Source organism: Dermacentor variabilis, chromosome 2, assembly GCF_050947875.1.
Source record: "Dermacentor variabilis isolate Ectoservices chromosome 2, ASM5094787v1, whole genome shotgun sequence".
Lineage (NCBI taxonomy): Eukaryota > Metazoa > Arthropoda > Arachnida > Ixodida > Ixodidae > Dermacentor > Dermacentor variabilis.
In genome coordinates this window covers 176,289,832-176,361,920 of record NC_134569.1, presented here as the reverse complement: position 1 = coordinate 176,361,920, position 72,089 = coordinate 176,289,832, and the positions used below count along the sequence as shown (strand labels likewise).

The 72,089-nt window shown below is 47.0% G+C and overlaps 1 protein-coding gene and 1 pseudogene across 1 annotated transcript; both read left to right on the top strand.

Moving 5' to 3' along the window:
- Positions 1-15,819: 15,819 nt before the first annotated feature.
- LOC142571083 (male-specific histamine-binding salivary protein-like) lies at positions 15,820-58,408 on the top strand. The gene is made up of 6 exons (XM_075679376.1): positions 15,820-15,945; positions 35,806-35,967; positions 48,314-48,480; positions 54,859-54,941; positions 56,989-57,072; positions 57,209-58,408. The coding sequence occupies exons 2-6, from the start codon at positions 35,836-35,838 to the stop codon at positions 57,379-57,381; spliced, it is 639 nt and encodes a 212-aa protein (XP_075535491.1). The 5' UTR covers positions 15,820-15,945; positions 35,806-35,835; the 3' UTR covers positions 57,382-58,408.
- Positions 58,409-70,592: 12,184 nt separating this feature from the next.
- On the top strand, positions 70,593-70,774 carry LOC142573502 (U2 spliceosomal RNA; annotated as a pseudogene).
- The last annotated feature ends 1,315 nt before the right edge of the window (positions 70,775-72,089 follow it).

Sequence of the window (72,089 nt, the reverse complement as noted above, 5' to 3'; positions counted from 1 at the left end):
CTCTCATCGATTGTTCCGCCAGTACTCTCCGCCTTGACCTGCCTGTTCTCGATCCTGCTGAACCACACCCCAGTCGCCTCAGTTCCGCCGACTTCGTTCGCTTGCCACCTTCGGCACTGACCTACGTTGACCTAGCGATGTAGTGACCCGACGGTCACTACATCGCGGCTCCTATGCAAGACGTCCTCCTTACACACGGGATCACAGTACCTCATACAGTTTTATCTATTACGGCGAATTGCGTCTGCCTGCAAGTGGTCAACTTTGGCTTGACGACACAAGTGCTGCCACGTGGGATGTCTCTGGCCCACCTTTGCTCATTCGAGGATCACTCAGTAGCTTCTATTGCAGTTGACGACACTTCATCCGATACTCCTCTACCATCGCAGTCGGCAAATAGTACCATCGCTGACTTCCAGAAAATGATTGCCCCCGACTTGCCGTCCGAGCACGCTCGTGAACTCTACCGCGTTCTGTTTTCCTACCACGATATTTTTTACTTTAGCGATCGTCCTTTGGCCCAAACTACAGCTGTCAAACATCGCATTAATACCGGCGATGCCCCTCCTATTCATCGCCGCCCGTATCGAGTGTCACCAGCTGAGCGTCAAGTTATTCTCGCAGAAGTTCGCAAAATGCTTGCCAAGAACATTATTGAACCATCATATAGTCCATGGGCGTCACCTGTAGTACTGGTCAAAAAGAAGGATGGCTCATGGCGCTTTTGCGTGGATTATCGGCACCTTAATAGGGTTACCAAAAAGGATGTGTATCCCCTACCTCGGATTGATGACGCCCTTGACTGCCTCCACGGTGCTCGCTATTTCTCCTCTATTGACCTTCGCTCCGGCTACTGGCAGATTGCCGTCGACGATCTCGACCGCGAGAAGACTGCTTTTGTCACACCCGACGCTCTTTATCAATTCAAAGTGATGCCGTTCGGTCTATGTAACGCCCCTGCCACTTTTGAACGCATGATGGACTCCCTTCTTCGTGGATTCAACTGGTCCACGTGCCTGTGCTACCTGGACGACGTTATCGTATTCTCCCCAACGTTCGCTACGCACCTCGAGCGCCTCTCCGCAGTCCTGGACGTTTTTCGTCGAGCCGGTCTGCAACTCAACGCATCCAAGTGCCAATTCGTCCATCGCCAGATTACCGTCCTTGGACATCTCGTTGACGCGAACGGAGTGCAACCGGACCCAGGCAAGATCCATGCTGTTGCGCACTTTCCTGTTCCGAAGTGTGTCAAGGATGTGCGCAGCTTCATCGGCCTTTGTTCGTACTTCCGCCGTTTCGTGAGAAATTTCGCCGCCATAGCACGACCACTAACCGAGCTTTTGAAAAAAGACGCCCCTTTCCAGTGGGGCGATAACGAGGCCTCTGCATTCTCACATCTAATCGACATTCTCACAACGCCTCCCGTTCTGGCCCATTTAGATCCTTCTGCGCCTACCGAAGTCCGTACCGTGATGCCAGCGGTCACGGAATTCGCGCGGTACTGGCACAACGCCAGCGTGGCCACGACCGGGTTATCGCTTACGCCAGCAGGCTCCTCTCACCCACGGAGCGCAGCTATTCCATCACTGAGCGTGTCTGGCCCTAGTTTGGGCGGTTGCGAAATTCCGCCCATACTTATATGGCCGATCCTTTTCCGTTGTCACAGACCATCAGGCGCTTCGCTGGTTATGCTCACTGAAAGATCCTACAGGAAGACTTGGTCGCTGGGCCTTACTCCTCCAAGAATATTCGTACACTGTCACCTATAAATCTGGCCGACTACACAAGGACGCTGACTGCCTGTCTCGCTACCCGGTCGACGAGCCTGACGACGCCGACAGTAGTAGCGCCAACGGCATTTTCTCTGTGTCTGCCTTCGCTAACATCGCCGATGAGCAGTACCGAGACCTATCGCCGATCGCCGTTCGCCGTTCGCCGAGACCGTTCGCCGATATGTCCTCGAGGGCGGCATTCTGTATCGAAGGAACTTCCTCCCTGACGGCTCTGACCTTCTTCTTGTCGTGCCAAAACAGCTACGACAAACTGTGTTCTTTGAGATGCATGACGCACCCACTGCAGGACATCTTGGGGTAACCCGCACGTACGACCGCGTGCGCCGCCGTTTCTATTGGCCTGGTCTCGCTCGCTCCGTTCGACGCTATGTTGCTGCCTGTGATCCCTGCCAGCGTCGGAAAATACCTCAGGTGCTACCTGCCGGTCATCTCCAGCCGATCACCGTTGTTTGGATCGCACCGCTGGTACGATCTGTTGGGAACTCGGCGCTGACGCCCGTGGTTGTACCTGGGTCGCAAGCCCCAAGGGTAGCGTTGGCCTGGCGGCCTGGGGTACAACTGGAAGCATCCGAAGGTCCCGGCAAAGCATGAGTCGACTGGTAACAACAAAACAACTTGTTTATTTTAACATCGCAAAGAGTTGGCGGTCAGGTTTGACCGAAGTAGAGAGACGGGAGAGCACTTCACTCAACAGAAGAAATCGGAGCCCTCCTTTTGGCGTCCGGGGGCAGCTGTTTTTATACTCTCGCAGTTGAGGGCAAGAAGGAACCCCTCAAAAGACGAGCACGTGAATGTACAATGGGCTAATGGTGACGCACACTGTCGTAGCGATGCCGTAGCACCATGTCGAGCACGATCTCGTAGCACCCTGTCGTAGCGCTGCCGTAGCACCATGTCGAGCACGATCTCGTAGCACCCTGTCGTAGCGCTGCCGGTCGGGCACAATGACTGTAATGAGAGGATGATCCCTGCTTTCGCTTCGCCTGGTTCAGGCACAATGACTGGAAGGCGAGGGTGATCCTTTGCTGTCGCATCGCCGCAGTCGCGCCTGGAAACACCTGGCGATGAGCGTTGCGGCGACGACGATCGGGCCAAAAATGTCTGCCGCCCCGCCGCAGTCGCGCCGGCAAAACCACGTGTCGCAGGCGAATCGCAACAGACCGCCCCGCCGGGGGAAGGAGATCCCGATGGACAGGGGACTGCATCCGCTGTCCGGAGGGATGTCGCTCGATGATGCACATAACCGAAGTCGGGCGTCCCTCGACGTTTCTTGAGCGCAGCGCACAGAGAAGGCCTCGTTCTCTCGTTCAGGTTCGCACGGGACACTGCAAAGTGACTTCGGGAGAGTTCACATTTTTGTTCTCGTTCCCGGCAAGCGTTAGAACTACGCTGAAACTCAACCGCTCAGTCAGCAAGCACGGCACAACCCTCACTAAGCCCTGCCAGGCTCTTTCCCCTTTTTATACCACTGCCTAGTTCCTTACAGTAGTCTAGCATCACTCAGAACGCGTCCACAAATTGGAAAATTGCACTAGAAAGCATATCATCACTTTGAAACACTAAACAAAAGCAATATGTTAAAAAAAAATCCTGCCTCAGGAAGAAAAACATCAGTAACCAACAATTTTGAGGCTGATTCCTACGTTAGGGGCTTCGACTTAAGCCATCGGCGTTACCGTTGAGACTCCCCTTTTTGTAACGCACCTCAAAGGAATATTGTTGTAAAGCGAGGCTCCAGCGCAGGAGACGGCCATTTTTGGGAGAGATGGTCTGCAGCCATTGGAGAGGGCAGTGATCCGTCTCAATGATAAACCTCGAGCCGGCTAGATAGCATGACAATTTCTGAACGGCCCACACGAGACACGCACACTCTTTCTCGGTGGCGCTATACGCCTGCTCACGACTGGTCAGCTTACGACTAGCATACAGGACGGGGTATTCGACTTCTCCATTTTCCCGTTGGCACAGTACAACGCCCATGCCTCGCTCACTAGCATCGCACTGAACAACGAACCCTTTTGTATAGTCTGGCGATCGTAGCACAGGCTGGTTTGTTAGGGCACTCTTTAGGGCGCTAAAAGCTCTTTCCTTTGTCTCGTCCCAGACGACTGTTTGAGGCTCTGTTTTTCTTAGAGCATCCGTCAGGGGAGCCGCGACATCAGAGTACCTAGGGATGTACCTCTGATAGTAGCCGGCGACACCTAAGAACGACCGAATATCGGTCTTTGTGCGCGGTTGCGGAAAGTCTCGCACAGCGGCCACTTTTATTTCAGAGGGGCGGCGACGACCCTGACCAATCACGTGACCGAGGTAGACAACCTCGGCCTGTGCTAACTGGCACTTAGGAGCCTTGACTGTCAAGCCCGCTTCGCGCAGGCGGGTTAGCACTGCCCGCAAGTGTGCCATATGCTCAGACCAGGATGCGGAGAATATCGCTACGTCGTCTAGATACGGTAAAGCGAATTCTTGCTGTCCCCGCAACACTTTATCCATGAGACTTGAAAAACAGTATGGCGCGTTCTTCAAACCAAAACTCAACACTTTAGGACGGAATGTTCCCATTGGTGAAATGAACGCCGCATACCTACTAGCCTCTTCTGTAAGTGGAACCTGCCAATAACCCCTGACAAGATCTAGGGTGGAAATAAACTGAGCGCTACTAACTTTCTCAAGGCGCTCCTCGATGTTAGGGATCGGATAAATTTGATCCTTAGTGATGGAATTAAGCCTGCGGTAGTCGACGCAAGGACGAGGTTCCTTGCCCGGTACCTCAACTAAAATCAAAGGGGAGGTATAATCACTCTCACCTGCCTCAATAACACCGAGCTGTAGCATTTTCTTTACCTCAGCCTCCATAATATCGCTCTGGCGGGGTGACACCCGATACGCCTTGGATCGTACTGGCTCTGGGGAGGTAAGTTCTATATCATGAGTAAGTACAGAAGTCCTACCAGGCCTCTCAGAGAACAGACCTTGAAACTCTTGTAATAGCTGGTGTAGTTCGGTTTTCTGCTCGGGCGACAGCGGTGCTTTACTGATAAGGTCACTAATGACTTGACCGGTGTCTTCCCTGTTCGTCACTGAGCCTAGTCCCGGAAGCTCGACCGGAAGCTTTTCAGGAACGTTTACCATCATGCACACCACTGCTTCCCTTTGTCTATAAGGTTTGAGCAGATTACAGTGGTAAACTTGCTGTGCTTTCCGCTTTCCTGGCAGACTTACCACGTAGTTAACGTCCGACAGTTTCTGAACAATTCGTGCTGGGCCCTCCCACTGCACGTCTAGTTTGTTGTTTAGCGATGTGCGCAATATCATGACCTCATCGCCAACCTCAAAACGACGGGCCCTGGCTGTCCGATCATAATAAACCTTGGCCCTCTGCTGGGCCTTTGTCATTGCTTCACCTGACAACTCCTGTGCCCTTCTTAAGCGTTCGAGGAGCTTAAGCACGTACTCCACCACGACTGGGTCGTCGCCCCTACCTTCCCACGATTCTCGAAGCATGCGAAGCGGAGATCGAAGCGAGCGACCGTACACCAGTTCAGCTGGCGAAAACCCCGTAGCCGCATGCGGCGCGGTCCTTAAAGCAAACATCACCCCAGGCAGACACAGCTCCCAGTCAGTTCGATGTTCAAAACACAACGCTCTCAACACGCGCTTCATGACGGAGTGGAGCTTCTCAACGGAATTCGACTGTGGGTGGTACACTGAGCTGTGTAGCAGCTTTACCCCACACCTTTCGAGAAAAGTTGTCGTCAAAGCGCTAGTAAACACTGTGCCCTGATCTGATTGGATTTCCGCAGGAAAACCAACTCGCGCAAATATGGACAGTAGTGCATTAACTATCTCAACTGAGCTGAGTTCTTTAAGCGGCACTGCTTCAGGGAACTTTGTCGCTGGGCAGATCACAGTCAAAATGTGTCTGTACCCCGTGGCTGTTACCGGCAGAGGTCCCACAGTATCAATAACGAGCCGTCTAAAAGGCTCCGTAATGATAGGTACCAATTTCAACGGCGCCCTCGATTTGTCCCCTGGTTTGCCCACCCGCTGACAAGTGTCACATGTCCTCACGAAATGGTCTGCGTCCCGAAAACACCCTGGCCAATAGTACTCTTGCAAGAGACGGTCCTTAGTTTTCTTAACTCCAAGGTGTCCGGACCACGAACCCCCGTGTGACAAGCGCAACAGATCCTGACGATAGCATTGAGGCACGATCAGCTGATCGAACTCCACTCCTCGGCGGTCTAGATACTTCCGGTACAGGACTCCACCTCTTTCCACAAAACGCGCATTTTTCCTGGCTATACCTTCTTTGACATTGCAGCGTATGTTTTCTAGGCTACCATCCTTCTTTTGCTCGGCTATCAAAGCCGACCGGCTGACTTTTAGCAACCTATCAAGTCCGTCTGACGTAGGCGCGATGAGCAAATCAGTAGATAGCTCTTCTAACTTTCCCGCGTCGGGCGTTTCCTCTCCAGTATCTGGCGCCTTTAACGTTACAGACTCAAGTTTATTCAGTTCGGGCGTGCTCGGAATATCAGCTTGCTGCGCCTCTGACCCTTTTTCGTTGTTTGATAACGTCGGCCCCGCAACTACCGCCTTTGCAGCGAGCTCCCGAACCTTCGATCTGGTTAAGGCCTGAACACTAGCTTCACCAAACAAAAGCCCCTTCTCGCGCAGGAGGTGATCGGACCTGTTTGAAAATAGGTACGGGTACTGGGGTGGCAGCATAGATGACACTGCCGCCTCCGTCTCAAGCGCTCCGAAAGGTCCTTCAATAAGCACTTTTGCTACCGGCAGACACACGCTATGAGCTTCCACGGCTTGCTTGATCCACGCGCACTCGCCCGTGAACATATGGGGTTCTACGTAAGACGGGTGAACTACATCCATCGTAGCTGCGGAATCGCGAAGCACTCGGCACTCTTTCCCGTTCACGAGGAGGTCTCGCATGTAAGGCTCGAGAAGCTTCATGTTCTCGTCAGTGCTGCCTATTGAAAAAACACAACTTTTGGTGTTGTTTCCGGACACTGCGCCGAAAAGTGACCCGGCTTCTGGCACGTATAACAAACGCCCGCTCGCCTCATCTCGAACCGCTTTCTGCGTTTGGCTGCCGCCGTCTCTTTACGTCTGGTCGGACTGCTTTCACTCGCATCCGCACTACGCGTGTCCCCCTTTAATCTCATGGGTGTGAACTTCGGCCTCTCAAACTTCGAGCCAAATTCACCCTTTTGACCGTCCTTAGCTCCGCGAGCCCGACGCGTCACAAACTCCTCGGCTAGCTCAGCGGCTTTAGCCACCGTACAAACGTCTGGCCTATCCAAGACCCAGTATCGCACGTTCTCCGGTAACCGACTATAAAACTGTTCTAGCCCGAAACACTGCAGAACTTTATCGTGGTCACCAAACGCTTTCTCTTCTTTGAGCCACTCCTGCATGTTCGACATAAGCCTATACGCAAACTCTGTATATGACTCACTTCTGCCTTTCTCATTTTCCCGAAACTTCCGACGGAACGCCTCCGCAGACAGCCGGTACTTTTTTAGAAGACTCGATTTCACTGTGTCGAAATCCTCTGCTTCCTCTCTATCCAAGCGAGCGACTACGTCGGCCGCCTCGCCGGGTAACAAAGTGAGCAAGCGCTGTGGCCACGTTTCCCGAGAGAACCCCTGCTTCTCGCACGTTCGCTCAAAGTTAACCAGGAACAAACCAATGTCCTCTCCAAGCTTAAACGGCCGCATCAGGTCAGTCATTTTGAACAATACTCGTTCTCCTGCACCGTGTGCCTGACTTCCATTACGAGCGCGTTCCATCTCTACCTCGAGACGCTTCATTTCCAAAGCGTGTTCGCGCTCTTCTTTTTTCTCTTGTTGCTCTCGCTCCTTCTGTTCTTTACGTTCACGCTCTTCTTTTTCTTTCTGTTCTTTAAGTTCCCGCTCCTGTCTTTTTGACCTCTCCTCAATAGTCTCAAGGCATTCCGACAGCTCGTCATCCTCAGCCTCTAACTCAAGAATAGCCTTTAGCAGTTCAGGTTTTCTTAGTTTGTCTGAGACATCCAGACCCAACTCTCTTGCAAGCTCCAACAATTTCGGTTTGCGCAACGACTTCAAATCCATGGCTGCTCTGAATGCTGCTTTCTCTACTGCTTACTATTGTCTTGCCGCAAACTAACCCGGCAGCAACGACAACCACAATTACCAGCTCTGTTTCTGACACTAACAAAAGCCTGGCAAAGCTCAGAAGAAGAAAGTCCCGCACTCACCAAACCTCGCAGCCAAGAGTCCAGCGCAGTCGTTCCGCTGCAGGCAACCAGTCATCACACAGGGCTCGTTGCACTGCTCCCGGATCGTCGATGAGCTGCTCAGCATACAGTCAACTGCATCTCTTTGCTGCTGGCCTTCGTTGTCGCGATCCCACCGCTGCCACCAGATGTTTGGATCGCACCGCTGGTACGATCTGTTGGGAACTCGGCGCTGACGCCCGTGGTTGTACCTGGGTCGCAAGCCCCAAGGGTAGCGTTGGCCTGGCGGCCTGGGGTACAACTGGAAGCATCCGAAGGTCCCGGCAAAGCATGAGTCGACTGGTAACAACAAAACAACTTGTTTATTTTAACATCGCAAAGAGTTGGCGGTCAGGTTTGACCGAAGTAGAGAGACGGGAGAGCACTTCACTCAACAGAAGAAATCGGAGCCCTCCTTTTGGCGTCCGGGGGCAGCTGTTTTTATACTCTCGCAGTTGAGGGCAAGAAGGAACCCCTCAAAAGACGAGCACGTGAATGTACAATGGGCTAATGGTGACGCACACTGTCGTAGCGATGCCGTAGCACCATGTCGAGCACGATCTCGTAGCACCCTGTCGTAGCGCTGCCGTAGCACCATGTCGAGCACGATCTCGTAGCACCCTGTCGTAGCGCTGCCGGTCGGGCACAATGACTGTAATGAGAGGATGATCCCTGCTTTCGCTTCGCCTGGTTCAGGCACAATGACTGGAAGGCGAGGGTGATCCTTTGCGGTCGCATCGCCGCAGTCGCGCCTGGAAACACCTGGCGATGAGCGTTGCGGCGACGACGATCGGGCCAAAAATGTCTGCCGCCCCGCCGCAGTCGCGCCGGCAAAACCACGTGTCGCAGGCGAATCGCAACACCGTCCCTGTGGAACCGTTCTTTCGTGTTGGATTAGACCTGCTCGGTCCCTTTCCCACGTCATCCTCTGGGAACAAATGGGTAGCCGTCGCGACTGATTACGCCACCCAATACGCTATCACTCGGGCTCTCCCTACCAGTTGCGCCACTGACGTCGCGGACTTTCTCTTGCGTGACATTATCTTGCTTCATGGCGCCCCGCGACAGCTCCTTACTGACCGTGGTCGAAACTTTCTCTCGAAAGTTATCGCTGACATTGTGCGTTCCTGCTCCATTCAACACAAACTGACTACCTCATACCATCCTCAAACCAATGGCCTGACAGAGCGGTTAAACCGTACTCTTACCGATATGCTGGCCAAGTACGTTTCCAAGGACCACCACGACTGGGACATTGCCCTTCCTTACGTAACATTTGCGTACAATTCTTCCCGGCACGACACCGCTGTATTTTCTCCCTTTTATCTACTGTACGGTCGTGAACCTACCTTGCCCTTAGACACGGCACTTCCTCCTGCTGCGGTCTCAACAAGCGAGTATGCGCGCGACGCCATCGCCCTCGCCGACCATGCACGCCAGCTTGCCCGTGCTCGACTGACGGCCTCAAAAACCACTCAGCAGTGCCAGTACAACGCCCGCCAACGTGACGTACAGTTTTCGTCTGGCGCGCTCGTGCTCCTGTGGTCGCCCACTCGTCACGTCGAACTTTCAGAGAAGCTCCTTTCGCGATACACAGGGCCCTACCGCGTGCTGCGCCAGGTGACGCCTGTGACTTACGAAATTGCTCCTGTGGGTTCAACCTCGTCCTCTCCTCTGGCATCTATTGATGTCGTACACGTCAGTAGGCTCAAGGCCTACTAGACTGCTTCCGAGTCCGATCTTTAGTCGCTCCGGGACCTCGCTTTTGCCGCCGGGGGTAGTGCTACGGCACAATATGTGCGATCGCGAAAGGCGAGCAATGTGAAGACGAAGACGACGATTAGAAGCTAGCGCGGGCTGTTGCCTCTTGGCGAAGCGCAGCGTATTGCCTTGTAGCCTTGTAAATATACTTGTAAATAGCTTTTCGTCGGTGTCTTCCTACGTAACAATATGCAGCAAGTGCCCTGACCGAGATACAAATGCGTAGAAATTTTCAGCTATTCCCAACACACACAGTTGAACGATTTCTCTCTTAATCGCCGTTACGCGAACAAAAAGCTAACGAAGCTCAAGCAAGGCTATTCCGGCAAGTGCGTGCCGAGATTAGTTATTATCATTAATATTATTCGCCAATGTTCAGGAAAGCCAAAACTATAATGCTCGCAAACCCATCCTTTCGGCTACGTGGGAGTTAACTGTTCTAAAGTTTTGAATTCAGACATTTTTCTTGGCGGACCTCAGCACTATGCCGAAACAATATAGGACACAGATAGCTCGAAAATTTGCAAGAAAGAAGTACGATGCGACCAAACGCAGCACAACGAATGGTAAATCATCGATTGATGCTATCGTCGCCGCAAACCATACGGATGTAAAATGCCCGTCATTCGATTACCCGCAGACAAGACGACACATTAGTCGAAATCAAGATTGCAGGGCTGCTAATAGAAAAACACTGGATTCATGAACTGTATTTACCTTTTGATAGGCGTAAGACGTACAGGCGCTGGAGAGATGTAGCTCCAAAGCGCACGCAGAAAACGTTCACCCGGAATCAATAAACGTTCACGCTGCAATTCATCAGCACATGACATGACCACCACGTTCAAAAAAGCACGCAGACTGAACGCGAGGTGCACCAACCTCCAGGCATCCCGAGCCTACAGAGAAGGGTGAACAGATCCACTAAAACGGCGGCGTTAAGTCATGTGATCAGCTACCCGAAAATCAGCGCAAAGCGTTCGTGCAACAGACAGTGGCGATTCGACTGAGTAAAGGCAGTCGCTGCTGTGTTCTACGGCAGTGGTTGCTGCCATTGCAGATGTTGCAGTACTCGGCTTTCTCGACATGTTCGGAGAGCGTAAGAGCGTAGAACACGATTGATTCCGTTACGCCTTGCAGTAGGCAGTATTGCGTGGTAATGCGCAGGTTTTCCGGCACTCTGCCTACCGCTTTGCGGCGTTCCCTCCGAACATGCCTGTGCTGTTTCGGTCGTTCATTGCAGCTTGTCCATTCATCGTCAGCATTTGAAGTTTGATCCTGAGTTCATCAGCCCCATATTGCTGGATGACATGTCTTTTTGTAAGAGCGTGCGTTGAAGGGAGCCGTAGAAGAGACTTACATTCCGCGACATGATCACGTACTACGTGTTGGATTGTGTGTGCTGGTCCCACATATGTGCGGTATGGGACATATGTGGGACCATCCTTCAGACATCCTTCAGACATCGATTGGATTAAGGTTTGGGGATTTGTTTAATTTCCACAAGTTCAATGGTGTGGATGTACGAGGGATGTCTTAAATGCGACATTCCAAAATTAATTTCGACATCCTATCCACTGGCCGTCATGACCGGAACTTGGACCTTCGGATCTAATCGGGACGTCCAGAGGGTATTCGTGGTCCAATGGGTAACATGCAGCCCTTCTATTATTTACCTTCAACGTGAACAGTCACACTAGACAATAACATTTGAAACGCATTGTAGTTGGACAAAGTGTCGAAAGGTGTCGCCACCAGCGTTCCTACGACCATCCACGGCTCCGGATTTTCAGACAGGCTAATACTCTCTAATCGCGTCCTACGGAATTTATTTTGTTTAGTGGTACTTTTTATTGAACACTGCCAACACTTTCTCGTTCGCCTTGTTTTATTTTGTTTTTATTCGCGAATGAGTGTTCTTGCAGTTTTTTTTTACCTTTATTGCATATTTATTTCTTATTTTTTCTTCGTGACAGGAGGTGATAGTCTCGCGTCAAAATGGCGTCATCGACTTCAATTTTGACTAACTTTGCAATAAATATTACGACATGCAAACTGTGGCGATCGCATTCTCTTTTCGAGTCGAGGTTATGCTAACCACAAGAGTAGTTTCTGGTTGGTTCTGAACATGCTCTTGCAAATGCTCTCACTACAAATGATTTAGCAAACTTATACACATGAGACACGTGTCTCATGTGTATAAGCCGTCACCATATTATTGGTGACGGCTACGGAGCACTCCGTAGCCGTCACCAATAATATGGTCAATATTCTCTGTGAATATCACAGAGAATGCGTTTCATATCACATCTATAAACAAGCCAAAATGAGGGTTCGGTAGCTTGTATTTAGTCCGCAAATACCCCACGCAATTGATCTTTTTTTGCGATGTACAAGAATGGGAACGTAGGCTGTCAGCGCTGGCTATACAATCATTTCTGTACACATTACCTTCTACGTTGTCCATATACGCGCAAAATACAAATTCCGTGAATTCCATTGTTCTCTCAAGACAGCGTGTAAGCACGCACACGAACTTCTCAAGCGCGAAATACGAATGTTGTGGGTTCGGTCCCCACGTGCGGCAAGCTGTTGTTTCGTCCACTTTTATGTCAATTAATTTATGGTTTCTTTATTTTCATTTATTAAGCACAAGTAATTTCTCCTATGTTGTCCTTGGTGTCAATGTTTGTTGGCTTCTTATGACACGACTAATAAAAAATCGAGCCCCTCGGTTAATGCCCTTCCTTCTCGTCAAATGCTTGTATTTCTACTAACACCTTCACTGTAAAGAAATGGTAAAGATCCAGTCGCAGAAGTGTAGCAACTCGCGCGTGCCTTGCACGTACTGCTCGCGAATAAATGCTACATCGAACAGTCTGCGTTGCACAGGATGCTACACGGAATCTGCTTGCTTTTCGTGCTTGCGGAAGAGCTTCTTGCAGAGAGATTTCTTGGCTCTTTAGGGCCCTACACTCCGCTCATGTTTTCAAGCAGTACCAGTGGGCTTGTAAGATAACATGAGTCTCCAAGTACCAGGTGTGCTCTTTTAGACAATGCAGAATTTCGAGAGAAGCTTGTGGCTGACAGCGTCATTCTAATTTCTAAACGAAGAAATCTTTTTATGACACAACCGCTGGGCCGTTATAAATGAAATGTGAATTTGAAAAAAAAAAGCAAAAGAAATCTTACTTCTCGCAGAGTCCTTCCATGTTTTTCTGGTCACGAAACCGCTACATCACTTTAAGGGAGAGGTTCATGCGCTGCTCAAAGCTGCCGCCACGCGGCGCCACCATGCCACAGCGGGTAACAGCGGGCATCGTTCGCGTACTGCAAAAATCGGTCGGCGCGAGGCGAGCTGATTGATGCGGTGCGTTCGGTGCGCTTGCTGCGCTATTTTTCGAAATCTGGACTGTTTGGCTGGAGTGGTGGGCTGGGAAGACGATGCCGAACACGTGTCATTCCCTTGAGCCGTTCCGGGCATTCTCTTGAGCCGGAATGACCGAAAAGGTGCTCGGTTTACTGCGTGACAAGGAGCAGTGCGAGAAATGGAAGAGGCCCATACCGCGACAGCAAAGTGGCGATCTTATAATTTGAATCGGAGCTTTGCGCTTTCATGTCCGTAGCAACAATGGGTTATGCATTACGTGTTTACTGCCACTCGTTTGGTAGCGTTCCCTGCCTCCCCAATGCATATCTCCCATGTTTTGATGTTCTTTCTTTGCGTGTCGTATATCAGTGCCAGGCTTTTTCAAACTTCATGCATTGTGAATGGTTGAACATCCGTGACCTGACGCCTCTTTGTGCTGCCTGTATGTCGCTGATTTTACATAATAAATAAGAGATCGTGCTTGTATGGTGCTTTTGCCGCAACAGGTTTTATTTACTTTTCTGATTGAGTAATAAAACAGATTTTTATTCGATCTTTCGACCATGATAAGAATTTCAGGACCGGTGATTAGAAAGCTTGTAACCTCTTGTAGATACCTGCGCATTAAGAACACCTAGTCTCGTTTCGGTGTCGAAACCACGAACAGCGTGAATAAGTTGTGGACTTAAATACGCTTTGATACGACTGCTTGCTAATACCAATTGCCTAATGACAATACTTTCAACTGTGCATGTTCTTAGACTTCAAGGTCATCTTAATCCTATGCTAAAAGCGCCATGGAAGATATTAAGTTGTGACGTTTGTCTTACCTCCCAAAATCTTGTCAAGAAATGACATCGCATTACCTAGCAAATCTGAAGCGTACGCAGCAGCTCAGTTTCCTTCTTTTTTTGCCATTAAAGGAATTCATTCTACGGAATCGGCCCTTGCAGTAACGGCTTCATTGTTTTAATTTCCTGATAAGATACCGCTCACAGTTTACCAGAAAACGAACAGCTTCGCTCGGCGAACAGTCTGGCGCTATGCGCAACCGAGAGTTTGCACTTACTTACGAGTGAGTGGGGGTGCAACAGCCCAGATGTTCGTCTCATTTTAACAAGTACCAACACTGGCGCTTTGTTGCGAATGCGCGGTGTTTAATTTGAGGCAAACATTAAAAAAAGCGGAACCTGTCGAAGCGTCTATACGAACGGCGCTGAGAAAGCAAACTGGACTGAGATCAACCGGCCACGGCGGCCGGATTTCGATGAGGGCGAAATGCAAGAACATTCGTTCATTTAGATTTAGGTGCACGTTAAAGGACATCAGGTGGAATCCCCCATTACGGTGTGCCTCATATTCATCGCGTGGTTTTGGCACGTAGGATCCCTGAATATCTTTTTATCTTTTTTTGATCGAGAGCGCCGCAAGCTCCATTTTATGAGGGGCTATTTTTTTTTACCCGAGCGCTCGTTTTATTGCAGAAGACGCGCTCAGGAAGATATCGATGCATGTAGAATTTTAAAAGTAGCTACGCAGAAGTATAGCGACTGCAGCGGAAATTTGGAAAGCTACCACACACACAACCACAAGAAACACAAGAAAAGAAACAGAAAGAAAAGCATGGAAGGATGCTGGTTCTACTGACTGCAGGGGCGTAATTTTGACTTATGACAAACTGCTTTTACGCGAATTGCGAACTTTAGTAGGTTCCAAGCAAAATATAAGCATGAAGTTTCCAGATTAAAAACTATTTCAGTGCAGATTACATAATTGTAATATCTTTTTTATGGCTGAGTTATAGAGTTCTAAACTTGGTAGCATCGTTGTTTTTATGTTCAAGTTAGAGCAATGTTTGAGAACATTGGACGGCTTCATATAACATTTGCCGCAAACATTAACTAGACCAGTACCTTTGTTTTAAGTGCAACAAAGGGCATCATATTTGGCACAATGTTTGCCGAGAAAAACAATTTCTCCGTTCTAATGAACTCATACATAGCCGCTCACGGGCTAATGTTTCCTCCGAAGACGTCAAGAATACATTTGGTCATCACGGTCGGTTTATGCACTCACACCTACCCAACGAGAACGTTTTAATATCTTTTTTTCTTAGGAGCAGGCCCTCCGCTGTCAGATCGAATCTGCAGGCTCGCGCTCAGTAGCAAAACACCACGGCCACTGAACCGTCGCATGCCACGTAAGCAGCAACCCCTCACCCCCAAAAGAACAAAAAAAAAGCGAAGCAAAGAAAGAAAGTGTAGCGTCCACGAAAGCACGTGTACTGTGTTCTAAAAAAAAAGAAAAAAAACGCGGTATTAATCCTGCCGCACGATTCCGGGGAAATACCTTGCCCCCGATCTCTACGAATACCCGAGATGGGCGAGTGAGTAAATTGCAGCGCGCAACTGATGCGCCCTTGACGTACTGAAAAAACAGTGAGGCTTACGTACGGCTACACGTGCTTTAAGGCGAGGAGAAGCTTGACAACATAACATTTGCCGAACGGCTTTCGTTACCACAATGAGCCAGCGTGGCCACTTGACCTGTTATGGGGAAAAAGAGAGAAGCCACCTTCGCCAAAGAGAGAATCGGCTACGCACCTGAATGGCGCTTTTTCTTTTATTTTTCGTCTCGCCTTCCGAGTTTATATTTGCCTGCCTTTTATAAGTAGGAGCCCGTTTGGACGACCGATCTTCAGAGAACACGTGCGTCTGCAGTGGCGGCCGGGATCTCCATCGGTGAGTGAAAAATGATTTACGAAAGAAGCTGACTAAGGCGTCACCTTTGCTGCAGTTGAAATGTTGCACATGAAAAACATTTTCAATTTTCAATCCAAATTATACAACTGTCTTAAAATCATGGACCACATGGAATAATTACTTTTCGAAATTAGCGCCTTCCGTACATTCTGCATAGCTCTGTGGCCTTCCATTTGACAACTAGAGGTCTTGAGGCTTTTTTTTTTTCCTGATTTTCCCGGTGTCCTGATTCATGATAGAAACTCTCCTTCAACCTTTTAAACTTAGGGTCAACAGCGTTTATTAAGTGAAGCTTATTTTTGTAGACCAGTTTGAATAACTGCTAGGCGCATGGCGACTCAGTTGACCGTTGAAATTGTGCTATGGGTGAAAAAAAGAAAGCAATGAAAGACAGAGATGTCAACTAGACCGCACGTCTGGTTTGCTACCCTACGTAGGGCAAAGAGATTTAGCGGACGAAAAAGAAGAAAGGAGGGGAAAGACAGAGGGTGCCACTTCGTCTGGGGGTGCACATCGAAGCTATGGTCGCTCAATGAGGTATGTCGACTTCAGGCACTGCCATGTGCACGTATCGCCTTTGGGGATTGCGACGCGTGCAGCCACGCTAACACTTTATATTATGTCACCAAGACGTCGTCAATTAATGAAATCTACAGTCCTGCAGAATCGAAGGCGCTGATCGCTGTAGCTAGGGCAGGTGAGGACATGTTTGATCGAGCCGTCACACCTGCAAGTGACGCATATAGGCGTGGCACCAACCAATGCACACTTGACCGATAAAATTGCAAGGCAGTGGGAGAATCCTTTTGATAACCCAATTGTAGGTTCTCGTCGACAAACAGTAGAGAAACGTTTTCCTTTACGGCAACATCAATATTCTCTGCAAACTTGAGCACTGTGCAGTAAACCATGGGGAATAGTGAGATTGCATATTCGGTCCTTCATGAATGCGTGCAAATAGTCCACGGAACAAGCGAAATTGGCTTACATAGAATTGATTGATTGATTGATTGATTGATTGATTGATTGATTGATTGATTGATTGATTGATTGATTGATGTTCCTAGCATTAGACTGACACGGAGCGACACTGTTTTTATTTTAGCAATAAGTTTTGGAACCTGTCACGTATCAGACTAAACGACTAAATAAAGGGGGTAGCTCGCGGTTAATTGTACAAGAATAACTTGAACACAGCTCTTGTATAAGGTTTCCCGATGCCGATAACCTTGAACGTCCCTCTAAACATCCACCAAATGCGTTCACGGGCAAGCGAATTCATTAACCTCAACGCACTGAACAAAGAATTCCTTATACAATGAAGTGGAGGGTATCACTCAGGTTGTTTGCTATCTTTTATTTATTTATTTACTTTATCGTTTCTTCATTAATTCTTTCTACATTCGCCCTCAGGTTATCATTGTAGATGTGTGCCTACAAAAAAAAAAAACATCTTCAAATCTAACGTGAAAGCACGAGCAGCGAGCTCAAATAAAGTAGAAAACAGTGATAAATGTTCACTTGCCAAAGAATAAACAAGAATGCACCAAGAATTCAATAAAAGGAAAGACTACTACCAGGTGTGCAAAATAATATAACATGATCCAAAATAAAACAAAAGCTAAATTTTAGTAACGCTTGTTACGTGGTAAAGCAAGTTGGTTGTAAGCGCCGGTCCAACGATGACTTTTGAGACGTGTCTGCCTGTTCAGTTTTGCCACAAGATTTTTCAGGAGCATAAACTCAGGTATAGGAACCAGGGGCGTTATAACGTAAAAGTATTCCAAACTTTTCTACTCCAGTTCTGCAATCAGCCCACCGCGATTGGTCAAAAACTTTTTTGCACCACCCCCACTTCACTTGTCTTTCAAGCGACGTTACGAAAACCGCCATAGCTCCCCGTCTGATATGACGTGTACACACTGATTATGCATAATTTGACCGAACAAAACAAAATAGTTATTTCTGATACGACGCCTTATTTCTGATACGGCTCCGGACAGGCCGCCATTGGAATGTGAACCTGGCAACGTTTAACGTGAGAACGTTGTCTAGCAGTGTTATTGGAGGAATTAGAGGGTAGTAAATGGGATATAACAGGGTTCAGTGAGGTTAGGAGGACAAAAAAGCATATACAGTGCTAAAAAGTGGGCACGTAATGTGCTACCGGGGCTTAGCGGAGAAACGAGACCTAGGAGTCTGATTCCTGATTAATAAGGATATAGCTGGTAACATACAGGAATTAATTATACAATGAATTACAAGAATAACTCAATAACTATAGCATTAACGAGACTGTGGCAGGTCTTGTGGTGAAACTTAATAAGAGATACAAATTGAAGGTAGTACAGGTCTACGCCCCTACATCCAGTCATGATGACCAGGAAGTCGAAAGCTTCTATGAAGACGTGGAATCGGCGATGGGTAGAGTGACAGCAAAACACACTATACTGATCGGCGACTTCAATGCCAAGGTAGCAAGAAGCAGGCTGGAGACAAATCAGTGGGGGAATATGGCATAGGCTCTAGGAATAGCAGGGGAGAGTTATTAGTAGAATTTGGAGAACAGCATAATATGCAGATAATGAATACCTTCTTCCGCAAGCGGGTTAGCCGAAAGTGGCCGTGGAGGAGCCCAAATGACGAGACTGGAAATGGAATAGGCTTCATACTCTGCGCTAACCGTGGCATCATAGAAGATGTGGACGTGCTCGGCAAGGGGCACTGCATTGACCATAGGATGGTAAGAACTCGAATTAGCCTAGACTTGACGAGGGAACGGAAGAACGTGGCACATAAGAAGCCAATCAATGAGTTAGCGGTAAGAGGGAAACTAGAGGAATTCCGGATCACGCTACAGAACAGGTATTCGGCTTTAACTCAGGTAGAGGACGTTAGTGTTGAAGCAATGAACGACAGTGTTATGGGCATCATTAAGAAGTGTGCAATAGAAGTCGGTGGTAACTCCGTTAGACAGGATACCAGTAAGCCGTCGCAGGAGACGAAAGATCTGATCAAGAAACGCCAATGTATGAAAGCCTCTAATCCTGCAGCTAGAACAGAACTGGCAGAAATTTCTAAGTTAATCAACAAGCGTAAGACAGCTGACATAAGGAACTATAATATGCATAGAATTGAACAGGCTCTCAGCAACGGAGGAAGCCTAAACGCAGTGAAGAAGAAACTAGGAACAGGCAAGAATCAGATGTATGCATTAAGAGACAAAGCCGGCAATATCGTTGCTAATATGGATGAGATAGTTCAAGTGGCTGAGGAGTTCTATAGAGAATAAAGGGAAAATCAGACATCCACCCGTTCGTAGCAATTGCTACAAAGGAAACCCATACGGGTTCCTCGAAAGAAAAGCCTCATAGTTGAAGAAAAATTCGTCCTGGTCCGGGACTCGAACCCGGGACCACCGTCTTTCCGGGGCAGCCGCTCTACCATCTGAGCTAACCAGGCGGCTAGCAGAAGGCAGGGCGAAGCCGAATTTGTCGACAACACGAAGCAAAGGCAAGAGTTTTGACGTAGTAGTTCTGCGGAAACCCGCAAGGCGGAGAGAAGTAATGAATAAAGGGAAAATCAGACATCCACCCGTTCGTAGCAATTGCTACAAAGGAAACCCATACGGGTTCCTCGAAAGAAAAGCCTCATAGTTGAGGAAAAATTTCCCGTATGGGTTTCCTTTGTAGTAATTGCTACGAACGGGTGGATGTCTGATTTTCCCTTTATTCATTACTTCTCTCCGCCTTGCGGGTTTCCGCAGAACTACTACATCAAAACTCTTGCCTTTGCTTCGTGTTGTCGACAAATTCGGCTTCGCCCTGCCTTCTGCTAGCCGCCTGGTTAGCTCACATGGTAGAGCGGCTGCCCCGGAAAGGCTGTGGTCCCGGGTTCGAGTCCCGGACCAGGACGAATTTTTCTTCAACTATGAGGCTTTTCTTTCGAGGAACCCGTATGGGTTTCCTTTGTAGCAATTGCTACGAACGGGTGGATGACTTATTTTCCCTTTATTCATTACTTCTCTCCGCCTTACGGGTTTCCGCAGAACTACTACGTCCGTTCTATAGAGATTTATACAGTACCAGTGGCACGCACGACGATAGTGGAAGAGAGAATAGCCTAGAGGAATTCGAAATTCCACAAGTAACACCGGAAGAAGTAAAGAACGCCTTGGGAGCTTTGCAAAGGGGGAAGGCAGCTGGGGAGGATCAGGTAACAGCAGATTTGTTGAAGGATGGTGGGAACATTGTCCTAGAAAGACTGGCCACCCTATATACACAATGCCTCAGGACCTCGAGCTTACCGGAATCTTGGAAGAACGCTAACATAATCCTAATCCATAAGAAAGGGCACGCCAAAGATTTGAAAAAGTATACACCGATCAGCTTATATACTGTCCGTTGCCTACAAAGTATTTACTAAGGCAATCGCAAATAGAATCAGGAAAACCTTAGACTTCTATCAACCAAAGGACCAGCCAGGATTCCGTAAAGGCTACTCAACAATAGACCATATTCACACTATCAATCAAGTGATAGAGAAATGTGCGGAATATAACCAACCCTTATATATAGCTTTCAGTGATTACGAAAATGCGTTTGATTCAGTCGAAACCTCAGCAGTCATGGAGGCATCACGGAATCAGGGTGTAGACGAGCTATATGTAAAAATACTGAAAAATATCTATAGCGGCTCCACAGCCACCGTAGTCCTCCATAATGAAAGAAACAAAATCCCAATAAAGAAAGGCGCCAGGCAGGGAGATACGATCTCTCCAATGCTATTCACAGCGTGTTTATAGGAGATATTCAGAGACCTGGACTGGGAAGAATTTGGGATAAAAGTTGACGGAGAATACCTTAGCGACTTGCGATTCGGTGATGATATTGCCTTGCTTAGTAACTCGGGAGACCAATTGCAATGCATGCTCACTCTCCTGGAGAGGCAAAGCAAAAGGGTGGGTCTGAATATTAATCTGCAGAAAACTAAAGTAATGTTTAACAGCCTCGGAAGAGAACAGCAGTTTACGATAGGTACCGAGGCACTGGAAGTGGTAAGGGAATACATCTACTTAGGGGAGGTAGTGACCACGGATCCGGATAATGAGCCTGAAATAACCAGAAGAATAAGAATGGGCTGGGGTGCGTTTGGCAGGCATTCTCAAATCATGGACAGCAGGTTGCCACTATCCCTCAAGAGAAAAGTGTATAACAGCTGCGTCTTACCAGTACTCACGTATGGGGCAGAAACCTGGAGGCTTACGAAAAGGGTTTTGCTTAAATTGAGGACGACGCAACGAGCTATGGAAAGAAGAATGATGGGTGTAACGTTAAGGGATAAGAAAAGAGCAGATTGGGTGAGGCAACAAACGCGATTAAACGACATCTTAGTTGAAATCAAGAAAAAGAAATGGCATGGGCCGGACATGTAATGAGGAGGGAAGATAACCGATGGTCACTAAGGGTTACGGACTGGATTCCAAGGGAAGGGATGCGTAGCAGGGGACGGCAGAAAGTTAGGTGGGCGGATGACATTAAGACGTTTGCAGGGACAACATGGCCACAATTAGTACATGACCGGGGTAGTTGGAGAAGTATGGGAGAGGCCTTTGCCCTGCAGTGGGCGTAACTAGGCTGATGATGATGATGATGTTCGGGAAGGGTGCAACAGAACTAAGTCGGAAAGAAAGGGAGGGGGAGTCGGAACGCTAAGCCATTAGGGAGCCAAATAGAAAAGAGTAAATTCACAATGTCAAGAGCATCTGTGGTTATCAGGTACAATGAGTGGGAAAGAAACTTGGCTGGGCGTTACGTATTTGTGGGCCGGAAAAAATTGCACAGAGAAGAATAAAGAGGTAGTGGAATGCATAAGCGCTGATATTAAGGGTTTCGGGAGTGGTGCTGAAATTGTCCTATTAGGTGACATGAATGCCCACATACAGGATTTAGATGGCTATACCGACAATAAAGGGAAGTCAATGCTGGACCTTTGTGAGCAACATAACCTCGTGATCGTGAATACAGGGCCTAAGTGTGAAGGACAGATCACGTGGGAAGTGGGTAACCGGCAATCGACCATTGATTACTGTCTGATGACAGAAGGAATTCATGATAAGTTGAGAGAAATGGTCATCGACGAAAAAGGTTTAACAGCACAGGGAGTGACCATAAACGTATCATATTCAAAATGGGATATGTAGTTGGGAAAGAGAGCAAGGAGAGCAAAATGGCCAGTATAAATTTGAACGCTGAATAAATAGCAAATACAGTCACTAGAGTTGAGGAATAACTTGGCAGATGGCCAAGTAAAGAGTGGGAATATGGTGAGCTTCTAAGTGCAATAACGACAGAAATACGGCAAGAGAAACAACATGTTCGTTGGAAAGGAAAAAAGAAACCGAAAAGCTGGTGGAACAAGCAGATACGAGAAGCGATCGCCGATCGACAGAAGACAGTTAAGGGATAAGAAAAGATCAGATTGGGTGAGGGAACAAACGCGGGTAAATGACATCTTAGTTGAAATCAAGAAAAAGAAATGGGGGGGGGGGGGGGGCATGGGTAGGGCATGTAATGAGGAGGGAAGATAACCGATGGTCATTAAGGGTTACGGAATGGATTCCAAGCAGGCACGTACCCAGGGGGGGGGGCGGGGGGGGCCCGCGGAATCTATGAGAAAACTATGGTTTTCTCATATATTCCGCACCCGTGCGATTAACTCGAGATGCGTTCAGTTGTCACCATCTATTCAACCGTCACACGCATAGCTGTTGCTTTTGTTAGTTCAACCTTCATTGTTTAGGCTGATCCTGGGACCAGGAAAGGGATGCGGCTGTTACTGAGCTGGTCTGTACTATCGTGGAACGAGTTGCGGCCGGAGAAAACGCCAATTGCGTTTAACTTATCCCTTTGCTTCATTATTTCCTTGAGTTACGGCTCGCCGCGACGCTGGCAGATGCCCGGAACCATATACACGTGATATGGGTTAGATAAGGTGGGAAATAAAATAATGTTAAAGTGCGTCCATCATGAAATCCTGCAATACCCCTTAAACACATAAGCAAGATGACTATCGCCCGTTACCTCGTCTGTTTTTCCCTAATTGTATAGCACTTTTCGTGCAAAATTGGCAACTGGAAATAAAAATCGCAAGGATTTGAGAAATTAAGCGATCTACTGAGGGAGAGAGCCAAGGCAACAACCAAACTGCAAGGAAAAGCGAAAAATAAAAAAAGTTAACCGTTGTTTATGAGAATATTTATGGATCAACATCTTTTTATTTAAAAAGGAAGTAGAGAAAACGCTGCTGGAAGTGGGGAACAATTACTTGCTTTGAATGACGCTTCTACAGTTATCGGTCGAACCGCCTCACGTAGCCACTTCTCTGCTGTGCTTTTTGGGTGTTTTTCTAACCTTTCGCGGTGAGCGCAGTACATCTAGAATCGCAGAGTCCTGCGCTCTACGCGGTTGTGTGGGACTGGCAGCCGCACAGCATTACGCAATTCGCGGAACTGTCAAAACTGATCAACTAGGCGAAAATAACTGATATTCGAAACTATAACATGATAAAGACTGAAGAAGCTGTAAAAAATGAACGCAGCCTGAAATCAGTAAAAAAGAAACCTGGCTTGGGACAAACCATGATGTATACACTAAAAGATGATGTCATCAGCAATCTCGAAGATATAGTAAAAGCAGCGGAAAAATTCTAAGCTGACCTGTATACAGTACTCAGGGGAGTCACGATACCTCACTTAGAAACAGTAATGAACAGGATACAGAAACTCTCCTATAACTAGCGATGAGGTCAGAAGGGCCCTGCAAGAAATGAAACGGTGAAGAGCGCGGGAGGAGAAGATGGAATAACAGTCGATTTAATCAAAGATGGAGGAGACCTAATGCTTGGAAAACTGGCAGCTCTTTATACGAAGTGTCTATCGACTGCAAGGGTCCCAGAAAACTGGAAGAATGCAAACATTATACTAATCAACAAAAAAGGAGACGTTAAAGAATTGAAAAATTATAGGACCATTAGCTTGCTCCCAGTATTATATAAAATATTTACCAAAATAATCTCCAATAGAATAAGGGCAACACTGGATTTTGTCAACCAAGGGAACAGGCTGGCTTCAGGATGAGATACTTTACAATAGATCACATCCACGTCATCACTCAGGTGATCGTGAAATCTGCAGAGTAAATAAGCCTCTCTATGTGGCTTATATAGATTACGCAAATGCATTTGATTCAGTAGAGATACCAGCAGTCATAGAGGCACTACGTAATCAAGGAGTACAGAACGCTTACGTAAAAAGCTTGGAAAATATTGCTACATGCGTGTGGTATTTGTTTGTTTGAACGAGGCGCGTGGGCGCCATCACTCCAGAAAAGAGGAGGAAGAACGAACTGGGCTCGCGGTGTGAATCTAAGCGGTTAGCGCTGCAACCTTTGTTGTAAATATAATCTGTAAATAGCTTCTCGTCTTACTGACTCGTCCTTCGCGTAAGAATATCTACAGAGGTTCTACAGCTACCTTAATTCTACACATGAAAAGCAGGGAGATACCTATAGAGAAAGGGGTCATACAGGGAAACACAATTTCTCCAAAGCTGTTCACAGCGTGCTTAGAAGAATTTAAGCTATTAAACTGGGAAGGCTTAGGAGTAAAGATCGACGGCAAATATCTCAGCAACCTTCGGTTTGCCGATGACATTGTTCTATTCAACAACAATGCAGACGAGTTACAACAAATGATTGGAGACCTTAACTGAGAGAGTGTAAGAGTGGGGTTGAATATTAATATGCAGAAGGTGAAGATATTGATAAATAGTCGGGCAAAGGAACAAGACATCAGAATCGCCAGTCGGCCACTAGAGACTGTGAAGGAGTTCTTTTACCTAGGTCAATTAATCACAGGGAACCCTGATCATGAGAAGGAAATTCACAGAAGAATAAAAATAGGTTGGATCGCATACGGCAGACATTGCCAGCTCCTGACTGGAAGCTTACCATTATTATTGAAAAGTAAGGTGTGCACTCAGTGCATTTTGCCAGTGCTGACATATGGGGCAGAGACTTGAGATCAAGTTAAGAAACGCGCAAAGAGCGATCGAACGAAGATTGCCAGGCATAACGTTTAGAGAGAGAAAGAGAGCGGTTTGGATAAGAGAGCGAACGGGTATAGACGATATTCTAATTGACATCAAGAGGAAAAAATGTAGCTGGGCAGGCCATGTAATGCGCAGATTAGATAAGCGTTGGACCATTAGGGTTACAGAATGGGTACCAAGAGAAGGGAAGCGCAGTAGAAGACGGCAGAAAACTATAAATGGTGCGATGAAATTAGGAAATTCGCGGGTGCTAGTTGAAATCGGTTGGCGGCAGGACAGGGGTAATTGGAGATCCCAGGGAGAGGCCTTCGTCCTGTAGTGGACATAAAACAGGCTGATGATGATGATGATGATGATGATGATGATGATGGAGGTGGTGGGCCCCCCCCCCCGAAAAAAATCCTGGGTACGTGCCTGATTCCAAGGGAAAGGAAGCGTAGCAGGGGGCGGCAGAAAGTTAGGTGGGCGGATGAGATTAAGAAGTTTGCAGGGACAACATGGTCACAATTAGTACACGACCGGGGTAGTTGGAGAAGTATGGGAGAGGCCTTTGCCCTGCAGTGGGCGTAACCAGGATGATGATGATGATGATGATGATGATGATGATGATGCCTTTTTGCCATTAGCCCTCGGTTACTGGGCAAAATTTTCGGGCTGCACGCACTTCACCTGCCCCTCACGCGACGTCACAAAACCGCAAAAACTTACCTCGTCAAAGTGACGCGTACGCGTTAAAGCGGCATTATTATACCGAAGAAACTGAATTTTTTACTGAATATCCGCAGGCTGCCCCGTTCCGAAAAGAATAAAAGATTGTTGCCGCCGATCGCTCCGGCACTGGCTACTCTCTTCTGCCGGAGAGCATGGGTTTATTTGCGTGTAATAAAACATTTTCCGTGGCCGTGTAACGTTTTCGAAAACTTTCGGTACGTTTACGACCTCGTTCTGCCAACTCTTCTTTGCTGAGGCTCCATTTTAGCGTCACTCTTAAGCTTCCGTTGCATCCTGCCGCGATTGTCGACGAGCCACCGCAAGCTAAGTAAAAGAAAGCGGACCAATCGCAGGCGCCGGCACCACCCTCTTCATCCGGTTATCAATATTCAGTGCAGTGGCTCTGCCTCATCGAATCCCTCTCCACTTGAGCACGCTCCATGCCTTTTTGAGCCAATTAGATGAGACAAGCAGCTCAGTGCAGGTAATGTTATTCGCTTTTGAAGCAAAGAAAAGTGACCTCCTATGAACGAGGGGAGCATTTGATTGGTTCGTTGTGACACGCCTGCCGGTTACCACCCGATGCTTGCGTGGGCGGTTACGCAAACGAGACGTCAGGAAATTGTAATAAAAACATGGTGGTGGTGGTGAAAAACGTTTATTTGCTCTAGTTACATATGGAGTTAGCGGTTCGTCAGATGGCTTCTTCCATCTTGATTTGCAGGGTTGGTACCCCTAGTCCAGGGCCCCACTGAGGGTAGCTGCCGTGCGAGCACGCCTTACTAGCCCTTGCTGGACTTTCAGGATGTCGCTGGAAAGCATCCTCTCCCACTGTTCCGCATTCGGGTTTTCTATTATGGTTATTGCTTTTGCTTTTTGGCAGGCCCACGTGATATGATATAGCGTGGGCTTGTCCCCGCACCAGGGGCATGTGTTCTCATATTGGGTAGGGTAAATTTTGTTTAGAATGTATAAGTTCGGGTATGTGCCCGTTTGTAGTTGCCGCCAGATTACGGCTTCTTCTCTGTTGAGTTGTTTGTCTGGTGCCGTGTATCTCATTCTGGCGCCCCTGAAGTAGTTTAGCGTGTCAGCGTATGTTTGGCCTACCGGTTCTGGGTCCTCTATGGCGGCAGTGTTCTTGGACGCCCGGTGTGTTGCGTACCCTCGAGCTATCCTATCTGCCTCCAGATTTCCCTCGACACTCGTGTGTCCCGGTATCCAAACTATCGCGTGTTTGCTTTGCTTGTCTGTGGGTCGGCCGTTAGAGCGGAGAATGTTCAGCGCTTTGCGGCTGATCCTGCCATTCATGTAATTCCGGCATGCTGTTTGCGAGTCTGTTAGAATCGTTAGGGATTTGCCTAGTCGATAGCCCTCCACTGCCGCTAGAGCTACGGCCGCTTCCTCGGCTTCAACTACCGTGCAGTTCCGTATTGACGCGCTGGTGATTTCCCTGAGGTCCGGGCCAATCACCGTCGCCACGTTATGCTTATTGCCTTCTCCGTTGCCGGCGTATGTTGCGGCGTCAACATACACCGTTTCGTTCCGGAAGGCCAGTGTCCTTTGCACGTACTCTGCCCTCGCCTCCCTGCGTGCCTTGTGCAGGTTCGGGTCCATATTTCTGGGTATTGGTGCTACCCTGATGGTACTGCGGTACTCGTCTGGGATCGTCATGTTATCTTGCACTTCTCGTAGGGTTGATTCGCCGCCGTACCTGACTAGAAGTCTTCTGCCGGTTTCAGTTTGCTGTAGTCTTTGGAATTGTGCGATCCTTTGGGCTTCTTGCAGTTCCTCAAAGCTGTTGTGCAGCCCTAGGGCTAGCAGCTTCTCGGTCGACGCTGTTTGGGGTATTTGAAGCGCCGTCTTGAGTGCTTTCCTTAGGATGGTATCGATTTGCTGGATTTCGCTTTTGATACAGTTGTAGTACGGTAGGCTGTACACCACTCTGCTGACTACTAGGCTTTTTATCAGCTTGAGTGTATCTGCCTCCTTCATGCCATATCTTCTTTTCGACACCCGGTTTATCATTCTGGCGACTTGGTTGACTGCAGTCTTGGTTAGTGCCAGGGCGTATGTGCAACGCTGGTTTGTTTGAACCCACATCCCCAGTATTCTGCATTGCGTCACTTCCGGGATCTGGTGTCCCTCCAGGTAGATTTTCAGGGGCTCGGCCTCGTCGCTGGCCTTGCGTCTCCGGCGTACTCTCAGGAGCTCAGATTTCTCCGTTGAGCATGCGAGTCCTCTTGCCCTGACATATGTTTCTACGCATGCTGCGGCCTCTTGCAACTTGAGTTCTTGGTATCCTAACGGAGCTCTTTGCGCCCAGATGGTTATATCGTCGGCGTACATCGCATGACGTATACCCCCAATTTCCTCTAATTGTTTGGCCAGTCCTATCATTGCCACGTTGAACAGGATGGGCGAGATAACTGACCCTTGCGGTGTGCCTTTGTTTGGAGCGCTGAACTTGTCTGATCTTAGCTCTCCTAGCCCGATGGTCGCTGTTCTGCCCGACAGGAATGCTTTGACATAGCCGTGTGTCTTTCTGCCGCAGTTCAGGTTGTCTAGGCCCGTTAGTATGGCTTCGTGACTGACATTGTCAAAGGCGCCTTTGATGTCGAGTGCCATGATGATATTTTCTCCGTAGCGTGGGATTTCGCTGAGTATTTCTTCCTTTATCTGCAGCAGCACGTCTTGAGTCGACAGCTTGGCTCTGAAGCCGAACATGCTGTGCGGGTATAATTCGTTATCGTCCATGTAGTCTTGAAGTCTCTTCGTAACCACTCTCTCGTATATCTTGCCCAAGCATGATGTGAGAGAGATTGGTCTGAGGTTCTCCACTTGGAGTTTCTTTCCTGGCTTTGGAATCATGATGATTTCAGCGTGTTTCCATTCTTCTGGAACTGTTTCCGCTCCCCAGTGTTTGTTGAGGTAGTCGGTTAATTTTACGACTAACTCGTCACTGAGGTTGCGGATAAGTGCGTTGTTAATTTTGTCCGCACCCGCTGCCGTGTTTCTTGTTGCTCTTCTTATTGCCGCATAAACTTCTTCCTTACTTATGGGCCTGTGCAATGCTTCGTTTTCTTGCCCTTTATATCTTTCTGTGTAAGCGGCCGGGTAGCAGTCGCTAAAGCATTTCTTGCGTACTTTTTCTAACAGTTCTTCATTCGTCCCTTCATACTGGTGAACCAGTCGATGGATGGCTTTGTTATTCTCTGACGTGGTTTTGGTCGGGTCTAGTAGGGTTTTGAGTATGCTCCACGTCTTTGCTGTATTCAGGGTCCCGTTCAGTGAATTGCTGAACTGCTGCCAGTTTTGTCTCGCAAGCTGCTCCGCATACTCCTCCGCTTTCCTTGTGATCTCTGCTATTTTTATTTTGAGCTTTCTGTTAAATTTCTGCCTCTTCCACCTCTTCGTGAGTCCCTTTCTTGCTTCCCACAGTCTGAGTAGCCTAGAGTCCACGTCCGGTGTTTGCTGCGTGCGTTCTACTTCTTTCGTGAACTTCCTTACTTGTTCTTTGAGTTGTTCTCCCCATTCGGATATCGACTGGATTTCCCCTCTTGTCGTGTCGCTGTCCGACTCTCTGAAGGCTCTCCAATCCGTGATGCTGGCTTTGCCTATTTGCCGTCTGATTTTATCTGATGTCGTGATTTGTGTTCTTATTATATAGTGGTCGCTTCCTAGGTTTTCCATTAGGTTTTCCCACTCTGCTTGTTTTGTTCGCAAAACGAAGGTGAGGTCTGGGCAGGTATCTTCGGTTACGCTGTTCCCGGTTCTTCTCGGGGTTTCGGCGTCGGTGATTAGCTCGCACCCCGTGTTATCTGCCGCGTCGGCTACTGTCCTACCTTTTATTTCTGATGTCTTGTACCCCCAATTTTCCTCTCTGGCGTTGAAGTCGCCTAATATAACCAGCGCATTTCCTTTTGCGATTTTGTTTGCTCCTCGAAATAGCTCTTCAAATTTGGCCTTCTTTTGCTTAGGAGGACTATATACATTGACTATGAATATGCTTCCTCCTGCCCTTTTCTTTTTCGGAATTATTTCGACTATGACATGTTCTACGTCCGTGTCAGCTATCCTGTCGTGGTGTATGGCCGTGAGGCTTTTGCTAACTAGGGTCGCTGTCCTTTTCCGTTCTTCGTCCGTATTTTCGTAGCACGTGTAGCCTTGTAATTTTGGTTCTACGTTTGTTTCTTGTAGCGCAATTATGTCCGGAGGTATTAATCGCTTGTTAATGTATTGTTGTAGTAGTCCTTGTTTTCTTTTGTAACCTCTACAGTTCCACTGCCATATTTCTAGTTTTTCTTCGTTTTTCTCTCTTTTCGCTCGACTATCCATTATGATGCAGGGTACGGAAATCCGCACCATGCGCAAACAGAAAATTACGGAGGGAGCCAAAGACAAATTTAATCAGAGACGCCCAATGCTAGAAAACTACAGTACGAGAGACGACTCCGTAATAAAAACATATTGGAATAGTTTTACGTTATACGACACCAGGATTCTTTGTTAGAGTACAGCTATCAGGCGCCTGTTCCTGGGTTGGGCGTCGGCGCTCCTCGGCGTAACCACGCGAACGCGCTCATGCGACTGCTCTCGCATTCGTCGTCTTCTTCCACAACTGCCTCCGATGCCGCTCATCATGCCAGCGTTTACATATTGGCCCTATCTCTGCGAAGGCGCTGTCTGCACTGGCCCACTGCCAGTCGGTGCGGTGAGTTCTAGGTAAAAGTGTATGGTTCAATATATCGCCAAATGAAAACGCGTATCTAGCTGCGCTCAAATATCGCATTAGGGAGTATCTCAATCATCAAACACTTTCCTTTTTTCTTTTAAAATGAAGCAATGCGCATAAAGTTAACTCTGTGTCATTGGGAACAACGTTAAGAAGTCCGTATTATTTGGTGGGTTGAATGAGCTATAGTCACAATTACCTCACTAAGTTGTGAATGAATAGGCTTATGCCAAATATGACAGTAAAAATATTGGGAGAACATTTGAATTGTTTACGCTGCACAAACTTCAGGCCAGATGTTTCTTTCACTTTCAAAGATTCCGCGAAAACAAGATACCTTGCGGTTTAGGGAGTACATGTTAGAGCCAATGGGGAAGCAGCGCTCGCTCCGTTCTTTCCTGTTTCCGCCTACTAAGTCTCTATCCTTACGTCACGATAATATTTACCGCCTGGACTAGAACCAATTCGCCCATCTACAAATTCTACTGCAGTACCTTGCAGTTATAGTCGTACCTCGTTCAACTCTCATGGCAAGCGAGGAGATGAATTCGTTGTCAGGATTCGTGGCTTGTATTGTCCTTCCTTTTACGTGCTTTCCCACGACCGAGCACCATTTACGCTAGGTTGTTCTTTTTTTCTGTTTTTTTTAAATCAGAATTGCAATTTTTAGGCAGCCGTTACAACTGGGCTGAGAAATCCCGTCTGATCTCCTTTGTCGGGGCAGTATTATTTTTTTATGTGAGAACACGCCAGGAAATGTCGACATTTATTTGATGACGCCGTGACACCAGACCATAAATACCCAAGTTCCCTTGGGTATTTACGTGTCCTAGAGAGCCCTGGTAGTAGAACTCCCAGGGTTCTACTAGGACACATAAATACCCAAGAAAGTGGATGGGGAAACGGCGCCGTGGTAGCTCAATTGGTAGAGCAATTGCACGCGAAATGCGAAGATTGTGGGTTCGGTTCCCACCTGCGGCAAGTTGTTTTTTCATCCACTTTAATTTTCATTATTTATTGTTTCTTTCATTCATTTATTAAGCACAAGTAATTTCCCCTATGTTGTCCTTGGTGTCAGTGTTTGTTGGCTCCTTATTATATGACTCATAAAAATCGGGCCCCTCGGTTAATCCCTTTTCTTCTCGTTTATTACCTAACGAGAGTCTCGAATCCGGCAACATTGATGCCTTCAGGTAGCATGTGTGGGTTTATTGACCAGTTGCCTTCACCTAAAAAGGTCACGTTCTTGTGACGCCTGAGGCAGAAAGGACGTTCCACGTCCGCCGCCAAGGTCTGTGAGTGGTGGCGCTGGCTAACACTCCCACGGTTCTACTAGGACACATAAATACCCAAGAAAGTAGATGGGGAAACGGCGCCGTGGTAGCTTCATTGGTAGAGCACACCACGCGAAATTCGAAGGTTGTGGGTTCGGTTCCCACCTGCGGCAAGTTTTTTCACCCACTTTAATTTCCATTTATTTATCGTTTGTTTATTTCATGCATTAAGCACAAGTAATTGCCCCTATGTTGTCGTTGGTGTCAGTGTTTGCTGGCTTCTTATCATATGACTATATATATATATATATATATATATATATATATATAACCTAGACAGACCATGTAATGCGTAGGTCAGATAATAGGGGGAATATTTGAGTCACATAATGAGTTCTCGGGGAAGGGAAGCGTTTTCGAAGACGGCAGAAAATTAGCTGGTATGATGAAATTAGGAACTTTGCAGGCGCAACTTGAAATTAGCTAGCACAGGACAGGGGTAATTGGAGATCGCCGGGAGAGGCCTTCGTCCTGCAATGGCCATATAGAAAGGTTGATTATAGTGATGATCATTTACATATATGTATGCCTAAAAACTGCAAATATGTTATAGTTGATGTGTTGCAAATGTATAGTGCAGTGCGCAATGACAAATTTCAATACGTACTGTGTGTTACAATTTCTACAAGAACATGTTTTAGCGTATTTATTATTAGCAAACGTGGCCAGAATACACGCTCTGTGAATGTGTCCCAGGAGCTGCTCCTCAAACGAAACTGTTTTCTCTCAAAACGTCAGCAGTTGCAGCATGAAATAAAGCAGATAATGGACCATATGAGAGCGACAAGGAACCGTTCTTCGCTTACCATTGAAACTGCGAGAAGCCAAAGTGACTATGCACACAAAAAAAGAAGAAAGAACTGCCCTCTAAGCGCCCACTTTAACTAACACTTTCCATTTGAAATCGCTGACTTCAAGCCTCTGGCATCGACTGGCAGTTCGTCTTGCGTTGTGTGACACCCACAAGATTAGGACCGCCGCTGTGTCGTCTGCGCCGGAAGTCTAACTGCATTGGACATCTTGCTTCACACGTTTTGATTTCAAGAAAGCACCAAAGGAGGCGCCGACGACACCTGTGACCACAATTCTGTTCGCCAACGCGAGAAAAGCATGCAAAAAACAGAGATAATGCCTGGCGATCATGACGTCGTTCCAATTCGCGCAATTGCTTCCGGAACCGGCAGCACACAAACGCACTGACATCGACATTGGCTTCCGTTATTTTTGGGGAGTCCCGCTCCTGAAGACGTGATTTTATTTTTTAAAGGTTTGATTATAAACACAAGGGCACCAGAGAAGGACAGGAAAGAGGACAGAACGCTGAATTCCGCCAATTTATTGAAATTTTAAAAAGAATTGCTATAAGGGGTGTTGTTTTTCGGTGAAAAATTTATACAAGTTGCATGTGGCGGAGCACAATTTTAAACCTTGATCTTGATGATTCGATGAGGCGGCCATCACTGATAGGAGAAATGAAAGCGCTACATTGCATAATTAACATAATTACGCTAGTACACTTTAAGTTAGCTGTATTATGACCTATATTGAAATCTGCGAAATATAGAAGGCGAGTTCGCAAGGCGTGTCTACTTGGAACGAATTCTATGGACCGCACTAGTTTAGAGATATTAATTTTCAATGTGTCCGATGAAACTCATAAGTGTCCCAGTTTCTTTTGTGCATCAGTGCTTAAAGCAGCGTTTTCTTGAAAGGGGCAACTGGAGCACCAATTCATTTCGTCGGACACAATATCTCGAAACTGGTGTAGTTTCGCCAGTTTAGAAATTTGGTTCCAAGTATATACGCCTTGTCAACTCACCAGCTATAATTCGTAGATTGAAATATGTGCCGTAGAATAATTAGATGAAGAGTTAGGATAATCGCGCTTATACTTTATTTAAGCATATTTATTTCTCTTTTTCCTCATGATGATGATTATTCCTAGAAGTAATGGCCGCATCATCGAGTAACCTAGAACAAAGGTTAGAACTGTGCTATCTGCCGCAGCTAATTTTTAAAAGCTCTGAATCCTTCTAAAGAAGCCCACAGAATCACAGACGCACAACAGCCATGCGCAGAACGCAAGGGGAAAAAAAACTACAAAATTATTCAACGCTGTGATAGCTCGAAGTATCTCATCTCTTTCTCAAACATCTGACCGAACGCATGTACAATTTAGACAGCGCAAAACAGCGATGGTTTTCTGCCCACTGCAGCAAGTGTGGACGCATCCCAAGATTCACAGCGTGTAGCATAATCGCAAAACGCCGAGGTCATGACAAGCTCTATATGATATATAATTGAAGCGGAAAATTGCATGTAGATAGGATGACAGCGTCGTACCCCCTCTGCCGCTCTCAAGGACAAGAGTTTCCTGGAGCTATCATCACAACGTGGAATATTTCTGCGTTTTTGTCCTATGCTTTCTGCGCATGGCTGTCGTGCTTCTGTAACTATATATATATATGTGTGATATTCAAAAGACACAAAAAAAAACGAATGTTATGGCTTACGTTTTCAATGCCATTTCGGCCGGAGGACCCGCCTTCGTCACTCGCCAGTGAACACATATGCCATAACGATGGTCTGTTTCTTTTAAATGTCCTGCCTTCCGGTCTAGCGTGATACCCTTCAATCTTGTATGCATATATATATATATATAATGTGTGTGTATGTGTGTGTGTGTGTGTGTGTGTGTGTGTGTGTGTGTGTTACATGTGACCGACAGCATGTGCAATTTAGACCGCGCAAAACAGGGATGGCTTTCTGCGCAGTGCAGCACATGTCGATGCAGCCCATGATTCACTGAGTAGTATAATCGCAGAATACCGAGGTCGTGCAACGCTCTATATAATTGAAGCGGAAAATTGCATGTTCACAGGAAGACTGCGTCGTACCCCCTCTGCCGCTCTCAAGGACAAGAGTGTCCTCGAGCTACCGTCACAACGTTAAATATTTCTATGATTTTGTCCTATGCGTTCAGCGCATGGCTGTTGTGCTTCTGCGACTATATATATATATATATATATATATATATATATATACATTATTTCAGACAAAGAAAAAGCTTACGTTATGGCTTCTGTTATCAATGACGTTTCGGCCGGAGGACCCGCCTTCGTCATTCGTCAGTGAAAACGTATACCATACCGTTCCTCTGTCTTTTTTTGAATGTTATACCTTCAGGTCTGGCGCGAAACTCTTCGGTCTTGTACGCATATATATATATATATATATATATATATATATATATATATATATATATATATATATATATATATATGCATTCTAAAACTTTGTTGTAAGCCAACGTTCTGTTTCTCTTGTGTCGCCTCTGGTGTCCTTGAGCTGTTACTCGGAACTTGAAAGAATCTTTTACATACAAACAGCGCCGGCTTGCTGTGGAACGAGTACCATTTAACAGGTAAAGCATAATTAAATATTGAAACCTGGAAGTAACGGCCCCTTTGAATTGTATCACCATCTACGCTGTAAAGCGGTGGAAGATTTCCTAATCGGCAGTGATAACTTGTGTGAAGAGTATGTCGGCACACAAAAAACAATTTACAACTGTCGAAATATTTTTCAAATAAAAGCAGCAGAGTCTAGCGTTCAGTGTCTTTTTATATTTGCTTTCGTGGTTAGGAAGTCCAAGTCGACAGATATGCAGGATAAGGGAAAGAAAGGGGAAGGTTTTTCGATTTAGGATTCTAAAGAAACACCTTGGCTATGATAGAGCCTGTACGGCAGGGCTAAAGGCTTACTTTTGCCACCTAGAAGCCGTTGAAGCATATTAATATTCAAGTACGCCAGTTATCGCATGCTGCGAAAATCACAGGGCGAATATTGTGTTGAGGTAAAGCGGCGCGTGGATGTTGCAGTCGTGTGAAAAATTGTCTTTGATTTGGAGACCACTTGATCCCCTGTACTTCTTTTATTTCTTATTCGTGCAGATATTTATTTGACGCAGACCTGTTGCTAACATGACATCGTTACCGAGGAGCGTTGGGAACAGCATAACACGAGCTCTGTTCATAACGATGGCTTTTGCCCTGAGCCGAGCAGAGCTTCCCGAGCGCAGACCGGATTTATCACCCCATCAAGATGCTTGGAAGGTAAGGGAAATTCTTTTGAATGTTGCGCGTATTTATGAGTATGGACATCAGCATAGTAAAATTACAGAGTATAGACGTTTCTGTTTGTATTTATTTAACTTTTTTATGGGCGCAACCATGGGATGGATGGATGGATATTATGAGCGTCCCCCTTGGAACGGGGCGGTGGGTTGCGCCACCAAGCTTTTGCTACTATACTGCGTAATATCCCACCTTGGTTAAACAATGAAAACAGAAAAAAAAAACACTATGAACTATCACGCCCAAATTTTCTGATCCCCTATTGCGAACTGTGCTTTTGTAGGTCTCCGTCTTTTGTCGTTTCCCTACTTTTCTTCCACCAATCCTGCAGTCGCCTCTTACTAATGTCTATTGCGGACTTGTTTGCTTTACCACTGCTCCCTCTGAACCCAAGGGCTTCAAGGAGGCCAGTGGTGCCTAAATCGACCGCTGGGCAGACGTCTTGACATTCTGATAAAACATGCTCCGTAGTTTCCCTAGCTTTACCACAGCAAGCACATGCTTCTTCCTTCTTATATCTCGCTTTATAGGTGCGTGTTCTAGGGCATCCCGATCTCGCTTCGAAAAGTAATTAGCTTCCCTTTGAGTTATCATAAATGGTTTCTTTCCTGATTTCGTTTTTTCCTCTTAAGTAGTTACTCATGGCAGGTTTCTTGTCCATTGCTGCCACCCATGAGATTAATTCAGCCTCTCTGACTTTCCGCTTGACCTTCTTTGTTGCTGTGTTGTCCACCCTATAGGAAGCATACTTGCTAGTAAGCTTCCTAGTTCTTTTCCTCCACTGTGAATCAATGTTTTTCCTGTACAGATACCTGAACACTCTCCCAGCCCATTTATTTTCTTCCATATTCCTCAGCCGTTCTTCATACTCAATTTTACTGCGAGCTTCCCTCACTTCAAAACTAGTCCAGCCCATATCACCCTGCACAGGTTCATTTGTAGTCTTCCCGTGAGCGCCCAATGCAAGGCGACCCACTGACCTTTGGTTCCCGTCGAGTCCTGATTGTACCCATGATTTATAGCAAACAACCGCATTTCCAAAAGTAGGTCCTGGAACCATTACAGCTTTCCACATACCTCGGAGAACCTCGTACCTATTGCATCCCCATAGCGCTCTGTGCTTCATTATGGCTGCATTCTCTTCCCCTTTACTGTTATCGTTTTTTCCTGTGTTTCCATATATCCATTCCCTTCGTTTATCCATATACCAAGGTATTTATATTCTGTTACGCGAGGTATTTCTTGGCCCTGTATCTCCACTGTCTGTTCACTGTTTTCATTGAATGCCATAACACCTGATTTTATAACACTAAATTTCAAACCTAAATTGTTGCCTTCCTGTCCACAGATATTAGCCAGACGTTGCAAATCACTTTGCTTGTTAGCTAGCAACACAATGTCGTCCGCATAAAAAAAACCTGGGAGTTGCTGCTCTATTACTGTACCCGCCTGTTTCTATGAGAGATTAAAGCCGATATTACTTCCTTCTAGCGCCCTCTCCATCCTCACCATGTACATCATAAACAGCAGCGGGGATAAAGGGCACCCCTGCCTCAGTCCCTTGTTGATATGAACTTTCTCCTCGCTCCTCATCCCTTCCCATTCAACGCAAACGGTATTTTCTAGGTAAATCTCTCTCAAAAGCTGTATACAATCGTTACCTAAGCCTTCCCCTTCCAGAATATCCCACAAAATGTTGCGGTCTACGTTGTCGTAGGCTCCTGCAATGTCTAAAACGACCACATACAATGGTCTGCTTTCTGCTTTTGATATTTCAATACACTGAGTAAGAAGAAACAAGTTATCATCCAAACGCCTACCTATTCTGAAGCCATTCTGAAGCTCTCCCAAAATGCCATTATTCTCTATCCATGCTCGAAGCTTTATTTGATTGCGTATATTGCTAGCCTATATATTACCGACGTAATGGTCAACGGTCTATACGAGTGAATTCTGTCTTTCTCCCCTTACCTTTATAAATGAAATTCATTCTACTTTGTCGCCAACTGTCTGGTATTCGTCTATCTTTTAAAGTTTTTTCCACTGCTTTCACCAGAGCTTCCTTACTTTTTGGTCCTAGTTCATTTATCAGCCTAACGGGAACCTCGTCTACCCCTGCGGATGTGCGCTTAGGAATTTTCTCTTCCGCTTTCTTCCAGTTTAAATTTGTCAGCACCAGCTGCTTTTCCCCTTGGGTCTCTTTCATGCTCTTTTTTTCATCAAGTATAACCTCGTCATTGCCTTGGAAAGATTCGGCTGTTGCTTTGCGGATGTAGTTTATTGCCGCTTCTCCTTCCAGTGTGTTTTCATCTTCGTCTAGGATATGTTGTTGTATTGTTGTTGACTTCCTGCCTAATAATTTTACGTGGTTCCAAAATATTCTAGGCGCGGCCTTCTTTTTCTCACGTGTTTCTGACAACCAACGTTCACTTTCACCTTTTAATTTTGCTTGCAGCAGTATTTGAACCATAGACTTTTTCTCCCGGTATATTACCCATTTACTAGTTACTTAATCCTGGGGCAACTGTGCCTTCTTTGCCTGCCTGTGCTCTCGAGATGCTTTCTGTCGTTCGGCGATCGCTTCTCGTATCTGCTTGTTCCACCAGCTTTTCGGTTTCTTTTTTCCTTTCCAACGAACATGTTGTTTCTCTTGCCGTATTTCTGTCGTTATTGCACTTAGAAGCTCACCATATTCCCACTCTTTACTTGGCCATCTGCCAAGTTATTCCTCAACTCTAGTGACTGTATTTGCTATTTATTCAGCGTTCAAATTTATACTGGCCATTTTGCTCTCCTTGCTCTCTTTCCCAACTACATATCCCATTTTGAATATGATACGTTTATGGTCACTCCCTGTGCTGTTAAACCTTTTTCGTCGATGACCATTTCTCTCAACTTATCATGAATTCCTTCTGTCATCAGACAGTAATCAATGGTCGATTGCCGGTTTCCCACTTCCCACGTGATCTGTCCTTCACACTTAGGCCCTGTATTCACGATCACGAGGTTATGTTGCTCACAAAGGTCCAGCATTGACTTCCCTTTATTGTCGGTATAGCCATCTAAATCCTGTATGTGGGCATTCATGTCACCTAATAGGGCAATTTCAGCACCACTCCCGAAACCCTTAATATCAGCGCTTATGCATTCCACTAACTCTCTATTCTCCTCTGTGCAATTTTTTCCGGTCCACAAATACGTAACGCCCAGCCAAGTTTCTTTCCCACTCATTGTACCTGATAACCAAAGATGCTCTTGACATTGTGAATTTACTCTTTTTCATTTGGCTCCCTAATGGCTGAGCGTTCCGACTCCCCCTCCCTTTCTTTCCGACTTAGTTCTGTTGCACCCTTCCCGAACATAATTCTCAATAACTGGCGGCTCTTCTGAGTCTCTAAGGTGCGTTTCTGTAACCGCATACACCCCTATTTGTTCTCTGTGTAACTGCTCCTATATCTCTGGCCACTTTTCCTTTCTTCTGCCGCCCTGCATGTTTATGTAGCCTTTTGCATGGCGAGCTCTTTTTGTTCTTTACCTCCTTTTTCTATTATCGACGGCGATGCTCTTCTGATGTTCCCATAGGGGACCTTCTTCATTACTATCTACTCTGACTTGCTGAGCGCCCGCGGGCCCCCTAAAAAAGCAACAGCGCGACAACCAAGTCGCCAGCCCACTTCTTGTGCTAACCTGTAATTGAAGTGGATCCCGTCTCGTTTAAAACCACCACAACTTCTCACTTCCCTGTTTACTTCGACAACCTCGAAGCCTTTCTCTCGACTCATTTTCCATATTGCCTTATTAGCAGCCACTACGGCTCTTTGTACGTGACTGTCACGCACAGGCACCTCCGGCACCGTGCACACCACGATCTCCACATGAGGGGATAGCTCACGCAAGTCGTCCACCCTCTTCGCCAAGCGCTGGGCTAGTCCTGGCCCTTTCCTGTTTAGGGCGTCATTTAGCCCACCTGCTACTATGACAACGTTGTGCAGGTGGGCATTTTTCGCGAGCTTTTCTTTTGCTCGCTCCATGACAGAAGCCAGTGTGCGCCCTGGAATTGTCCCTACCGCCACTCTATTGTCGCCTTTCACCCGCTCCACAATTGCTTTTGAGCACCCAGCCAGGTTTGAATCGCCAGCGATAATCACCCTTTCACTTTCTCCTACCTCTCCCTGCTTCCCTTTGTCATTTTCCGCGTGATTTGGACTCGACAAGGGGCATTGTCCCCTCGGCTCCTGCTTTTTCCGCGTAGCGGCCTCAAGGTAGGTGCTGCTCTTTCCAGCTAACCCTTCATCACCCTGCCTGCGTTCGACGTATTTCTCTGACCCTCCCTCGCGTGTCGCGTCGGGCGTGTGCGTTCCATTGTGACGCACATTCTCGTTCACAATGGCGGCCCTGTTCAGCTCTTCCTCGGCTGCTTCAAGTCTTTTTCAACTACCTTCCGTGCCTCACGCTCCCTGATTAGCTCAATTTTGAGCTCTTGCACCTGTTTGAGAAGCTCTTCCTGGAAAGCCTCCTTTTTCTGCAGCCTAGTATCGACATCACATTGTGTGCCGGTTGTTTCGAAGCGCTATCCATTCTCACCCGTCTCCTCATCTGCCTTGAGGAACCCCCCCCCCGCCCCCCCACCCCGTACTGCCTGCTTTACCGGCTTTCTCGCCATGTATTGCACCGCTTTTTGCAAATGCTGCAATACTAAATCAATGCAGAGCACGTGCATCTTAGGAAAAAAACGATACGCACAGGATCCAAATCCTCAAAATGCCGCAAAGCAACTCTCACCACTGTTTCGAAAACAATCAATGTCGCGGAGACCGAAGGTATGACACGCTCTCGCACGAGCTCAACCACGCAGCCACGCTCTCACTTTTCTACCAAACACGCACAGTAAAACCGCTAATTGCTTTTTGTCTTACCACTTCCAAGCTACTATTTAAAGACTACAAACACTCAACGTCCCACCCGGCTGCACGTGTTGGAACACGTGGCACGGAAGGACGCTCTAATCATCCTGCAAAACAAATGTACACGAAGCACACCCGCGCACCCGAAATACGAGAGACAAAAAAAAGGAAAGAAAAGGAAAACCCCCCAATTACTATTTAAATTCAAAAAACCAGCAAATACCAAACAGAAGCAAGCTCAAAGTATGCACAAAAACTTGTGATTTCGTCGTCACCATAGAGCCCCGAAAAGCAAGTCCTTCCGCCACGAAATCCAAATCCGAATTTGGATTTGCACGCCAGCGTTTACAGCGCCACAATGCGCGCGATTCAAGCGTCTGAATGAGGTGAAATGATAAGCCACACGCAGGAGTATGCTACGTTTTTCGTCGTACTTTTGTGGATTTTTTGCCGGTTCTAGCACATTTAATGCCGTTTGACACTATGCGACTTTTGTCGATCAGGAAATACCATATTTACGACACGCGACGGAAATACCAATCTTCGCAGTGCGGCAGCAACGACCGAAAATTTATTTTCTGCGCAGTTTGTTTTCTGCGGCCCTCGGCCCATGTTGCATAGGCAGTGGCACCATCTATGAGCAGCCGGCATGCTGGCTTAGGCGAGCTCTCCGTTTCGCATACTCGGTATACACTCGTTATAGATTCGGTTGCAATCGTGGTGGTTTTCCTCGCGTAAGCGCGGTTTATTTAACATGATGTGGGCGTCTGCAAGCTGGGAAACGGTCCTGTGAGGCCCACTGAAATGATTAATGATGACATGGCCAGAATTTCTGCTGGCGCTGAGGTGGACGAAGCACATAGCGAGATATGTGCGCTCTCGCTTGAACTTACAATCAGCCTAGGAAATCAGTTGTGCGTTTCTAATGATAGGCCTTGCGAACGTGGACTTACTGCAATATTCTCCATATACTTCTATGATTTGGTTCAGCAGCAATTAGCAGTTAAGAAAGATACACAATGACCATAACAACGCGTGTACCGTTTTTTCTTCGGAATAATATTTGCCGTTTATTTTACAAGCGTTGGAAATATTTTCTGAGGATACTTTGCGCAACTACTACATTTGTTCCGCATGTTTTCCTCCCATGGACATAGTAGTTTGGTTTGTAATAACCGCATATCGCAGTGTGAATTACACACTTGTCGAGTAGTCGAGCGGCCGGCTGCGGAATGGCCAAGCTTCCGAACCAGCATTGCCCCTTATGAGTCGGTTTCTTCAGTATAGCGCAAGAGCCGAGCATGCGCCTTGACCATAGGTAGTCTTGTGCCGTTAGCCCATAATTTCTTTTTTGCGTTTTTTTTGTCCGCAATAGATGGCGACCAGACCGGGCTATTCACGTTTCTATACAAGCATCACTGAAGGTGTTTGAACCGCAAGGGGATAAAAAATATTTTTGCTCGGTCTTGCTCGGCTCGGTCTCTCCGACGAAATCACCCATTTAACGGATATTCGGCCCTCGAAAATAGCCGTCGCATGGTTTTTATGTGCTCCCCTTTGGAGATTACTGCATTGCAGGATGAAAAGGCAGTACCGATGCACAAGACCACGCCATCGGCCTCCCACAGAAGGCTAACATACACGTTGCATAGTCGACTTGTAATGCGTGAAAACGATGTCGGTGGATGACGCAAAATTCTATCACGATGGGCCCTGTGAATTTGTTTGCGCTGCAGTGAGTAAGCCGTATAGTAGCACTCTTATATTTCAGTTCCCACACCCAAGCGACCACATAGGAAGCATGTTTTCCAATTTACGCTGGCTATTCACAAATCCCGCTCCTTCTCCTGGAGGGAAAAACCAACACAGCCCAAATAGTTCACGTCATGGCCACGCAGCGTCGCTGATGATGCACGCCGCGTGTTTGCGCAGCCAAGAGAAATTTTCGCACAGTAGTCACCGCTGCACCGAAAGGCTACACGGTGGTCCTGCGACGATCTTGTATAAGCGTTCGTGAAGCCATGAACGGGGCGAGGCGGGGGTGTTTAGTATTGTATTGCGCTCAGTATTGCACTGACGGAAGAAGTACAGAAGGAACGTAAACGAACAGCAAGTGGACGTACGTGGCGTACGCGTACGTTGCGCCACGTAAGCCCAATTTCTGTTCTTTTACATTCATTCTACAGTCCTTCCGTCAATAAAATACTAAGCGCAACGCAATTATGAACCTTGTATAAACTAAAATCACATAAATTGCTCGCGAACAGAGCTAAAACGTTCCCAAATTGGCACAGCGCGCGACGGCAACAGGTTCAAGCGTGGCCGCGGCGGCTCGCATGAACTAGAAAGGAGAAAGTGTTCACGGCACGCCCTTTGCTCCTCGTCTGATGAAAAGGTCTGCATATAACCTTTTTTTTTATTCTAAAACAAGAAAACAAAACATCTGGAGAAGTTGTGGCAAACAAAAGTTCATTTATTTAGTTCAATACATTTAACAAAATACAGAAGTCCATTTACTCAGCATGCAGTATGTGAACAAATATAACAGCCTCATCCTGCTTTCTTTCTGGCCTCCAGTGTATACTTCCTTCGGCATGGACCTGTTTCTATATGGTAGGCAGGCTTCCATAACATTTGTAATGTTTATCACCGACCGTTAGAGAAAGCAATAAAGCTTTGGTTAAGGCTAGTTGGCACATGGTATTTTGAAGGTATTTCTATGAAACTGAACATAAACTTCTCGAATGTACCCGAAGGCTATAATACAGAACTATCCGATTCGCATTCGAAGTTAACTATATATTCATTCCCCTCCGTCTTAGCTTTGACCCGCCGTCGTGGCGTAGTGTCATTGTTGTTGAGCTGCTAAGCCCGCCAGCGCGGGAACGAATCGGGGCCGCGGCGGCCGCAATTTCGACGGGGGCAAAATGCAAAACGCCCGTGTACTTTGCATTGGGTGAACGTTAACAAAGCACAGGTGGTCAAAATTATTCTGGCGTGCCTCGTAATAGTGTCGTGCTTTTGGCACGTAAAGCCCCGGAACCTATTCTCCTCCTCAGCCTTGGTTTCCTAAGGAGGAATGCCCAAAACATTTTTTTTTTCATGTCACCGACGGCAGGCGTTCAAACACGGATAGAAGCACGAACAAACAGAACCAGATAAATGCGGTTTCGACCGAAAGGTTGCACAAAGGCGGAATAAAAGGCAGGCACAACGCTTGTCTACGCATACTCAAGGAAAGGCGTAAGGGTAACCCGCCAATCTTGGACACGTGTGGGCACTCGTGAAACGCAACCGTTTAGCATTACAATAACTCTTTGCGCAAGACGAGCGATAGATGACTTACGCACGCGCCACCTCTGTTAGTGATAAGCCATGCCTCAACCATCAGGCGCACTTTTTCGTTCTTATGCCTGAGCAGAACTCAACTATCTGCAAATCTAGGAGTACGCTTGCAATCGTGACAGTGTAAAAGAAAGTTAGATGGTGTTGCACTGTTGAATGAAAGTTTCTGCTCAGCTAATCGCTGGCTAATGCAGCGCCCTCTATACTCAACATAAAAGTGACCGCAGCTAAAAGCTCCATAAAGCACGTCCACACGGCATTGCGCGAACTTCTTGGTATGGTTTACATACCATTTGTAAAGGCATTCTTGCAGCCCAAGTCGCGTCTCCTTTCTCGGTAAGGTAGCGTATATCTCATCTAATTTATTGATAGCCGTAAACAAAACGTTGACTACGCATCGACCCCTTACTTTCTTAAGTCAATCTGAGAAACAATGAATGTAAGGAATACACAAGAGTTTCTTTTCGCTATCAATGCTTTTGGCAGTCATGTGCGAGCTACAAACATTGTGTAGTTTTCCGCGTGCTTCGAAACAGTGGCTACGGCACCATGAGGAAAAGTTGCGCCTGGGGCGCGTAACCTATGTACAGAAGGTGATGCTCATCTTGTCCAAACACGATTTGGTGTGGGTGGTCTTAAGGCTCATGAAAAAGTTACTCCCACTTTCGCCGGTAAAAAAGAATGGTTGCTTATTTCAAGGAGCGTGCACATATGTGAAAATTTGTTGCCTCTTAGGCTGCCGTTTATAACCATTGGGCTAACTAAGAAAGTAGAAAAAAACGAGTTTTGCATTAGAGACTTGACCTTAGAGTAGAATTTCGCAACCGGCGGCCCTCCGTCCGGATCTCACCCGCGAGGCGGTGTCATGCGGCCTGATCCACACCGCAGGAAGAGAGCTACGGTAAGCATCGCTGCAATAACCTGCGGATTGACATCACCCGAAGTCGTTGGTTCATATTCCTGCCCGACAAGACGACGGAACGCGCTCGCCATTCATTTACTCGAGCAGAGCCAGTGGTCGCCCAAGACGCTGGGCCAGACAGACCATTCGGCGGTCCACCTGAATCGGCGATGGCCCTCCCATCAAGGGAGCGTGACGTTATTGTGTCCAGAAGATGTCAAGGCTGCCCATTTTTTGGCAACGCGGAACGCGGCGACCCGCCCGATTTTAATCAGAAGGCGGCAGCAGTCTAGTTCTTTTGATCCAGCGTCGGTAAAAAAAAGTCGGCTCAAGTTTACATCTCCAAATGACGATCTCTTATTTGTTTGAGACCGCAAACGTTCCTTTAGGTTCCTTTGTGCTCTGTCACGCTGGCCTTCCCGCCGTCGAGTCAAACAGCAGAGTCGCGTCCAATATCGTCGTGAGATGTGCCCGTTCCCCGTAGCGTTAAGAGATGGCGCAATCGCTCCCATCAAGAACATTCATAATAAGGTGCCGCACCAGGAGGTCATAGAAGACTTCTGGGGTGGCAGTCGCAGCCACGCCTACGGTTGCGAGAGAAGCCGGCGGCGGCCATTTTGCTAGAGGCGAAAGAGCGCGGAGGCAGCATAAGCAGTCGCAGTATACGCGCGGCACTTCCTCTATTGAGGGTTCCCCGATGAAGAACCACGTAATCACGTAATTTCTGAAAAAAAAAACAACAATTTCTTTGTGCGAACCCAGCTACTGCAAGAAGTGTTTTAGGCTCTACAGCGCTTCTCGGTATTTATGAAATGAAATACAGTGCTTTCGAAAACTGCGAGATGTCGCGTGTACAGCTTGGTTAACCTTCTTGATGCATCCCATAGGTATACATGTGCGATGGCCTTGTTTACTTCGCCATTAATTTGCGGAAATAATTTTTAGGATGAATTATTACCAGCTTCAGTTCTAGCAGAGGGCGGAGTTATTAAAGCGAAACTTTCTCTCCGAGTTCGAGGCAATTTTTGCTACGTATCTGGCCACTGAAAGGACAGTGGCGCTACCTAGAACGGTGCAGCGAAGAAGTAGTTTACCATTTAAAACAGACAGTTCCATGCAATCATTGCTAAGGGGAACTCGTAGGCGCTAGTGCCTACGAGGGTTGCAAGTTTCAGGCAGCATGGGAGTACTTGTTAGTGCTTGGATTTGTCTAGACTCCGTCATTTTGGCTTCAAATGACTTTGTGTCTTTTGAATGTCGTTATTTTCATCAAGTACGACATTGTAAATAGTTAGGTAACCTTTATTAAATTTAGCAAATGGCTGAATTTGAACAGAGGACCTGTAGCACACACGCCTGATATTGGAAGGATCGGGCCTCACACCCACGCGTCGACGCCCTTTCTCGAGGGCAGATCCACTGCGTTAAAACGCTTGGTACGTTGTGATCGGCAGTCACACTAGAGGTCGACGCACCACAAACACTAACACGCGCCATACCCTATGGATCACCAATTAAAATCTAAAGTAATATGTATGTGGTGTCCCAGTTAACTTTAGCCAAGCTGTTCCAAAACAAAAACAATTAGAACAACGGCGCAGAAAGTAGATTTTAAGGCATCCAGCGTTCGGCAGTCGCACTTCGGACGAGAAAACACCGTAGCATTTATATTTGTATATTGCACTACCTCTTTTAAATCTTTTGTTTCGTTGAACAGCTTGGCTAACGTTAGTTGGGACACATGGTACATGATGTACTGCACGTAACAATGTCTACGTGGTATCCGGCCTTGCTATGTAATTCACTGGAATAAAAATAATTTGTTCCTGTAACATGCAGCTATTAACAATGACACGTGGACTTTTGCACCTCAAAATCCACGCTTCACATACACACTCACCCAGATGGTTCACGAGCCACTCACACCAAGGATGCTTCGCTTTAGGTAGACGTCAACTGGAGTTTAGCGTGCCTGCTTTCGCAGAAGGTAAAGCCGTGCGGACGAAATTAACGGAGTTTTTCATTCGTAAATACTCTTTAACATTTGCGGGCCGCCTTCGCTAATAATGTTGGTAGTGGCTGGAGTTTGCTCTTAAGAACAATCGTAGATTTGTTCGTCCAATGATGCGGAGCGTGTAGGAGGTGTGGACGCGCTGTTTTGTCCCTCACATTATACTAAACAATTGAAGTTTTAAAAAAGTTGGAGCAGTTTAGAAGAAAACTGAAGAGTTTGCGAGCGCTATACGTCCACTTTTCAGCGGCGTCTGTCGTTGAATTTATCGAAGCTCTCACCTCTTTTAGCACAACGAGTCATCTATTCGTCGACGCGTCTTCCATGTAACCCCTAGTAGCTATGAAATAAAGTCTACCACATCTACGAGTAAAACTGTCGAGTGCTCGAACTGTTTATTGTCCCGTAGCGCCGGTAGTTTTTGGTGCGAGTTCTTTCGTCGCCCGATCAAAATTTATGATTCCTTACTTCTCATCGCTCTGTAATTACAACCGTGCCATCCACTGACTACAGAACCTCTCTGCTTCGTGTGAATTGTTACTCATTTTGAGATCCCTGACACTGATGCTTGCAGTGCCACGAACTGCCAGTGACACTAGCATCTGACGAAATTTGTTATTATGTCCTCAATTTGTTGAAGCACTTGCTTGGAAGTAACTGACGCGTCTTGTTTTTGTTCTTTTTCTCATTGTTCAACTCAATATTAATCTGTATGCTTTTTTTCTTTGATTGACAAGCTGATCTTTCGTTTAAAAACGCCGCTATTATTTGATTGTTCCCGGCCTCGGTTGTCTCTCTAATGTTTGAATATCTTCTGCAATTCTTATTGATTAACTCGTGCTCTTTTGCAGGTATTACTGCAATGACTCGGCCTTTTCTGTCGCCTAATTTGTACAGGAATACTGCCACCTGTGTTCTTTTGATGCCATATACACTCATGTTCTCTTTACATATTTTCACTTGGTGTCGTATCAGCAACGCCTGTATTAGCCACACGTTAAAATGTTATGGCTGCAGCAAAATGCCAATGAACAATTTCCAGCTACGAAGGCAGTTACTCAAGCCCTCACATTGGCAATCAGACGGATATTATCTAGTAGTGCAATGCACGCAGTTTTCCCCTGATTTCATGACGGAGCATTTATTATAATATTTCTGTTGCAGGCACTAACAGCGCCGGGAAGGTATTACCTGTATATGAGGTCCTATGAGGAGGAGCCATTTTACGGATTCAACCGCAAGTGCGTCTTCAACGACCTGATTTCTGTTAACGACAAGGAAAAATACACAACAAACTTATTTGGAAGTACGGATCCAAAGGATGGCTCAGTGTGAGTATCATTTCATTCTGACAAGCTCTTTGGTTGACGTGCACTTCGAACGCGAATCGTCACACTTATTGCATTCGTACTTTTACGTGCTAATGCCAACATAATTTTTATCTGCAGGGATTCTTCCAAACTATTTGAGATTCAGCATGCTTGTGCGTAGTCAACTTAAATTATGCCTAGCGAGGCTTCGAGAGTAACTGGTTTACGGGTCATAACCAGGAATTCGCAACATTGCATTGAAGTTTGGCCGCAGCACCTTCGCGTGTCGCCTCATGACCTGCAAGTGTAGATATTTCCGTGATCACGCTAACAATGACGTATAGCATTACGTGCAGCCAGTCATTACGCTAAACTGCAAAACATGCCGAAGACGAAATATGCCAGAACATCCTTAGCTGTAAGACGCAAATCTTAAGGTTACATAAACTGAAGCACTCAGAGCACAAAACGATGAAAAAAAAACAAACAGACACGTAAACTTTATAACATCCTAATGTAAATATTGCAAACTCTACTTTAGGGTAGAGAACAACCGAAGCATATCAAAGTTAAAAAAACTAAAGTACAGCCTAAAATATCATTCTCAACATCCAAAAACATTAAAGCATTTTTTTTTCTCGCAGTGGTTATCAACGAGACGAGCCCATAAAACATTTCTTGAACTATGAGCACGTTTTGAAAAGTAGGTGTCGGCCGTAAGCCTAACAGGTTCATTACACTTATTATACTCTCATGAAACGTTTCCTTGTGAGCACTTTATGCTAACGTTGGCAGCCCAACCATTCTTCAGCAGGTACCTTTGCGCATGTGTAGAAGGAGTGGTGCGAATGCACACTCTTAGATAATATCTGCACTAAATCTGAGATAACCTAGCAATATGAATAAGGGACAAGCGCTCCCTAGTTTAAAAGTGAAGGTTTGTTTAGGAAACCTGCCGCACCGGGCATTGGCGCCACCACCGGTGCAGCCGGTACCCTTTTAGGTGCCGTTTGTGTGCTACAGACTGCGTTTTTTTCGCTGAATGACCCATTTGATGCTTCCGCATCCATCTTCTTAGTGCAACAAATACGCGCCTTCAAGCGCATTATTGCCTTCATTTAAGCTCGAGGCACAGGATTTGCTTCATCTGCTCAGTCGGTGACTCGCCGACAAAAGTGGGCCGATAAAAGGCTATGCTCATGGCCTCTGTTGCGCGCGCTCGAAAGTTTTGCTCCGGCTGTCGCATTCGGCGCACTCTCTATGAAAAAAGTGATGAACTAATGGGGCCGCGCGTCTGAGAAACCTGGATGGCGCCGTTAGCCGAGGCCTCCGCAAGCGGATTGCGGCGGTAGCAGGCAAACCGCGCGAGTTCTCAGAGTGCGCATTGCCTCTTGTAATGTTTTGTCGCTCACAGGCCGGCAGCTAGCAGATGGCAACATGACCGACGTCGCAGCAGCAGCAGCCGAATGCAGCAAGCGATCGTGCGACGCACGCAAGCGGGGTCGCTAGCGCATCCCGTGCTCTTGCACAAGATGTTCCCAACAGAGCATGACACTTCATGCCCTGTTTGCAGACGGCCAAAAGGCACCCTAGCACACATTCTTGCAGAGTGCACTAAGCTTAAGAACCCCCCCCCCACGATCCCTCCCCCCCCTACCCCCCTCCCCAGCCCCAACGCCCCCCCCCCCCCTCCCTCCGAGCAATGGGAGACCTTGTTGTCCAGCCGACTCAGCTCGCGTTAGCGGCTGGGGGCCAGGAACTGCTGGACGCATATGGGACCTGAAAAGAAAGTTCCAACCGATCTGGTGCCAGCGCGCACCAACCGTCACTAAGGGCTCAGTACAAAAGTTGATTCTCTCTCTATATATATTTATGAGCAGACAGCGGTTTATTTCCGCCCCGGAAATATATTGAACGGAAAAGGGAGAGAAACAAGGAAAGAGGGACAACCAACGCATGCTCTTGAGGCGTATGTGGCCCAGAGAGAGAGAGAATAAACATTTATTTTGCAAAGCAAGTAGAAAATTTCCTCGATCAGTGGGGCCCTCAGTCTAGGGCTCCATTGCCATGCGCGACTTCGCGAGCCCGCTGGACCAGCCATTGCTGTTCCTGCTGGCTTGTGCTGAGCAGCGCAGACTCCCAAGAGGAAAGAGTAGGGTTAGGTATAGTAGGAACCCCTGAAGGGTTAGGGCATTCTCATATGGAGTGATACACCGTGGGTTTGGCCCCACAGTGGGGACAATAGGAACGGTACAGGGTGGGATGAAATATATGTAGCATGTGGAGACAAGGAAAGGAATTGGTCTGCAGTTGCCGCCAGACAGCGGCATCTGCCCAGACCCTTTTTTTTATCTGAAGCGTCCCTCTGTCCTAGCAGCCGTAGCGTTTCACTGGCTTTCTTGTTCTTGTGGACCGATGCAGCTCGCGAAGAGAACGCTCGGAGAGGTCTTCAGCCCCTTTGGTCGTACTAGTTGGCTCTTCAGTGGTAGGCACTCCTTTGCCTGCGTCTGTCTCTGGTGAACGTCTGCGGATATGGTCAACACAACGTCGAAGGACGCCATCCTCAATAGCTGCATTTAGAAGACGGGCGCCGCTGGTTGCTTTTACTTTGCCTTGCGTCCACTTGTCTCCTATGCCGTAGTTGGCCATGTAGACGGCGTCTCCAGGGATGAAGTACCAACTGGCGGAATCAGCAACTGGATTTTTAAGGATTTCGTGGTTCCTGTGACGAAAGCACGTATGCAGTCTAGTACGCGCGCGGAAGCCTGTGGCAGATTTATATAGTGAAATAATTCTGGCCAGAGCAATTGCTAACTCTGCTTCAGGCATTCTTATCAATACATCATTTATAGTTCTCGTGGCGTGTTCTGCTAGCCCATTGCTTCGAGGGCGGTGTGGTGGGGTACCAGTCTGTTTGATGCCATTTTTTTGCACAAATTGACCAGTCTGACACGGTAAACGCTGTCCCATTGTCCGTAACCATGCTGGTAGAACAAGGTTCGAGTATGGAATCTACACTGGCCTTAGCTGCCGCGCGAGGTAATGCAATAACTTATATCGGATAGTTGTATGTCTCATCAATTACTAAGAGCATCTTGTCTTCAATAGGCGCTGTGTAATCGGTTTCCAACCGTGAACACCTCTCCTGCGAAACCGACCAACTGAAGGGATCCCGTGCAGGCGTCGACAGTCTGTAGCAGTTGATTATTGTCTTGGTATAGAACGGCTCATCAGAATCTAAACCTCGCCCTTGTCTTCATTGTAGACGCACCCTCATGATAATCATGCAGCAGCTTGAACAGTCTATTTCACACCGCCCTTGGTATCACTACAAGATGTCCCCAAACAGCAACCCTTTCACCACGCACTCGTGTCGCGTTTTCCGGTATTCCTTCATTATTCCGCTGTCACCGACGACAAAGCGCCAGGCTTCAGTCATGTACCAGTATATAGGTTGCAAAACGCGGTTAGCTGCTGCGAGTGCCTGAAAAATATTTGCAGGAAACCGCTGGCTGATCCTATCCGTCCATGACAAGCACAGTTTCTATCAGATCTGTTTCTACGTCCGGCTGCTGAAGTGATTCAAACAAGCAGCTTAGAGCACGAGAGGTTAACATCTGTTTGAAAGGTCTGAGTCGTCTAGTTCTCTAGTGTGTATGTTAATGCGTTAAAGCACTCTTTATGGCAGTTAACGCACTTTCCAAGGGCTATCTATGTACGTTTGTATATAACCGCTTTCTCGCCTACCTGGGTCACTGTGTAGTCAGCGGTCAAATAAGTAGCGCATCGCGTGCTGTACAGAGGTAGCAGTGTTTAAAATCAATCATCAGAACAACTCAGGTCCGTGAACATGTAGCAGTGTGCACATACGTGCCGCTCTTCAACGAGCCTTGCGCGAACTTCATGCCATGCACCGAATTCACGACAGTGGCTCTAGATGACGCCGAGTGTTTTTATAGAAGCGTTAAAGAGGACTGCCGCTGCAGTACACATCTCATACATATCCCGTTTCGACGTTGGCAATACGTTGTGTAGATATATTGATTCAATTATAACGCATTACCCCCAAGAGTCATCGCGAGATGTGTTCGGACGCAATTTCTTTGGGGCATTTTTCTAGATTGTTATCCATTGATTCTGTAGTACACTGTAGTACACTAATCATTTGTGGGCTCACGCACCATTCATTGTGTCTGAACACGTAGCTTATAGTAGATAGTATGGTAAACCTATTCTGGCCCTTCTGACCGCGCGTCAGCACGCAGAGGGCCGCTGTCACGTCGGAACATGAAAGGCGAGCGTCATTGCTGCGTCGCGGGCCCGATGGCAGAGTTATTTGTAGTTGCCGTTTCTTGGTGTTTTTCTTTTCTTCGTTGTGTCCTTTTTGCTCTCTACGTGGCCATAATTCAGCAAGTGATGCGGCCATTGCCACGTTGTATGCCTAGTCTGTATTGCAATGATTTTCGTGTAACATTTACTAGTATCGTACAGTGCTTTTCTCATCGTAGTTTTACTGCAGTTGTAATTTTCGAACTGACTGTATAGATCTTGCACGCTGTTACGCTGTGCGAATAAAGCGTTAAGGGCCCCGTGTCGCGGAAAATCTGGCGTCGGCATCGGGCGTCCCGCGCCCGGCGTCGGACATCGCTTCGAGAAAAAGTATTTTGAACCAGGTTCCGAGCCACGCATACCTTGTCTTTCCTTCTTTAAATGTTATTTCTAGGAATTTCGAGAACGGCAGCCCACAAACAAATCTAATGAAAGAAAAAAAACACCGACAGCGCATATCTTATGTTAGCTATCCTCAGGCTGAAATATTAAAAGTGCGAAACAGTAACAGGAGATCGACCCACGCAAGAGGCCACGTTTCTGCCTGAAAGCTTGCCTACGTGCATAGCGATCGCCGCCAGCGTTTCCCAGTAAACGTTGCGGTTACATAAGCAGCACTTGGCGGGAAGCATGAAAAGCAGTCCGGGGTCTTTGAATGCTTTCGCCTTCTACTCCTAAAGGCGAAGCTTAAGCGTCCTCCAAATTCTTGTTACCTTACTTTGTGCTTTCTTTTGCGTTTTTGCATATCGCTTGTTTTGCGTTGATTTAGGCGTAGTTCTTCCCTTACTCCATGGCTTCCTGGAGGGCGGTAAGGTATTCATAAATAGATCTATTTTCTCTATGATAAATAAAGTAAACATGCTGCAAGCAAAGTCACGGATGAGATATGCGGTTTTTTGTGTTCGGTGTGATTAACATTTGATACTGTTCACTATTGTAAAAGTGCTTGCTTGGACGGCACCTATAATGTACTTATAAAGGAGTAAATAGCTGCATAATCTAACATTTGACGCATCGTGATCAATATCTTGCTGCATCCAGCATTGAAACTGCGGCAACGCAGCAGGCGATGGCACGCAAAACGCAGCAGAACACACGGTTCTTCTTTAATCCGCAACGAAACCTTTCTTGAAGCTTGCTGCGCCTCAGCTGAAACATTCATTGTGTTTACACTTTCAGTTACAATTCAGTGTGAATATTTGCCGTTTAACTGGCACATCTATTCCTGCCAGTTAGGTTCGTCCTTTCCCCCCTTTCCGTCGTCTGTTTTGCGGTGCAAGTCATGGCGGCGACCAGAGATGCCTCTGATGCTCTTCCCTCTTACACGCCATTAAATTCAAACAGAGCTTGGTTCCGGTCGTCTCGGTACGCCCAGGAGTATAAAATCATCAACAATAGAAGCAATAATGTAATTCCTGTAAATACGAGTGAACGGCGGGGTTCGCCTTACCGAAATTGGACAGTGGGTTATGAGGGACGCTGTAGGTGGAGGGTTCCGGATTGATTTCGACAACCGGGGGTTCGATAACACGCACCCAAAGCAAGGCACGCAAGCGTGTTTCGCATTACGCTCCTAACGGAAAGCTGTCTCCTCGGTCGGAATCGAACCTACGACTTCGTGCTAAGTAGTTAAAGTGGCGCGCAGTATTATACGTAATATGCCCCTATTGAGCCAAAAGAGTCATGGCTAATAAGTGCATGTAAAAAGTGATTAGAAAGTATTAGGATTGCAAATTTGAGCCAGTCGGTAACGATTTTAATTCAGCAGCGCCGCTTACGACACGGTCTAGCACATATAAAACCAGACATGCCCTCGCGTTCACTCTGCTTGTTCCTGTCGCACGTGGTGCTGTTGAACAAGCATAATCATTGCATTTTTCATCGTAGCATTCTTCATAGTGAATTAGTGTAGGGGCAATATACTTGACCGAAGAAGATTTGCACAGAATGAACCTTCCGAATTTTAATATCGCTCCTGTTGACTGATTCTTTAGCATCTCATTTACTTCAATGAACAAGATAATCTGCGCGAAGGATTGGTGAATAGTTCACGATTTTTCTTCTCTTTAGGAAGAATCGAACTGCGTACGCATGGGTACGTGCTACGGACGGCTATGCCACTCCAAACGTGATGGAAACATCCGCTTCTCTCGGTAAGCCACACTTACTTGTGCATGGTTTGTGTTCTTCATAAAATATGTGTGCAGAGATTTCTTTAAGCCTGTTTATCTTTCCTGAGCTTCTTGTAAACTCCAGGAAAAAAGCGAAAAATAGGGTCTTTTATATAAGAACGGTACCGCCCAAATCTGAATATATATATATATCATTATACTGACCTAGCCAATAAAGGCAATATTGCAACGGCCGGGTTACATTGAAGTCAAATTTACTTCACGGCCCGCATAAGTACAATTGCATTAACGCTACCTTAAATGCAGTCGAACGCCTGTACAACGGGGGCCTCTTCAGCGAAATTACGTCCTGGCCATCCTGGCCCAATTACTATGTTTCACATGTAATGTGAACGACTCTACACCGAACACCACTGCAACGAATTCGCCTGTGTAACAAAGAAATGTAGGCGTCCCTGAGAGCCCAATTGTTCGTTTACAAAAAAATCTCACGTAGCACTGCCGTCACTGTCCTGCGCAGACACCACGAAGGCGCGCTGTGTGCTAGCGCCAACCTCACTATTAGCGACGAAATTGCTCAGCATGCCGATGTCAGAGGCAGAACTGCTGCATTGCTCCAGGAATCGCTCGAATGATACGCTTCCTGCCTTATTGCTCCAGCGGGTTTCTTTCAAAAAAATTTCTTGATAGGCGCATCGAATTTCCTCCTGAACAATAATATGTTTCCCGCTATCCGCATGCGCCTTATCTATAAGTTGACGCCGAAAACAGTGAAGCGAAAACGGCAGCGTGTGACACTCCTGTAACACATGAATGCGAAAGCCTGCTGCATACGTGGCAATGCATTAAGTTATCCGATCGGAGGACTCACACTTCTTGTGAGACATAGCGAGCTGCAGTGGGAAGTAAATGTGTTCTGCTGTAGGTCGGTCCTCTCAACGATACATGCGAGCACTTAATGCACTATCTAAAGGTTCTTACGTTCTACGTTCTGTTTCGTTGTCTTTCTTTTACGAGTTTTCTACGTTCCGTCTTTTATTCTTTCTTTCGTTCTTTCTTCCCTTCTTCTTTTGTATATTTTCTTTACTTCTTTCATATTAAGCTACTGCATCATTGCTTTCTTGCGGGAACATGAGGCATACCAGATCATGTTTTTTTTTTGGCCTACGAGCCATTGCTGCTGCTGATATTTCTGCGCCACTCGTCTGATTTTTTCTATCACTGGACGGATACATTGCTTTTTTTTTCGGTATAAGCTACTGCAACCTTAATAACCACACGCCATTATCCACACCATATTATTAGCCACCGCGTGTCCAGTAAGCCCGAAATACTCGAGAAAACGCTGTTACTGCTTACAAAACGGTGAGCGGCTGCCCTAAAATATCCATAGCAGTGGCTATCTAAGGAAAAAGGAAAACACAGGAAGAAATGAAAAATAAAACCACATCATTTCGGCATAGCTTGCAAAGTACGGTTATGAGAAGAGCCACTATCTACAGTTCCTAGGCGAAAAACAAGCTAACATAACGTTGCGCTCACAAAACGACAAAGCACATCACTACAAATAGTCAGCCAGAGGCATTGACAGTACATTCCACCAAATAAGGCAGAAATAAATTGATGGAAGTTTTGCGGGCACTCGATTAGTACAACTTCAGCAGATGAATGCGGGTTGTTACAGTGGGTGCAAGCGACGCACTACGTCTTCTTGATCTTACACAGGATGTAAAACGTGCAGATCACCTCCAGGTGTAGTCGATGCACTTGTATGAACGTGCGATAGGTGCCATCCATGCGTAGCGTAATTACAGGGTGCCAAGCGGATACTAGAGTGTTTCATGTTCACAGGCCTGTATTACGCGCGAGCATGTGTTCGGTAATCTGCGTAGCAGTAAGCATCCCGTATCAGCTTCCCAAATTCCATGATAATGAAAGATGCCGCATGAAGCACTACTAACGAGCAAGCTCGCACAGAAACGATCGCGCCAAATTCATGAGATGCTCCCGTTTAGAAGATATCGGTGCGGCACTAACGATGTATGGTTACCTTTCTTTGTCCTGTCAGAAAAAGATTTCGTCGTGGAGTACGCGGTGGCCTTTTCTGAATACGATAACTGCGACATCCTGAGGATCCCGCACCGCAGAAATGGTAAGTGTTGGCGCACGTGAGGTGCGAGTCGAGACTAATGCACAGTACCTGCAAAATCGACACCACTTGATTTTGCGAGCTGCATGGTGTTTAATAGCATCATTGGACACTATTCCTCTCCCTTTTATTTTGACAGGCTGCGAACTCTGGGCGAAAGCAGGTGAAGTCGACAAGGTCAAGCCCATCTGCTTCTTCCTCTTCCACTTGCTATGTGGGCCCGAAAAGTACATCGTCTACGAAAAAGATCTGTGCGAAAAAAATAATCGCCTACAGTTACCCGAGTGCAGCTTACATGGCAAAATGCACTAGTCATGTAAATTGTGCCATTCCAGCATCAATGCAAAATAAGCCAGATCATTACGGTGTTGGAGACCCAAATCATGCAAGCTTCTTTTTTTTTCATTGACACATACATTTGGCCGATTTGCGTGATTATACTGGAAAGCGTAACGCTCTCAATGAACGTGAGCTGTTTTTGTCGCAGTAAATTAGTATACAACGCTAGGTAACATTGGACAGCATTTATTATTCTGTCCATCTGTATGACGCCCTCCGAGATGTCTTTATTGTTATAGAAGTTAGCGCACCCTTCTGGGATCATCCTCGTTATTCCTATTAACTGGCTATTTTAAGCGGAAACCGTACTCACTGAGCTAGCAAATCAAAATGGAAGGAACCATAAAAAGGTATATAATATCAGAAGCTGTAGAACACATAGAACAGGCGCTGGTCCTTCTGATTCAGATGCCTTAACCCATACGTTCATTTCAACAAACTGTCAATCAGGCAAACATATCTGCTCGTTGCTTTCTCGATGCCCGTTTTATACTTCAATGAAGTTGTGCATCTACATAAAATCATCGAACGTTAACGCTCGCTCAAACACACCGCGCACGTTTCCTGGCGCTGCATAGCGTCCCATTCGCCCCTGAAATTGTCTCTTTAGTCTATTGCATTTCATAGGCCTACTTACCTGATGGTTGGTTCCCCTCCAAGAGTTTCTTCTCGTCGACCATCACTGCCAGTATGTAATCCTGAGGCCGGTGGACACGCGCAGCAAGTCTCCTCCAGCAACAGCTTAACCATCTCAAGAAGTGCCCTAAGAATCGCTGCTGGTATCTTCACCGGCGACTCGCACTGCTCATGACACATCCATCTGTACGATAACATACAATGCAGCACAAGGAGTGCCTGAAATCAGCACCTAAAGCGGTTGCGTGCAGCACACAAATGCAATTATATTTCTCCTTGCCATCTCTAATCCATGTCACGTCTTTACCGTATGGTCTAATCTTGTATCAGTGCTTGTGTTGCAATGTAAAATAATCCTGTCGAATAAAACCAAAGTTCAATTGCTCTCGATGGTTTTTTCAGTTATCTCGAACAGCTTGAGATTGCAGAAACACAAGAATACTAAGGCGAAAACAAAGCTTCACTTTGTTATACTGAATCTACAGGTCAGTATGTTTTTACATAAATGCGGTGTCCAAATGCGACTGTAGTACACAATCAGATAAGATTCGCAATAACAGGGATGTCTTATTCCCGATCTTTTCAGTGATACAAGCGACGCGAAGTGAAAAAAAGGGAGAAAGCTAGAAGGTACTATCGCGCTCAATATTAGCTGCAACACGCGAGCCCTGGTCGCAGCTACGCTTCCGAGAAAACAATTATGCAGATCCATGCACCGTGGCAATCAGTGCAATCGAAGTTTTCTGTAGTCTTTGCGTTAGTTGACGGTAATTGGCAGTGATGTTCACAGAGAAAGTTTAAGTAATTACTCAGTGCTTGGGGCAATACGATATCGGAGAGCTGATGTTTTCCCTGCGTGCTCCACTTGAGTTTATCCACATAATACAGAGAACACAAACCGAGACCTGTTTTCTTCTGGCGTTGTTGTGAAGGACATCTAACTTTGGGTGGGAATCGAACCCGGGCCTCCGAGTACGAGCAGGCTGCGATACAAGCTTATTTTGATGGGGGCTCAATGGAAACGAGGTCCGTGTCCTGTGCGTTGGAGTCACATTAAAGATCCTCTGGTGGTCAAAATAAACCAGGATTTCGCCACTACGACGTGCCTCATGATCAAATCGTTGTATTGGCATGTAATACTCCAGAATTGGGTTTCGGTGGGGCATTGCTCATGCTTGCTAGATGGAGCGCTATAACGTAAAGCTATTCCAAACTTTTCTGTTTCAATTATGCAGTCAGCCCTGCCCGATGGGTAGAAAACATTTTTGTATCACCCCAACTTTGCCATTCAGTCACGTGACGTCACGAAAACCGCGATAGCTCTCCATCTAATATCCCGTGTACAAACTGATTATGCATGATTGGACCGAACAAAAGAAAAATAGTGATTTCTGATTAGACGCCTTTGCGCCATTAGCCCTCCTATATTGGTTAAAAGTTTTCGGCCAGCACCCACTTCATCTGGCTGTCGCACCACGTCACAAAACCGCGAAAACTCACCTCGTCAAAGTGACTTGAATGCGTTAAAGATGGATTGATATGCCCAACAAAACAGATTTTTTTTTTCATAATGGCCACAGGCTCGCCCTTTGAAAGTAATAAAAGATGGCTGCCGCTGATCGCTCAGGCACTGGTCACTCGCACCTGCCAGAGAGCATAGGTTTATTTCCGTCCGTTAAAACCTTTTACGTGTCCGTGTAACTTCGCTTTTGGCATTTTTACGACCTCGGTCTGCCAACTCTTCTTTGCTCACGATCCGTTTTAGCTGCATTCTTCAACTTCCATAGCTTGCCACCGCGATTTTCGACCAGCAACTTCAAGCTAAGTAAGGGAAAGCGGACCAATCGCAGATGCCGGCGATACCCTCTTCATTCGGTTATCGATTTTCAGTGCACTAGCTCGGCCCCATCGAATTCATCTCCACTTAGCGTGCTCTTCGCTTCTTCTCAGCCAATTAGATCAGACAAGCCGCCCAGTGCAGGCAAGGTTATTCGTTTTCAAAGCAAACAAAAGTGACTTCCTATCAACGAGGAGAGTGGCTGATTGGTCTGTTTAGACAACCCTTCGGGTCACCGCCGTATGCTTGCGTCGGCGGTTACGCAGATGTGATGTCAGGAGATTGGAATAAAAACATATAGGAATAGTTTTACGTTATAGGACCCAAGGTTAGCACTCTCAATGCCTCACACGGCACATCGCATCAGGGCAAATGTGTTGAACGCAAAACACACACACTCACACACACACGCACGCACGCACACACACACACGCACACATAATGTGATTATCAGGCACGCCGTAGTGGGAAACTCGGGGTTTTTGACCAACTATACTTTTCTAACGTGCACCCTAAATCTAAGTACACTATTTTTTGCATTTCACCGCCATATAAATGCGACCGCCGTAGTCGGGAACTGAGATGCCGCGTCGGTTCCTGAAATGCTGATATATGGGGCGGCCACTTGCGTAGTGCTGTCAGGTGCTGTGGTGCTCGTCCTAGATCAGTTAAGTGATGCTTATTTTTCACAAATAGCAGCAATGTGAAGTAAAGGGCCTTGAATTTATGTTGACTGTTTTCCACGTGTAACCAACGCATGCTTTCTGATGTCACATTCCCCTCTCCTGCGGCCGTGTTTGCGAGCTGCCACTAGCGAAGAGTGGTGAAATTGTTCACTTGTTTCTCGACGGCATCGGTGGACGAGTAGGTAGGGCACCCGTTTGCACCCGTTCCCTACGGCCTCTCACTGATTCCCTCTCGTGAATGCTGCACGTCCGCACGAAGAGAAGCGCTGCGGCTTCTGTAATGCTTCTGCGGGGACAGAGCGCTGCGACGACAAGCAGGGCACTTCAGAATGCATTGTGGCCATGCTCCCCCCAAATCAGGTATGTCTCCGGACACCTATGTCTTCTCGTGCACTGCCGCCATGCGCTCTCAACGACCCAACCACCTCTTGACCTGGCCTGCAAGACAGCACACCACCAGCAGCAGCAGCAGCAGCGGGAGTGGAAAAGTCGAAGGAAGAGGCAAAGAAAGCTTCTCTTTAAAAACGTAAAGACTTTTGCTATTTCAGAAATATGGTGTTCCCCCCCCCCCCTCCGTGCTTTACGCTGTCTGCTTTCGACGCAGAGTGCTGATACAGTGGCCCGCAGAGGAGCCTGTCACTGCTTAGCCCTTAGCGCAGCGCCCTGTCTTGTGTTTAATTTATCCGCGATGGAGTGATAGCTGCTCGGTAGGCCACTGTATAGACCCTTTTACTGTTTACAGACATAGGCGCTGGATGACTTCCGCTTTTGCTCATTGATGCGGGCCGCTTAACGTAACGAGCAAGAAATGCATTGCCGGCGATATCGGATTTCAGGAGTGCATCTAAGCCCATAGATTTTCAACACTTTCCCTCTGTACATAACGACAATTTCGCAAGTTAAGGTCGCCATAAGTTATAGCAAAAATTTTGTCTGCTAATATTGAGGCGAAAAACACACCTCTTTAATATCAATACTTAAATATATACCTTGCGCAAAACGAAACAACTGAATAACACACTTTTTGTTCCGGCGAAGAACACTGATGGAAGCCCGTGACTTGAAGTTTTTTGGAGCCACACCCTCACTTCTCTTATCGCACGAGTGAAACCGACTATCATCACTCCGCAAAGAAAGCAGTCGACGGGAAGCAGGGGGTACGCGCATTGTTCCAAATGGTGACACTATCGACTTCTTTCTAGACAGGATCGCTGCAGCCGCGGATCGCGTGTTGCAACTCATCTTTAGGGTAATAGCGCGTCTTCGACAACGGACCGGCGGAAGAGATACCGCGGCTCTCGCTATGTGAGATATCTGTCGCTTACTTGCATCCCTATTGACGCCAACGCAAGCAATATTAGCAAAACAAATATAGATATAAAATATTATTTGGAGCTGCGTGCCGTTCCTCTACAATAAAATTAATCATGTTGTGTATTAGGTGATGACACAATTGCAAAGTAGGCCGTCAAAGCAACAACTACATCAAACGCCAAGTAAAAACACCAAACAACTAAGAAATGTAAAAAAAAAGCTAACAAAAAACTAATGCGCAGACAAAACATACCAAAGAAACAAAAAATCCCGTAACTCATGCATAACCTTTTAAAGTTCACATGAAGTAAGAGCGTGAGATCGGCAAAATACGAACAACATAACATAAAAAGAACGGTGTGCACAGCCTCATACTAACACACATCACTACATACATAACGTCTACTGCATCAACAACGCATTCAGGGAAAATCAGGGAAATTCAGGGAAATTAATCTGGAGTGTCCAACTGGGCGTGCCTGACAGCATAAGCGTAGTTTTCATGCGTAAAACCCCAGAATTCAATTCTTGACGCCATTACCACACCATCAGTATCAGTGCGTCGTTCCCATATATCCGCCTAAGGAATTTCTAATCATATTTTCGTCATGGTGCTGTCGACCTCATTTCGTCGTGGTCGCAAAGCAATTCCTATGGTACTGTCTTCGTGGCGTTGTCGTTGTCGTCACGTTGTCGTTTTACCATGGTCATAACTTCACACATCTTATTGTCGTGATTCTATCATACCCATACCATCTTTGTCGTTCGACATTGCTTCGTTATTCTATCATAATCATGTCGGCATTCAGTCGTGGTCATAGCACTTTTATGCCATCTTCGTCATTACCTCGACTCCACACAGTCGTCGTCACGCTATCGTGCTCCTGTCATTGCCCTCATTGTAGTTAGGTGAGCCTACCGTTGCGAAGCCGTCATCGTTATACCATTGTTCACAAGCTATCATTGTTACACCATCATTGCATCGTAATCTTCAAGTTGTCATGCCGTCATAGGCACACTGCCTTTGATGTTCAATCGTCGTCCCTGCGTTGTCGTCATGCTCTCGGACGACCTTGGCAAGCGAGCGGCATAGCAAAATGGACCGATACGACAGACAGCGCGCAGCACATGTAGTCGAAGGAACGGATTTCTCAGAATGACCACTAGCGATGTTAATTGAACGGGACTTGGGCAATGCGTTGTGTCTCTACACAGCTCGAATCTTTATTGCTTTGCCGTTGGCAGTCATCGTGGGATGGGTTCCCCATTATTTTATGTCCTAAGCACTTCTATGCCGGCCAAACGAGGAAACCTGTTAGTGCGCCCGTCCTTACGTCATCGAAAACCAATCGCTATAACGGAAACAACGCATAATACAAAATACCCTCAAATGGAGAAACTTGGCGATGGTGAGTTTGCAACCTACGATCCCACACTCAGAAGCCGAGTGCCTTGTCTACTGGGCTCAACAACCACGCTTACAGAAGCTGAATTAATCTGAGCCATATGAATGTGTTGCCGCGGCGGTACAGAACAAATGCGTAAGGACAGCAGCTTCTATGAAGTCCTTGCTTAAAGATTTGGAGAACGCAGGATAAAAGCCATCTCTAGGGCTACAGGTTGGACCGACTTCGAGCGTTGTAGACATAAGCAAAATTCAGATTTTTCGCAAATACTGTTGCAGGAAGAAAGCAGGCCCACGAGTGTAAAATAATATATATTTACAACTGGCATATAAGGCGTTCAGGCAACTGCCAGACTTCGTCTTCCTGTAGTCCATGTCACCTTCTCCTTTCTCTTCACCGTAACATCACCCACCCTGCTGGGTTAGCTCCGTGCTGGTGCAAGTTATAGAGTCTCACCTAATGGGACAGAGTGCTTGAGCCAGGCGACGTGAACAATATCGCTGGTGACGTTGGGAAACAGTGAAGGCTGACCGACTGGGGCGATCTCGTATTTCACGTCGGACACTTGACGTAAGATCGAGTACGGACCAGAATTACTAGAAAGTTGTTCTTCCGATAAGCCGACGCGTCGTGAAGTCGCCCGGTGAAGGACAAGGGAACAAGGTGAAAAATGGTTGTCTCGGAGCGCAAGGTCGTAGCGTCGCTTTTGAGAAGCTTGCGAGACTCTGAGGCGATGACGGGCGACATCTCGGGCCTGGGCGGCTAAGGCAATAGCATCGCGAGCGTAAGCAGTGCAGGGTGATTCTACTGCGGAGTTAGTAGCAACGTGTCGAAAGGCAAGGTGGAGGTCGCGGCGGCCATACAAAAGGTAAAATGGTCAAAATCCGGCAGTGTCGTGACGGGACGAGTTGTATGCGAAAGTGATGTATGGTAAAGCGACGTCTCAGTCGTGGTGATCGTCGGAAAAGTGCATGGCCAGTATTTCAGTTATTGTTCGGCTGAGTCGCTCGGTGAAGCCATTCCTGTGATGGCGGTATGCGGTAGCAAGCTGGTGTTCTGTAGAACAGGAACGCAGCGGATCATCGACGACCTTCGATAGAAAGTAGCGGCCGCGATCCGTGAGTAACTGGCGAGGGGCGCCGTGGTGCAGGATGACGTCGTATAGTTGGAAGTCGGCGACATCTGTAGCCCAGCTGGTTGGCAGCGCTCGCTCGATGGCTCATCTCATGGCATAATCTTTTTCTACAGCAATTCATTTGTTTCCTTTGTTGGAAATTGGAAAGGGGCCAAGGCGGTCGAGGCCCACACGGAAGAAGGGCTCTGTGGGGATATTATTTGGTTCAAGCAAACCATTAGGAGGCATAGCAGGCGTCTTCCGGCGCTGACACAGGTCGCAAGAAGCGATATAACGGTGCACAGAGCTATAAATGCCGTGCCAGAAGAAGCGGCGCCGCAGGCGGTCGCAAGTACGAGTGATGCGTAGCAGTAGGAGCGTCGTGAAGTTGCTGGAGCACCGCCAGACGAAGGTGCTTGGGAACGACTAGGAGGAGCTCCTGGCCATCAGGACGGTATAAAGCTCCATCGCGCAAGGTGAACATCCGGAGGGACGGGTCATTGGGCGTGGAGCTTAGGCGTTGCATAAGTGTTCGAAGAACAGTATCTTGGCGTTGCTCGTCGACAATACGGAGGAAGCCGGAGAGGGATAGAACACTGATGTTCGAGTCTGCATCGGTACCGTCCGGTTGATCCACGGGGTTGCGGGACAGGCAGTCAGCGTCTTTATGCAGGCGCCCTCACTTATACGTAATAGAAAATGTATATTCTTGTACACGCAATGCCCAACGTGCAAGTCGTCCAGTTAGGTCCTTCAAAGAGGAGAGCCAGCAGAGGGCGTAATGATCGGTTGCGACGCAGAAGCTCCGACCGAAAAGGTATGGTCGAAATTTCACGACCGCCCACACGAGCGCGATACATTCTCTCTCAGTAATGGGGTACTTTCGCTCGGCCGTGGAAAGAAGGCGGCTGGCGTAAGCGATGACACGGTCTTGGCCCTGTTGACGCTGAGCGAGGACAGCGCCGTTGCCATGACCACTCGCGTCTGTTGGTACTTCAGTGAGCGCAGAAGAGTCAAAGTGTGGCATAATCGGGGAAGTTGTAAGCCGCTCAGTCAGGGTAGAGAAAGCTTTCTCCTGCAGTGGACCCCAAGAGAAAGAGAAATCTTTCTTAAGAAGGTCAGTGAGAGGGTGAGCGTTGTTGGCAAAAGTTTTCACATATCGGCGGAAATGAGAGCATAAGCCCTGAAAACTACGGACATCGTTTTTTGAGTAAGGTACAGGACAATTTCGCACGGCGTGAACTTTCTGTGGATCAGGTTGGATTCCGGCTGCGTTTACAAGATGTCCGTGCATGGTAATTTCACGGTGACCGAAATCGCACTTGGAGGAATTTAGCTGAAGGCCAGCCCTGCGAAACACGGAGAGTATGGTTGTGAGGCGCAACAGGTGGCTCTCAAAGTTCGGCGAAAACACAGTCACATCGTCGAGGTAATAAGGCATGCAGACCACTTCAAGCCGCGCAAGAGAGCGTCCATCATGCGCTCGAATGTAGCTGGCGCAATGCATAATCCAAAGGGCGCGTCTCTAAATTGGTACAGACTGCCCGGTGTGACGAAGGAGGTTTTCTCGCGGTCCATCTCATGGACGGTAATCTGCCAATAGCCGGAGCGGACGTCAACTGATGAAAAGTATTGGGATCCGTGAAGACAATCAAGAGTGTCATCAATGCGAGGCCGGAAATAAACATTCTTTGTTATCCTTTTGAGGTGACCGTAGTCAACGCCGAAGCGCCACGAGTTGTCTTTCTTCTTTACTAAGACAACTGGGGATGTCCACGGGCTACTGTAAGGTTCAATGATGTCCTTGTCCATCATCCTGTCTACCTCTTTCTGTATGATGGCCCTTTCTGTTGCGGACACACGATGTGGCCGCCTATGAAAAGGGCTGGCGTCACCGGTGTTGATGCGATGCGTGACAGCAGATGTCTGGCCCAGTGGACGGTCGTCCAAATCAAAGATGTCCCGATAAGATGACAGGAGGTGACGCAGAGCTGTTGTTTGCTCGGAAGGAGGTCAGGGGCAATCATCTTAAAAACATCGTCCGCAGGCGTCAAGTACAGTGGAATGGGTGACAAAGATCCGTTGGTACTAAGGAAGGATTCAGAGGTAAAAGAAGAAATCTCAAATTCTTCCAAAGGAGTGATATGCGCTATGGCGAACCATGTGGCAGCACATGCGACGAAAACCCAAAATTGAGGATGGGTACGCGAGCGCAGTTTTCGCGGATCCGGATTAAGGTGCTCGGTAGGGCGATATTGAGCGACAAAACCACGTTAGTAAGCGGCGACACGACGTACTCGCCATCAGATACGGGAGGACAGGGCGTCAGGGGGACATTTGTACCCGCCTGTGGAGACAGCCTTGCAAACTCAGCAGAACGTAACTGGTGTGAAGCATAAGTTGTTGCGTCGGGAGGAAGCGGCAGATCCAACTGTACGACACCTGTGGAGCAGTCAAATTGAGCAGAGTGTTTCGAAAGGAAGTCGAGGCCAAGAATTAGGTCGTGCGGACAGTGCTCATGGGCGATAAATAAAACAATGGTATAATGGCCCCCATTTGTCACACATGGTGTGCACATTCCAAGAAAAGGTGACGTACTCCCAAAGGCGACTCGCACAATGCACGGTAGGGCGGGCGTCAGAACCTTCTTGGGCCATCGGCGGAGAGCTGCGCTCATAAGTGAAAGCTGCGCTCCTGTGTCAACAAGAGATGTATCAGGAACGCCATAAACTTCAATGTCTTTTGGTTTCCACGTGTAAGCATGGTCAACAGAGGATTTGTGGGACGGGTTGGAGTTGCAGCTCCACGTCCGGGAGCTGCACCGCTTAGGTTCCCGAAGTGAAGCAACCGGTTGCAGGAGGGGACGAAAAGCGTTGTACGAGAGGCGAACGGACCTACGACCTTGCGGAGATGGGGAGCCGTGGGATCTTGGTGGAACACTGTCGGCATTGATGTTCCTGGTCGGCGTATAGGGCGAGAATGTACGATTGTATGGCACTTGGTGGTAGTGACTCGGAGACGACCACCGAGGAGGCGACGACCATTGGTTACGGCAATGATGGGCGATGTGTCCAATACCTGAACAATTAAAAGAGATGGGTTTATTATCCGCTGTGTGCCACTCGGCTGGGTTGCCACGGAGTGGCGGAAATCTTTGCGTCGGGAAGCGAGCCGCCGGAGTAATCTGGTAGGTGTTTGTATGCCGGACCGAGCAGAGAGACGGAATGCCCAAACTTCCTATTTCCTCCCGAACGACCGCTTGTATAAGGGAGATAGTGGGCACGCTTTCCCGACAGTCGGAACGAACTCACGGCAAACGATGCGCGTTATATGTTCCGGTCTTGTCAGCTGAACGAACCACGGCGGGTCTTCGCAAGACGATGTCGCGGCGGTATTGGGCAGTCTGTCGAAAGTATGAGCGACAAGGCGGCCCTTCGCTTGTTCGAAGCACCGGCACTCCTTTATAATTGCATCCACAGTGGCACAATCCTTGCACATCAGGTGATTGAAGGCATCGTCTGCGATACATTTTGGTATGTCACTAATCTTGTCTGCCTCGGTCATGTTGTTATCAGCCTTGCGACAGAGGCGCAGCACATCCAGTATGCACACGACATAGCATTCTGTGGACGTCTGAGCGCGGCACGCACGTTCTTTCTTTTTTTTTGCCGCCTGGTGGCGACCGACAGGTATGCGAAGCAAGTCTCGCATTTCGTTTTTGCAGACATCCCAGCTGGTTAGGTAAGCTTCATGTGTAACGTGTCATTGTTTCGCAGTTCCTCTCAGATAAAAGATCAGGTTTTCTAGTATCATTGCTAGATTCCACGTATTGTCGCACACTCGCTCGTACATCGTAGCGAGTCCTCGACGTCGGCGTTGTCCGTGTCAGAAAATGGCACGGGTCCCACGGATGAGTGAGGATGACCGTTGGCATGGGCTGCTGAGGCGTTGTCGCTTGTGTCGGTTGACTTGCCATTGTGGCGGCAGGTAGAATACGTACACTGCGAAGTTCCGTTGTTGTACCCAGCTCCTTCCACCAAAATGTTGCAGGAAGAAAGCACGCCCACGAGTTTAAAATAACGTATATATACAACTGGTATTTAAGGCGTTTAGGCAACTGCCAGACTTCGTCTTCCTCTAGTCCATGTCACCTTCTCCTTTCCCTTCACCGTAACAATTCAAAGACACCACATCCCCAATGTGTTTATGTGGTCGCAGGATCCAAATGCCACTGACCTCTGAGGAACTCATGCTCTTTATGTCGCGCAACAAAGACAGATAAGCAGTCAGTGAATTGATAAGGAGTGATCAGTGACGGTTGGTAGTTCTTAGCCGCGGATGTATCAGGTGCCAAAGAGCGCTAAGGGCTTCTAATGGTAGGATCAAATCTAATGAGGTTAATGAGTACTGATAAGAGTTGGCTTTATATGTAAGACGACTAATTGTTTTAATAAATGCACATGCATTCTTTCTCAGCAACTTGTCACTGTCTGCTGCAAGCAAGCTTTCCAAGAAAGAAAGGTTGTTGTATGATTGTCTTTGCAAATAAGGCCAACAATGGTCGTCACAAGAACATCAAATTCCTAGAAAAAATTGGCAAAAGCTACTGGAGGACCTATGTGTCATAAGCACAGGCTAAATATCTCGTTGCTAGGAAAACCGCACAGACTTATAGCATAAAAGTTAAATCTGCTAGTTGGCCATACCCCCAAAACACTATATGACAAACTACAAGAAAAAATCACAGGCTGTCATGTAGCTTTTCACGGCGAGGCCAGAAACAAGGTTAACATTACTTATTTTGTTCATGCCTTACCTGAAAACTCGTTCTTCCCTCTGATAAAATGTGATAATTCGTTTAGCAGTCGAAGAACCGTAAACAGCCTTTCACATTCGGTCGTCGCGAAAAATTTGTTAGGATTCATTATCCAATAATACCATATAGTCTCTCTTCAAATACATATATTTAATGGACGCCTAGTGAGATGGTTTCTATGCCGTTGACCAATCACGTGCATGCCCATACGCCCGCCAAGTAACCTTATGGCAAGTCTGTTAAGCAATAAGACGATTGAATAACATGCCACCTGCTATAAGTACTAATATGAATTTGAACATGTTCTGGAAATCACACTGAGATTTCACTGCGTGTAAATTGTCTTGAAGTACGATCATTTCATTGAGCAATCGTGATGGCTGCAATAACGCGAATCCCTCAACTAGCCAGAACAAAACCGTCTTATGGGATGGAACATAATGTGCTGCGTGTTCCTGCGTGTCACACGTGAAGCACAAACATGCGCAATCAAGGCACAAATATTCTGCTGTGCGCAAAACCCATCTATATTAGAGTGGGCAACTAGATTTTCTGTTTTCACATAGATCGATTTAAATGGGGGGGGGGGAGTTTAGCTAATTTCGTTAGCTAAGCTGAGCAAATGAGCGTTAACTTGACAAATGAAGCATATCGGCTTGCGGCTCAAAAATGTATGGCATGGCGATATCTAGTTTGTTTGTTTTAGTAGATTCATGATTTAAAAATTAGGACGTTCAAAGCGACGCGGTTTGTATGCAGGGTGATCATTTTTAAGTTTTATGAAATTTTGAAATAAAAACGCCTGTGGCAGATAGCTTATTAGTTCGAATATTCCAAGAGGTGGGCATTAATAGCACGCGAATCGACACACATATCCAGATAATTACCAAAACTTGGGTAATCGCCTTCTTACGTGACGTACGGCATATATTGCAATTTACGAATTGTAGCCTGTGAGCTTCCAAAGCCTATTCATTTGAAATGAAGTTCGAGGATGACACTATTTTACACATATTATTAACCCACGTGTGGAACGAAATACATGGACGTTCCCGTTATTCTTTTTTTCTTTAATGTATAAGAGAAGGTTTTTTTTAAAAAAAAAAAAGATAAGTCATTCCACTCTGTGAAGGTGTACGACTAGGGAAGCTGTTTAGCACACGACACAGAGGTGATAGAATTTTATACAAATATACGAACTAAATTACCGTGATTTTTATTTAAATTCGCTCAGACGACGGGACCGCCTCACCGAGGAACCGGAGGAAACTAGACACGCGTGATTTGTCGATGGGACGGCCACCATGGGAGAAGGGAAGGAAAGTAGATACGCAAGCGCATGCAACGCCGACAAAGACAGGGCGGTGCGAACGCAAACATTGCCGACGTAGGTCAAAATGTAGTGTCTGTTCTTGTCAGCTTAATATCTGATGTGGGTTGTATTTCGACTCAAGATATTAAACTTTATTTTTACACATGGCGGAGTGCTTGATGCCTGCTTGAAGCCGCCGCGGGTCGGTCTGGTATTGCACTATCTCCGGAATCGCCCCGCGATTTTTGCACACGCAGAACAAATGAAATTGACAGCCACTTTAGCATACGCCAAAGAGGGTGAAAGCGAAAGCCTGCGCGCTCAGGACTCGTCCATGAAATTACTTGACATTCTCATTTGAATGCATTGTTACTCCTTATTACTTGTTTTCTACTGCCTAATCTCGTGGGTCCTAGTGCCTTAACTGGCGCTCCCTTAATGAACCATACCTTCATTAACTTTGCCCTAATTAGCCACAAAGTTGGTGGGTTCGAGCGGCCCAACTCTAAATTACTAACAGTGCCTTAATTAACTTCGCCTTAAGACCAAATGTCGTGGGTTCGACTTCCACGTAAGCTCGAGCGTTCAACTACAACTGAATGTCGTGTGTTCGAGTGCCCCAATTAACTCTATCTTAAAGAACATTGCCATTTTTGTCATGATGAGCTGCAACCGAGCCAGGTGCGGAGACGGCGAAGGCGCGAACAGTGGGACGAGCGCCTGAATGCGCGAGGCCAGCTCACATGACTATATGTATCGCACGCCGAGTCTTCCGGACCAAGGTGGGTATGAGCAACTTCGGTCTCGAGTGTTAAAATGCACGGAAACGTAGATATAAACAGTTTCGCTGTAAAAACCAAGTGTAACGATACAGAATTTTTACCGCAAGCTTCTTAGCTCGCGCTGGTGGGCGATCCTGTGATACATGATTACGACACGTATGATTACGACACAACTTAGCAATAATAATATTATTTGGGGTTTTACGTGCCAAAACCACTTTCTGATTATGAGGCACGCCGTAGTGGAGGACTCCGGAAATTTTGACCACCTGGGGTTCTTTAACGTGCACCTAAATCTAAGCACACGGGTGTTTTCGCATTTCGCCCCCATCGAAATGCGGCCGCCGTGGCCGGGATTCGATCCCGCGACCTCGTGCTCAGCAGCCCAACACCATAGCCACTGAGCAACCACGGCGGGTCACAACTTAGCAAAGCAGCAGGTGTTCGGGTTTAAGTACCCCCTCCGAAACGCCTTGGTTTGATGTGTGCTAAGGTGAATGCCGGACACCGGGAAAATAAACAGGTGTGCAGGAAAATATCATCGGCAGAACCGTGTCGGCTGCTTAAATAAAGTAATTTATTCTGTTCCCCTGTGTGGTTCATATGTTGGCCAAACGGAAAGATCTCTGAATGACAGATTGTATGAGCATCAATATAAGATGCTAAACTGCCTCTCAGGTCACATTATAGTGCTCATTGTAAGGCCTACAGGTGCACTCCATATTTTGACAGAACCTGTTTCTTGAACAGAGCAGATGATCGACTGACAAGGGAGATA

Excerpts from the sequence above, each read along its gene's own strand:
- LOC142571083 (XM_075679376.1), top strand. The coding sequence starts at position 35,836 with ATGACATCGTTACCGAGGAGCGTTGGGAACAGCATAACACGAGCTCTG. Across the intron at positions 48,481-54,858 it reads GATCCAAAGGATGGCTCAGT|GAAGAATCGAACTGCGTACG; the intron begins GTGAGTATCATT and ends TCTTCTCTTTAG. Across the intron at positions 54,942-56,988 it reads GGAAACATCCGCTTCTCTCG|AAAAAGATTTCGTCGTGGAG; the intron begins GTAAGCCACACT and ends TTGTCCTGTCAG.